At 35.8% G+C, this 72,089-nt stretch overlaps 2 protein-coding genes, 1 long non-coding RNA gene and 1 other non-coding gene across 4 annotated transcripts; 1 reads left to right on the top strand and 3 right to left on the bottom strand.

Moving 5' to 3' along the window:
- Window positions 1-1,937: 1,937 nt before the first annotated feature.
- LOC141493778 (olfactory receptor 6V1-like) lies at window positions 1,938-3,003 on the bottom strand. The gene has a single exon (XM_074195111.1). The coding sequence runs from the start codon at window positions 2,883-2,885 to the stop codon at window positions 1,938-1,940; it is 948 nt and encodes a 315-aa protein (XP_074051212.1). The 5' UTR covers window positions 2,886-3,003.
- A 26,779-nt stretch (window positions 3,004-29,782) lies between these two features.
- LOC141492829 (uncharacterized) lies at window positions 29,783-65,073 on the bottom strand. The gene is made up of 4 exons (XR_012470059.1): window positions 64,683-65,073; window positions 62,353-62,440; window positions 32,664-32,791; window positions 29,783-30,370 (listed from the first exon to the last, which is right to left on the bottom strand). It is a non-coding gene; the product is annotated as an uncharacterized LOC141492829 (long non-coding RNA).
- Window positions 35,831-35,912, bottom strand: TRNAS-AGA (transfer RNA serine (anticodon AGA)). The gene has a single exon. It is a non-coding gene; the product is annotated as a tRNA-Ser (tRNA).
- On the top strand, window positions 37,280-62,604 carry LOC141492828 (prolactin-inducible protein homolog). The gene is made up of 5 exons (XM_074193514.1): window positions 37,280-37,357; window positions 51,670-51,762; window positions 53,881-53,986; window positions 61,975-62,092; window positions 62,369-62,604. Exons 1-5 carry the CDS (start codon window positions 37,314-37,316, stop codon window positions 62,497-62,499), a joined length of 492 nt encoding a protein of 163 aa, XP_074049615.1. The 5' UTR covers window positions 37,280-37,313; the 3' UTR covers window positions 62,500-62,604.
- Window positions 65,074-72,089: the final 7,016 nt, after the last annotated feature.

Genomic DNA, 72,089 nt, shown 5'->3' with positions numbered 1-72,089 from the left:
CTGAAGTCCTGATTTCTCAGATCACAAAGAGAATATCTCTTATGTTGACTCTTGACTTTCTTCCTCCTCCTTCAGCATATTCCCTCTAATCTGTCTCATCAATTCCCACCATTTATATCTTGTCTACATTACCATTTTTAAGTCTAGAGGTCCCCTGTTCAAGCTGCATGTAAGTCCTCCAGCCTCAGTGTACATAAGGTAAAGGGTCTAATTTACATGAATTTAAGGAGCTGTATCTACTTCATGGGGCTATGTCTAAGGATTTCTTGGAAAGAAAGAGGACTGTAGAATGAATGGTTAGTATTAGGAAGATTTAAGCATTTAGGCTTCCATACTCTTTTGATGTCTTGGGGCCAGATCAGAGTTTAGGTCAAAGGTCCCACAGGCTAGTGATAGAAAAGATACAGGGCTGCATTCAAAGTTAAACTTTGAATCTTGACTTTACAAAACTTGACAAGTGAACCATTTCCTCTCTGCCTTATATAAAATGAGAAAGGGACTGGACTAAATATTCCCCCAAATCTCCTCCAGTTCTAAATCTTTCCTCCTATGTCCCCTTGGAATAACTGTCTTCTAAGTTGATTGTGTTTTCAATGGTAGCATTGTAGGTCTGGTACCTTTGTGAAATACTCTAATTGGAACTATGATTCAAGAGATTAACTGGACTAAAATGACCATGGGGAGGTCATGGCATCCTGAGATCTATAAGCAGAGGACCTTAGCCCTCAGACAAAATCTTTCCCATTTCACTTCTATTTTCTGCAGTGGGTTGAGACTGCAGTGGGATGAAATAAGATATCCATAAAGGACCAGTATCAACCAATCAATCAACAAACATTTTTTTAAGTGTCTACCATATGCCAGATAGTAAAGATTCACACACATATGCAAACACAAACACATACACACATTTACATACATATAAAGGAGAGTTAAATGATATCTTAGGAAAGAACCAAAAAGCTCAAAACACAATGAAGGAGGTGCAGATTAAAAGTTCCCCTAACTGAGGGACAGATGCTTGTGTCTGAGAAGTAGCTAGATCATAAGAACAAGCAAAAGCTCAGAGATGCAGAACAATTAAAGGCAACCTGGACCCACATCTTTCTGGAGTTAACATTTACCCTTTTTTTGATTGTTATTTTATTATATTTTTTAATTACATGAAAAAATAGTTTTCATATTTTTGTAAGTTTTTGAGTTCTCCATATTTCTTCCTTTCTCCCTCTCCTCTTCCTTCCCAAGACAGTAAACTGATTTGGTTATACATGCACAATCATTTAATAATTACCTTTTAATGGTCCCAGGAATTATAATTCCTTCTTATTTTAAATGAGGCCAACCTGACTGATGATACTGGTAAGAACTGATACTTAGTAAACTGTAACTTTGGCTTGCCTTTGCCTCATTTGAGGAGTAACTTTATAGAACTTGCCCAGTGACAAATCCATGCTTTCTCGACCCTCTCTACTATGTGACCCTCTCTGCGCTGCTCCCTTCTACTCCCTACTTTTCTGAACACTTGCCAGGTACCAGTCTCTACCTGGATACTAGAAGAAGGTGTAGAAGATGGAGCACTACCTGAAAAACAGGTAAGACAATCAAAGAAACATAAATGAATGCAAATAAAGAAATTAGATTATAAGAAAATAACTTTTTTTAAAGCAATGATTTTTCATTATTTATTTTACAATCCCAGAGAAGTTAGCATCTTCTGAGTTCTTTATGTTATTGGGGCTCATTGATGTTAAGTAATTTTAAATGATCAATGAATTCCATAGTTATAAAAAGAGCACAAAAGAAAAAAAGTTAAAGTAGTATGTAACCAGCAAGAGATGTAATGTGAGAGGGAGCAGAAGTAAGGAAATAGTAGTCCTGAACAGCATATATGTAGTTAAAATTGGAATTTAGAACATGGTCTGTGTTCTCCAGTCTTCTTATTTGAGAGCTCCTGAGTCTCTGGAGAGTATCTTTTTGACAATGTCCTCAATGACCTCTTTGACTTTCTCATTCCGAAAGGTAAAGATGAAGGGGTTAAGGAAAGGAGTTACTATAGATGTCATTAGGGCCACCACTTTATTGAGGTTTGTGGAGTGACCCTTGCTAGGCCTCACATAGATGAAGATAGCACTACCATAGCCAAGCACCACCACAGTGAGATGTGAGGCACAGGTAGAGAAGGCCTTATGACGGCCAGAGGAAGAGGGAATGCGCAGCACTGAAACCACGATGAAGATGTAGGAAATCAAAATTAACAGCATGGTTGTCAAGACAAAGAGAAGAGAAAGGAAGAAGTCCATGCGCTCAATATGATGGGTTTCTGAACAGGAAAGTTTTAGAAGTGGGGCAGAGTCGCAAAAGAAGTGATCAATGATGTTTGGACCACAGAACCAGAGCTGACTTTTTTGTATGGTAGGGGAAACAATGGAGAAGAAACCAACCACCCAACATGCCACCACCAGCCTAACACAAACCTGGTTACTCATGATGGTTGGGTAGTGCAGAGGGCGGCATATAGCAACATAACGGTCAAAGGCCATGGCAGTGAGAATAAGGAAATCAGTAGAGCCAAGGGAAAAATAGAAGAATGATTGGGTCAGGCATTCAGCCAGGGAGATGGTTTTGTGTGTAGACAACAGATCGGCCAGCATCCTAGGCACAACAGTGGAGGTGACAAGCATCTCCATGAGGGAAAAGTTACAGAGGAAGAAGTACATGGGTGAGTGGAGACGAGAGTCAAGGTAGGTGATTGTGAGGATGGACAAGTTCCCTAGAATGATCAGCACATACACCAGAAGGATAAATAGGAAGAGAAGGATCTGGAATTCCTGGAGATGAGAGAAACCCCAGAGCACAAAGGTCCTGATTATAGTGTGATTGTTCATCTTTCAGGACACCAGCTTGCTCTGTTAGTTGTGAGACAGTCAAGTCCATTAAGAGGTCATCTAAGATTAATCATTTCACGATCTCACCAGGGTCTTTGGAAAACTGGTCTTCTGGATATGAATCTCTGAAAAACCCAAGGTGATACAATCCCATTAGAATTTCAAATGGAAGACTACCTAATGGGATATTTGCTTAGGGGTTAGAAGGAGAAGATTGGTTTTCATCTAGAAATTGCAGGATCATCTTTTCTTAGAAGAAAAGTTACATTCAACTACTTTGGGTATCTAAATTTATTAATCCTGATTACAATAAACCATATTATAGCCAATAGAAATAAAATAAATATATAAAAATGTTAAACTTAACAGTATATTAGCAAAGCACTAGAACTTCCTTCTAGAGGAAAAAATGTAGATTCGGCAGGATTTATTTTCTGGATTCTTTATGTGTGGACTCTATATAGTTTTCCATCAAAAATTTTCTATAGATGCGATACTTGGTATTTTTCCCCACTTCTCCAAATTTATTTCTCATATCTTTGCTCATAGTAAACAATTAGTAAGTAGCCATTGAATCAATGAATTAGTAAAAGAATGAATTACTTCTTGAAATTCTCCCTATAACTGTTGGTCACAATTATTCTATCTCTATAAGGAACACTCTTTCCAGTTTGGGATAAGAGAACCCCAAATTGGCATTAATGATAGTTTCAGTTTGGAGGTCCACAAAGACATATTTTTTTTTCACTCTGACATATAACATACATAATTGCTATAATAAATTTCTTAAAAACCTATAATGTACTCACTGATCAAATAGTAAATTCAGATTCCTCATTGCTTCCCTAGAATAGTCTGGTCCCATATACTTGATCTGTCACATCTGATTCTACAACACCCTATTGATCTTATTGAGAGTTGTACAATTAAATGAATGTTGAAATTATCATCCCAGTTCTGCCACTAACTGATTCTTTGACCTTAAAGTCACTTATGCAGAATCATCATTTAATAAAGAGAGAATTGGATTTGGGGTCAAAAAGATTGAGATTCAAATCATTGCTAATCAATTTACTGATTGTAGGTTCTTACACAAGTTCTTCTTGTTCTTCTTTAGGTTTTGGGTTTTTTTCTTAGGTTTTTGCAAGGCAATGGGGTTAAGTGGCTTGCCCAAAGCCACATAGCTAGGTAATTATTAAGTGTCTGAGGTCAGATTTGAACTCAGGGACTCCTGACTCCAGGACCAGTGTTCTATCCACTGTGCCACCTGGCTGCCCCTCTTACACAAGTTCTTTCACCTCCCATGTGATCTGTAAAATGGAGGCATCTCTAAATCCTCTGAGAGTCCCCAAATTTCCATTTCCTCAGCTTTAAAATTGAGATAGTATTCTTTGACTACCTTGCTATGATAAAGTTCATATATGATTACTTTTGGAAAAGTGCATTGAAAACTAGAAAGTGAAATACAAAGATTATACATTAAAAACATCTCTCACTCCTCTTTAATGCAATTTTTTTCATTAATAAGGATTGTTCTTTTGATAGCCTATGAAAAAGATGTGCTCGTTATAACAACCTCTGTGTCTATGCTTATTGTGTATACTCCACCCAGAATATCCTTCCCTCTCCTTTCTATGTAATTTAGTACTTCCAGATCCATTTAGCTTAAATTCCATCTATCCTTTACTGATCTTTCCAATCCATGATGATCTCTGTTTACTTTAGTCTTAATAGGACCTTGTGACCCACTCTAATTAAATTAAAAACTTTCTTTTCTTTTGTACAGATCTTATTATTCCTAAGTCATATTTCAAACATTATGCTTGCACATACATAATACACATATGTACCTAGTTTCTGATTGATGTATCTTGGTGGAAATCCCTACTTCCTCCCTCATTCTTCTTCCCAAATGCATGACCTCTACATCAACAGAGACTTCCAAATTATCTACATAAAACCTGTTTTAATCTACCTATATGCACACAGGCAAAGGTAGATTACTCAACATTCTGCTTTTGGTTGTGATTTCCTATTCTCTGAACACTTCATTATTTAAACTTGAATTCCTTACAAACTTCTGGCCCAGGCTCAAGTGATGTTCCTTTTCTTCCCTTAAAGTTCCAGCCTCCAGTCTCCTCCCCTTCACTCCTATCCCATTCCTCATTAAGAAAACAAATATCGGGGCAGCCAGGTGGCGCAGTGGATAGAGCACTGGCCCTGGAGTCAGGAGTCCCTGAGTTCAAATCTGACCTCAGACACTTAGTAATTACCTAGCTGTGTGGCCTTGGGCAAGCCACTTAACCCCATTGCCTTGTAAAAACAAAACAAAACAAAATATCTTAAGCAGAGATGGGGGAAACTTCAAACCATGGCCTATATCCTGACTTCAGCTTGATTACATCTATAGAGCATAAGATATAACACAATAATTAAAACTGCTGAAGCCCAGAAAGTAATTTCTTACCTGGGAGACTTCTTTCTGTAGTTAGGCCATCCAGAATGTAGCTTCTGAGATTTAAGGATGTAGAGCAGTTGCATTCTGTGAATAGTGGTTGATTAGCTAAGAATCCAATGAGCAGAAACAACTGGTGCAACTTATTCTGGCATGGTCCAAGTCAAAAATGACAGGAGTATGTAATAATTCAAGTTGCCTCAATAAATCATCTCCCTTTCATATCCTTTGTTTCTCTTCCCTTTTGAGATTTTCTTTTTGTGTTTGTCTCTTTCTATGCCTCTCTCCCACCTCCCTTCTCTTTCAATTATCAACTTCTCTTTTCTTCTCTTTCCCCATATCCTCTACCTCCCCTTTTTCTTTTTTTAATCCTGATTACCCCCATGTTTTTCCTCTCTCTGGATTTCTTTCCTCTTACTTTTTCACAATTAACCATAACATAATTACTCATCATGGAGAGGAGAAGGGAAGAGAGGGAGGTAGAAAAATGTGGAAGTAAAAATTTCACAAAAAAGATGAAAGGTGAAAATGATCTTTGCATATAATTGGAAAAATAAAATAAAATAGCATTAAAAATAAAATTAGCTAATTTCATACCTCCATCATAGACTGCGTTCCAAGAGGTTTACTAGCTAATTTTTAAAAATTTCCTCAGTACTGACTAAAACTTGTTTTTTGAACATAGTAGGCACTTTTAAGTTTGATGAATTACAATGAATGCCATCATAGAGTCTAGGCCTAGATTAAAGTTAAAAATGATAGTCTCAGCTGCTTCAGTTTTTGAGAAAACTTAGATATAAGCAATTGATCCAAGGTCACATGTAGGAAAGTTCATTTGAAATGCCATGAATTGACATAAAGTTAGAAGATTTGGATAGTTGTGTTCATAGCACTATCACATAAGAAGATTACTAGTCTTGGACAAGTCACCTAATCTCTCTTATATTTAGTTTCTTTATCTATAAAATGAAAATAATTATATTGGTATTCCCTAGATCAAAGGATTGTTTGTATTTCAAGTTTGTTTAACACAGTGTCTTAGATTCAACAACTTTTGGAAATGCATTCAATAAGTGTATATTGTAAGAATGAATGATTTTCTACTCTTGTCCTAGGGCTTTCATGAGTCCAGGTATCTTCATCCCTGTGCTAATTTATGAGGTGATCTTCAGCCTTGTCCTCTATGCCCTCCCAGAATCAAGACTAATCTGAGACCATAAAACTCCAAGCCACTAAAATCTCTAAAAAATGGACTAGGCCATCACCTTGGCTATTTACCCTTTCAAAAACCTCAGGCAAATGATGTCACTGCTTTGAAACTTTTTTTTTTAATCTGGAAGAGGATGACTTAATTGAGTCTAAAATTCCTTCTAAACTTGCATAAGAAAACTTAAAAGATTTTAAGGAATCAGGGTATAAAGAATTTTAAATGTCAAAAAGAGAAGGATATATTTGAGTATGGAGGTAATAGGAAGCCACTGGAACTTAGAGCAGGCAGGTGATATGGCCACACCTGTAACTTAGGAAATTCATTTTAGCAGTTTGATGGAAGAAATGGGGAAGGATGGGTGTATGACTTGAAGCAGGGAAAACACTAAGTAGACTGTTGTAATAGTCCAGGCAAAAGGGAATAAGGGCCTAATTTATGGAATTGCTTGGGGAGTAGAAAGGAATTTGTGAAAGATATGGAGATAAGAATAAAATATGATGCCTGATAAGATATGTATAGTCAGTGAAAGTTGAGAATACCGATAAGTTTGCTATCCTGTGTGACTGGAAGGAAGTGGTGATCTCAACACGAAAGTTATGAGAAGGGTAGTTTGGGAAGAAAGAATTCTTTCTCTTTTGAACATGGTTGATTTGAGTGTAATCGATAGGAGAAAGAACTCATAGTACAAGCTTAATGATATTGCTTTCTTTGTAATCTGATAACATACAAAAATAGAATAGATTTATTATTTAGTCATTTTCAATCATCTCTGACTCTTTGTGATGCCAGTGGAATTCTCTTGGCAGAGATACTGGAGTGATTTACCATTCACTTTTCCAGCTCATTTTACAGATGAGGAAGCTGAGGCAAAATGAATTTAGTGACTTGCCCAGGGTCACATAGCAATCAATTATCTGAGTCTGGACTTGAACTAAGGAAGATAGGACTCTATCCAATATGCCACTATTTGAAAGCCCTAATGTAATAAATAGTACATACAATGTTTTGAGGCTTGACAAATGTTATTTATTATTGTATTCATTTTGCAGATGAACAAACTAAAGCAGAAATTAAGTGACTTATCCAAGTTCCTACAATTAATAAGTCTGAGACCAGATTCAATTTAAGGTATTCTTGACTCCAAGTTCAGCTCTCGATCCAGTACTAGCTTCCTACAATACATATAGATAGAACATAAACTTTAAGAACTTTAAGAACTGCCAGTGTTTTTAAATTGAGTTAATACTTTAGGGTATCGTCTATAAGTAAATTGTGCCACAGTGCATTTTACTGTGTTTAAAAGTCTTCCAGAATAGGAATCCATGGATTTTGGTTTTTAAAATAATATATTTTGATAATTTAATTTCAATATAATTGGCTTATTTGTAGTGTTATATATTTTAAACAATTTTTTTTCCTGAAAAAATTCCCATGGGTTTCACCAGACTGTCAAAAGTCACCATGACACAAAAGCATGAAATATGACTCTTGGGGTTCAAGTTTTCCATGAACAGATTTCAGAGTACATGAACTTAGAGGAAAAATAATTAAATTTTATTTTCTCTGATCCCAAGCTGAAATTTAGCATTTCTTTAAATTATTTAAATCATTATTCTCAGAAGGAGTGCATAGGTCTGATCAGACTGCCAAAGACACTGATAACATTAAAAAATTAAGAATGCCCAAGTTTCTCTAGGTCACTCATTCCCATGTTCCATTTCTGGCAGTAAGTTCTCTGGGGTGACTACATGGAAAGACTATTGGATTTGCTATCAGGAAATCAGATGCTGAATACCTGATTTCTCACTTATTGCCTAAGTGATGATAGATAGGCAAGAAGATATCTGGGGTTTCAGTTTCTCTCTAGCTCTGTGTGTGTGTGTGTGTGTGTGTGTGTGTGTGTGTTTTGTATGTGTGAATGTGAGTTAAGTGATTTGTCCAAAGTCACATAGCTATTAAATTTCAAGTGACTAAGGCTGGATCTGAACTCAGGTCCTTCTGACTTCAGGGCTGGGGCTCTATTTTTGAAAAATTAGGGGTTTAGAGTAAATGACCTCTGAAGCTATTTCCAAAATTCCAAAATGTTAAACTCTTATCTGTACATTTTCAAATAACTCCTACTCTAGCCTCCCCATTCATTAGTAAATCACAGTGAATTTTTGATTAGTGTAAAACTTTTCAATATTGGAGGATCTTCCAACAATCTTTGAGTGCAAAACATTCTTACAAAAAAGAAGCCCCCCCCCCAAATGTCAAGTTGTGCCTACCAATTTGAAAATAGTTCCACTAGCTTCTGCCTTGCTCAGAATACTTTGTTCATCTTGGGCACCATATTTCAGTTGGGGCATTAATAAGCTAGAATGTGCACAAGAGAAGGTTTTCAGGCTCCTGAATGGCCTTGAGATCATTTCAATACTGGTAAAATTTGCTATTCCTCACCCCATCTCAACACTCTTAGTTTCCTTGGTGGTCTTCCATACCTAGAATACTTTTCCTCCTCAACTCCATCCTTGCCTTAGACTGGCTTGCTTTGAATCCTCCTATTGATTATTTCCAATTTCTACTCTATGTAGCTTGTTTGCTCATAGTTGTTGTCATGTTAAACTGAGCTTCTAGATAGCAGGGCTTGTCTTTTACCTTTCTTTTTTCTTTTTCTTTTTGCAAGGCAAAAATGTTCCATCTTACATTTCTTTATATCTCCAGAGTTTAAAAAAATCCATGGCACATAATTAGCACTTAATACATGTTTCCTAGAGGAGAATAGATGTAGGAGGAAGATTAAGGATTGGAAGGGTTAAGGATTGGAAGGGTTGTCATATGGAAGAAGGATAGAACTTATTCTGCTAGACCCTAGAAGGTGAATTTAGGAGCAATATATATGGGATTTTCAGTGAGGCAGATTTTGATTAGGTATAGGAGGTGATAGATACCCTCATTAGGAACATATATTCTTTATTGGAGGGGCAACAGCTAGTTGGTACAATGGATAGAATGGCAGGTCTGGAGTCAGGAAGACATTTCTAGGTTCGTCTACCCTCAGATGCTTGTTTGCTATGTAACCCTGGGCAAGTCACTTAACCCAGTTTTCCTCTGTTTAATCATCTGCAAAATGAGCTGAAGAAGGAACTGACAAACTACTCCAGTATCACTGCCAAGAAATCCCCTTATGGGATCAAAAAGAGTTGGAAAACGACTGAACAACAGCAAGGTGCAGGAAGTCCTGATAATTAGAACAAAACTTGAATTAACTGCCATGAGTTCATCTCACACTGAAAGACTTGAGGTAGAAGTTAAAGGATTACTTGTCAGATTTCTTATTGAGGAGAATCCCTGTTAAATTCAGATTAAAGTACATAGTTTTTGAGAAATCTATGAATATAGACATTCTGGGATATTGAGGGTAGCTTGAGAAGAATGTAAAAATATAGATCTTACAAATAGATTTATTATTCTGTGCTCCTGTGCTCTATCTCTATAAGGTAAGCAGTGTAAGTAATTAATATTCCCATTCCACTACAACTTGGCAAGTCCAATCTCTACCTTTCATTTTTCAGGAAGACCTTGGAACCTTGGAGACAGAGACTTGGAAAGCTCTTTTGACCAGTGGAAGAATGGAGCACCTCAGAATTCCTACTATCCTGTATTTTAGCAGTGCATATAACTCTCTCTCTCTCTCTCTCTCTCTCTCTCTCTCTCTCTCTCTCTCTCTCTTTCTCTCTCTCTCTCTCAGACACACACACACACACACACACACACACACACACACACACACACACACACAGACAAACTTTGTTTCCCTTCTTTTCCTTTCCCTCCCTCTCTCCTTCCCTGCCTCCCTTTGTCTCTCTGTCTTTCCTTCTCCCTGTCATTTCTCTTATCTCATGGAATTCAATTCAAGCACAGATATCAATCTGCATGAGAGGAAGGCTGTTACAGGTCATCACTTTTTCCTTGTCTTTTCTAGTCTGCCTTGCTAATCAGGATTCTCACAGACAGGAGATACATGATCTACTCACCTGGGTCAACTAGAAGCCTTCATCTTTTCTCATCTCTGGCACCTGAATGAAATTTCTGCCAGCAATCAAAGCATACTATCAGTTCCCAGGAAGCAGCAACCACATGGGGTCATTCCTCAGGTACTGTCCCCAACTCTGAGGATGGGAGTTCCAAGGAAGAACTGTGTCAGACCCTGGACCTAGAAGAACAACAGTGAATCCTGAAAGGAAACCCAAGGAATGACCTATCTGCCTCCATGCCTATTCCCCTGACCTTTCTTAAGCTCCCTATAGCTAAGCCCTTTCTTACTTCTCTAACAGCCTATGTGCTCAGTATTCTAGGGGAATGGGATACAATAGCTCTGTATCCAAATATTTCAGAAGTGTAGTTAAGTAATAGAAAATGAATCCATGCTACCAACTCCCTGACAGGAAAGGGCTAGGATAACCAAGTCACTTGTTTTCTTTATATGCTATAGGGAAGAAGGACTTTGATCCCCACATCAGTAAGTCCCCAGAGGGAAAAGTGGGAGGGAGAAATATCTCCTTGCAAACTCACTAGAGACTGGAAGTTAGAAAATCTGAATTTCTTATCTCATACAATTGCTTGTTTTTGTGCCATTACTGTTTCTTCAATGGTATTCCCCTTTCACTCATATACTTTGTAATGTTTTCTGTTTCTTGTCTTTCTTTTCAAATATCCAATCAGTTAATGTCTTTCAAGATTATAAAGAAAAACTATTTCTAAAGTCTTTATGATTCTGATAAATGCCATGACATAGCACAATTCCAGAGAACAGACGATAAAATATCTGCCAGAGTAATGAGGGACTAAAAATGCAGAACAAGACATATGCTTATATCTGGTGTCAATTTAGGAATTTCTTTTGCTTTACCATAAATGTTTGAATTTTTGGTATGAAGATTTTATTTTTTTATTCAAATGGAGGGAATGAAATGAAGAAAAGAATAAGATGATTAATTGCAACACTACATATAATTAAAGTTTTAAAGTAAACCTTGTCATATGTATCTTCAATATATCACCTATCTCTTGTTTTTTCTTTTTCTGTCATTACCCTAGTCAAGTCTCATAACTACCTCCCTGCACTATAAGAACCATCTAATGAATCTTTTTTCATTTAATCCACCCTTTAAATCTTTGCCTAATTAATGTTTTTATGATTAAGACTGATGATATTCTTTCCTGCTCAAGAACCTTTAATTCCTCTCTCTCTTCCCTAAAGTTCAACTTCCTAAAGTGACTTTTACGATCCTCCTCATCACTCTTCCCTTTCTACCTTATCGCATACTTGTGGACCAAAAAGTTGTAGCATGCACAGCAGGCACATACTGCTAAAACCATCTTGGCAAATGACTACAACAGGCTGAAGTTAACCAGCAGGTTTCAAACCCATTGATGAGTCAGGGGATGGCAAACATGTGAAGACTTTGCCCAGAGGAATGGAGAGATGACAACAATTTGCTCCAATAGTCATAAAGTTGGCTGAAACAAGTTCTTCGGAGCACTTAGAACTTGGTCAGACATAGAAGATGGCAAGGTCATCTACTGCATCCTGACCAGTCATTCTGACTTTGATCTTGGTGCTGAACTTCAGTGACTCTGGAAGACATAGTGAGGCTTATGATTTTAGGTAATGCTGCCTCACTGGAATCCAATTCACAGGCAAATCAAAACATTATTCTATGATGTCGTTGGTTGTTTTGAAAATGAAAGGTGAACCATATCTCATGCTACTCCCTTCCACATACTTTGTACTTCAAGTACATTGTACAGATTACCATTTTAGTACTTTTTTTAGGTTTTTGCAAGGCAAATGGGGTTAAGTGGCTTACCCAAGGCCACACAGCTAGGTAATTACTATTATGTGTCTGAGGTCAAATTTGAACCCAGGTACTCCTGATTGCAAGGCCGGTGCTCTATCCGCTGCACCACCTAGCTGCCCCCCATTTTTTAGAGTACTTTTCTTAATACCCTTTTCTTTCATTTTTTATTTACTATCATAGCTATATTTTTGTATTGTAGATTATTATACTATAAACTCCATGAGGGAGAGATCTTATTTTTCATAAACTTTACATTCCCCAGTGCTTATCACAGTATTCTACATAAAGATGGAACTTAATCAACATATCTTGAATCTTGGGAAAGCACCTGAAAAATACTTCACTTTATTTATTTATAGCTAGTGAAAATAAGCCAAATTCACTTTTCTTAAATTTCCTGGTATGCATTTGAGGAAGAAGGTGGAGAAAGAATAAAACTGTTTTGAGAATCAAAGGTTATCATCTCTAGACCCAAGAAAATCAAAAGGGCATCAAAGAAAGTTGGAAGTCATGTGAAGACAAATGTATAATTTTGAAATATTGATTCAATGCATTAGATCATAAAGGCATATTGTAGTCATGGTCATTCTCTACTCCATCTTGGAAAAGTTCAGATATTTAAGATGATATAGAAACTGAGAACATTAATTGTTTATTTCAAAATTTTTTAATACCATACTCAATTCAGAAAGCCTGAGCAAAAAGTGATCAGCAGAGTTCAACTCAATTCAATTGAAAATTTAGTCATTGTTCGTCCTCTACAAGATATAGTTCTTGATCATTGCTCTTAATGCTTGTGTGTGTGTGGTGTGTGTGTGTGTGTGTGTGTGTGTGAGAGAGAGAGAGAGAGAGAGAGAGAGAGAGAGAGAGAGAGAGAGAGAGAGAGAGAGAGAAGAGAGAGAACCTTCCCTCATTAGGTTGAATTCTACTCAATGTATATATAGTATACAAAGATTATATTATTAGGATTTTAGAATTTCAGGAACAAGAGAATACTCATAAATTGTGGGGATGACAAAAGGCTTCAAGTAGGAGAGGACATCTGAATTTATCTCAAAGGATGCCAAGGATTTAAAGAAGTAGACATGAGGAAGGAATGTATTACAGGAATGGAGGACAGTCCATAAAAGACACAGAGTTTGAGGGATGGTAAATTGAGTCCACAGAACAGCTACCTCTTAGAAAAGTAGGTGGGAATCAAACTGTGGAGTGTATCAGATGCCAACCTGATGAGTTTGTATCTAAAGCTAGAGTGACAATGGATTCATAGATTTCTGATAAAGGTAAAACCCATGTCTTAGATTAATTTGGCAGCAATATTGGATGGATTTGAGAAGTAAGAGATTTAAAAAAAGGATGCCAATTAAGAAACTATTTTAATAGACCAGATGTGAATTTATCGCCTCCAAAAGAGGATGGAAATAGGTATCTTTTAGAATGAAAGCAAAAGGAGACTTCAAAAACAAAAAAAAAGAATAAAGATTATTACAATGAACAAAAGACATGTGATTATATAAAATTTAGACTTTTTTTGCACAAACAAAATGATTGCAAATAGAAAAATACAATCTGATAAAAGGGAAAAACAAATCTTTATATTATATATGTTGGATAAAACTTAGGAAGTCAAGCTATAGGAAAATAACACAGATTTATACAAAATAAAAACCATTCTTTAATGGATACCTGGCAAAAGATACTGAATAACTTTTATAAGAAGAATTGTAAGCTATCAACAATCATATGGAGCAATTTCTAAATCCTCAATAAAAAAAGGTAAATTTAAATTAAAACTCTCAAATTTTGTCATATTCACAACAAAAATAACAGAAATAATATTAGATGGTAAGTGAGAAAACAATACATTGATATATTTTGGGGGTAAATATGAATTATTCCAATTATTCTAATGAGTCAATTTGAAATTTTTTGAAAAAAGTAGTTAAACTTTTCATACCAAAATACTCAGATTATATTCAAAAAGGGAAAGGAACTGTTTATATTAAAATATTCATAGTAGTGTTTTTGTGGTAACAAAAAATATGGAAATAATGGTGGATGACTGCATAAACTATGGAATACAAATGTAATGAAGTATGTAATAGCACCATAAAAATATAAAACAACACTAAAAGTTATCATAATTTAATTTAAATTTAATGAGTATTATTGATTATGGATTATAGATGATGGAACATATTTCCTTCTTTTGCATAAGCATTTACTTTGTCAATTCATTTTTAGCTACTTTTCTTTGTTACCATAAATTGTGCTAAGAAGTATATTAGAACATTATTGTTAATATTTTTAAAAGATAAAAAGGAATCAGGAACTCTCAAGATTAATTACACATACATCTTTCATGTACTTCCTGCCTTATGGTAGTTGATAACTGCTCCTGAACCAGGAATCTTAACCGCTTGTCCCCATTCTTTACTTGTCCTCCTTAGCAAGGCAAAAGAGTAAGACAAAAATATACTTCAAAGACAGAAAGTGAGGCTAAACAGGTCTGCCGGCTCCCTTTTGTAAGCCTGCATAAAGAGTGGCCACTTTTAACAAAGTCCATCCACCCAGACGGCTGAGTGAAACCTTTCATTATGTAGGTAACCCCAGTCACTACCACATAGCTGGCACCAAGGGACTCTTTGAAAATATTTAATTCATCTTGGCACATTTTTAGTGACTGAGGATTAATGGAGAGTTCTTTTTTTCCTATTAATAAGTACATTTAGAGACTCTTTGATTATTTCAAACAAAAATCAATTTTTATTTTATTTGATTTCTTTTAAAATTATCAAGTTTATTTTATTTTTCTTCTTCCTGAACCCACTTTTAGAAAAAAAAAAACAAAAGCCTTTTAACAAATAATCATGGCCAAGCAAGATAAATCTTCATACTTCCCATTTCTAAAAATGTGTACCTCATCCTGCATTTTAGACCTTTGCTCCTTAATCACAAAATGGACAACATTCTTTGGCCCTCTAGGATCGTTTTTTAAATTATTATTTTATTATTATTTTTTTAGGTTTTTGCAAAGCAATGGGGTTAAGTGGCTTGCCCAAGGCCACACAGCTAGGTAATTATTAAATGTCTGAGGCCAGATTTGAACATAGGTACTACTGACTCCAGGGCCAGTGTTCCATCCACTGTGCCACCTAGCCACCCCAAGGATCATTTTTGATCATAATTAAGTTAAAAAAATTGCAATTAATTTATCAAATTGATCAGGAAATTTTCCTGATAAACCCATAGAATCCTTACAAAATATACATATCCATATCACTTCTAGAAAAATGCAAGACTATATATCACAATTTTGGAAATAACTTTTTGTTATTTTTACATTCTATAAGTTGAAAAGTGCATATATCCTGTTCCTTTAGTAAGGCAGGGTTGTTATTGTTTTTCATTTTTCAGTCATGGCTGACTCTTCATGACCCCATTTGGGGTTTTCTTGACAAAATACTAGAGAGATTTGCCGTTTCCTTTACTAGTTCATTTTGCAGATGAGAAACTGAGGCAAATGGTTACTCAGGATGACACAGTATGACTTTGAGCTCAGTTTTGAACTCAGGGAGATGAGTATTTCTGATTCTAGGCCCAGCCTTCTATCACCTACCTGCCCCATAAAGCAAGGTACCTTATTCTAAAAATATTCTAGAGATAGACTATCAATATCCTTTCCTGACATCCAGTTGATATTAATTGTAATCTTACTGAAATAGATTTAAATTATTCTTGCTAACACTGTAGAATGCAAGCCCCAAAAAGTGTAGAAAAGAACAATTTTACCTTATGCTTTATGGAGATACTTTATGTAGATCTCCCTAGCTAGCCAATAAAGACCTTTTTGTTTATTTCTGGTCTGCTGCTTACTTACTGATTTCATTCTCACAGATCCACTGAGATTGTGGTATAATGAACCTGGGTATCTACTTCAAATATAAAACTGCCACATGTTCTAACATGTTCTAGAACTTTTCTAGAAATCAAAGTCATTAATCTATTGTTTAATAGAGTTTAATGGTTTAAGACTACCCTCTTAATACCAGAAAAAAGAAAATGTAGTATATCTGACTATGATCGATATTTGCCTAACCTCAGTCTTGTGCCATTTCTTTTTCCATTAATTTATAAAAATCACTAACATTGGCCCAGTGATAACCTCTTCTGGCTCCTCAACCTGCCTTCCTGTCTTTCTTGCTTTCCCTCTTGATAGCCCTGTAAACTGGGCACTGTGAAGTTTAGTTTAGAAACATCTCATTTTATGGTGAAGTATATGGCAAAATCTGAATGTTATTTATGAAGGGATAACTCTTCTAAGATCACCTATGACTTTCCTTCTATGATGATCCCAATATCAATTCCCCCAAGACCCAGCTTCCCCCACTGAGTCACAGATTTATTCTATCAAATTGGAAACATGGTATTGTTCTTATCTCTTGGTTGATTTCATTTCCAATAGATCCTTCCTCTCTTCCTCATAACTACTCCTATCAATTGGTGTCTTAAGTAGATGGATAGTAGATAATAAAAACCTATTGCTTTTATTATTTCATTATTTTTACTTCTTCTATGAAAATTTTCAATCTTCAATAAAGTAGTTGCCATAAAGTCAGAAAGTTTTGCCAAGTATTTTCTCTCATTTAGTATTCTTATTAATCTTCATTTGATTTTTTATTTACATTTTTATTTATTTATATGTTGTTAAAATAGTCTTGTTGTAAGAGTAAACATATTCCCCCCCCCCACAAAAAGTATATATGTTGTTTCCTTTCTGAGACATTTCTGAAGAGAACGTAGCCTCCCTCAAACTCCCTCACTTCCCCCTTCCAAACTATTGCAAAAGCTATTTCTTGACTCTTTTATATGAAATAGCTTAGTCTATTCTCCTCTCCTTTCCTTTCTCCCAGTACATTTGCTTTTCACCGATTGACTCCATTTTTACAATGTATAATATCTTAAAATTTGACTCTCCTGTGTCTCGACTATAAAAGCCCCTTCTAACTGCTCTAATAAATGAGAAGGTTCATATGAGTTATCAGTATTATCTTCCTATGCAGGAATACCTACAGTTCATCATCATTAAATCCCTCATAATTTACCCCTCTTGTCCACCCTCTCTTTTTTTAAAAGACATTTTTGCAAGGTGAATGGAATTAAGTGGTTTGCCCAAGGCCACACAGCTAGGTAATTATTAAGTGTCTGAGGCCGAATTTGAACTCAGATACTCCTGACTCCAGGGCCAGTGCTCTATCTGTTGTGCCATCTAACTGTCCCTCGTTCACCCTCTTTATGCTACACCTGAGTCCTGTACTTGAAGATCAAACTTTCTATTTATCTCTGGTCGTTTCAACAGGAACATTTGAAATTCCCCTGTTTCTTTGAAAGTTCATCTTTTCCTCTGGAAGAGGATATTCAGTTTTGCTGGGTAATTGATTCTCAGTAGCATTCCAAGTTCTTTTGCCTCTGGAATATTATATTCCAAGTCTTATGAGCCCTTCATGTGCATGCTGCTAAGTCTTGGGTAATCCTGACTGCAGAAGAACAATATTTGAATTGTTTTGTTCTGGCTCCTTGTAGTATTTTCCTCTTTGATTTAGGAGTTCTGGAAGTTGGCTATAATATTCCTGGGGGTTATTTTTTTTTTGGATCTCTTTCAGTAGGAGATTTGTGGATTCTCTAAATTTCTATTTTCCCTCTGCTTCTAGGATATCAGGGCAATTTTCCTGTAGAAATTCTTTAAAAATGAAATCAAGGCTCTTTTCATGATCATGACTTTCGGGTAGCCCAATAACTTTTGAATTGTCTTTTCTGGATCTGTTTTTCTAGATCTGTTGTTTTTTCAATGAGCTATTTCACATTTTCTTCTAGTTTTCCATTTTTGATATTGTTTTATTGTGTCTCGATTCCTCACAAAGTCATCAGCTTCCTTTAGCTCCATTCTACATTTGAAGGATTTGTTTTCTTCAGAGCTTTCTTATTTCCTTTTCCATCTGGCCAATTCTGCTTTATAAGGTATTTTTCTCCTCATTAACTTTTTGAACTGTTTTTTTTTATTTGACCTAAACTAGTTTTACTATGTTATTTTCTTCAGCATCTTTTTGGATCTCCTTGACTAAGTTGTTCACATGGTTTTCATGTTTTTCCTGCATCTTCCTCATTTCTCTTCCCAATTTTTCCTCTAGTTCCCTTACTTGATTTTCCAAATCTTTTTTCAGCTTTGAAATAGCCTGAGACCAACTTATATATTTCTTGAAGGATTTAGATGCAGAAACTAGAATTTTCTCATCTTCTGATTGTGTGTTTTGGTCCTCCATGGGACCAAATAGTTGTCTATGGTCAGGTTCCTTTTTTTTCCCTCTGTTTACTCATTTCCTCAGCCTGTGCCTAGTTTGGGGGGTGCTTCCTGAGCTTTTGAGTATTATTGGGACATGCACCACCCCAAGGACCTCAGTTCATTCAAAGTCTTATGTGAGGCTCTGACTGCTCTCCTGGTCTGTGCTGTGGTCTATGGATGATCACAGGGGGCCCCAGACTGTGACCAGGGTCTGAATATGGACAAAGCACAAGAGTACGTCCCAGGGTCAAAGGAAAGACCTTAACAGTCTCCCCCACCACCACCCCCTTACCTTCTGTGGGCTGAGCATTCTGGGAGCAGTTGCTGGGTGGTTCTGTGATCCTGCTTCCATTTCCTGGGATCTGAGCTGAGCTGAGGGTCACAGTTGTGCTTATGTCCATGGCTGCACTGAGGGCTGCGCTGGCTCTCACTCACTCTAGCAGAAGTTTCCCTGTTGATCTTCCAATTTGTGCTTGGTGTTCCCTGGGCCTCCAGGTCAGGAAACTACTTCTGCTGCCTGGAGCTGTAGCTCCCGGTGTTCCAGGCATCTAAGTACAACAACCTGGAAGACTGGAACATCTTCATTCTGGTACAATAATTGCACTGCCACCCCCTCCACCCCCAATGGAACAGAATTTGGCCCCAATTTTCCAGGTTAACTTGAGCTGGAGAATTGCCTCACTGGATCTTTCTGTAGGTTCCATCTCTTGAAGATTTTGTTAGAGCCATAATTTTAAGGTTTGTAATATTTTTGAGAGAGCTCCTAGGAAAGGCTGTTCTCATACCACCATCTTGGTTCTGCCCCCCTGAGAAATGCAAATACTCATATTAATCTTGAATAAATAAGGTGTTAAGTTTTCTTATAGTCCCAACTATAAGGTTTGAAGAAGTAATGTAAATGAAGTGATAAGGAGTCTTCCAGCAATTGCTTTATTGACAGAACAAACAAATAATTTAACTCTGGAGACCTTAAATAGCTAAGACCTTCAGAGTTGGAGGGTGGGTAGTGTCACCTGTAAGTTACAGACTAAGTCACATCATCTGTAAAAAGTCTTTTCCCACATTAATTCAAATACCTTCCCTCTGAGACAGTCCTTATTTTATCTTGTATACACCTTGTTTGTTCATAATTGTTTGCAGGTTATCCTCCATTTAAACTTTACACTCCTTGACAACAGAGAATGCTTTATTTTATTTTTCTGCCTATCTTTTATTATTTATTAAATGTCTAGCACTTAGCACTGAAACAATAGGCATTTAATAAATACTAGTTTGACTGATTGACACTACCAGAAAACATTGAGAGCCCTGAAGTTTAAGAGTTTGGATTACTTTTCTGCATCTATAAACTGACTACATTCATTCCTATGTTTTCTATTCTCTGTATTTGCTCTATGGTATGTCCAGTTTTTTCCATTGGTGGTTTGTACAATCATGAAAGAGTGTGGCCTGGATTTATGAAATAAGTGTTCTCTTGCCCCTTTTACACATGATGCTTAGGTGTTGCTTTACATGAGCTTACCAATAAATGGTGTCATTTAATCAGTTGGGTGAATTAATGTATAATTTCTCTCCAGTTGATGCTGTATTCAAGCTACCTACTCAGTCATGTTGTTAAGATCTCTTTTTCCCATTCATAAGAAATACTTTCTCCCTCAATCTTACCAAGCTACTCACATTTGCTATTGTTATTGCTGTTCAGTTATTTTCAGGTGTGTCTGATTCTTCTTGATTCCATCCACATTTTGAATGGTTTTCCATTTCCTTCTTTGGTGCATTTTACAGATAAGTAACAGAGGCAAATAGGGTTAAATGATTTGCCCAGAGTCAAAAAGCTAGTAATTTTTTTTGGATCAGACTTGACATCAGAAGAATGAGTTTTCCTGACTCCAGGTCCAGCACTTCATTCACTCTACTACTGAATTGCCCCTTACACAGTTGAGTAGGTTGTAAAAAAATCTATGCTAGCTGACTTAAAAATTCATCTATGGCATATTACATGTCATAAGACCAAATTTACCAAAATTAGAAGAAAAATCATTGAGTTCCTACCATCTATAATTTTCCTTTTAAGTCAATATTTCCTTCAAAATTCACTGTCATTTTTATTAGGATTAATAGAAGTTAAAGGAAACTGGCAAAGTCCTCTTCCAGGAAGCACTCCTTTCAGCTTCTGAAACTTCTCTTGGCTACTCTTCCACCTTCCTAATCTCAGACACCTAGATCTGGAAGTCCATGTGTTTTCCTTCATGCAGAGGTTATAAGAAGACTGGTATTGGTGTTTCTGGGTTTCTATTTCTGAACCCAGGAATTGAAACAGGAAGGCAAAAAGCAACCTTGGGGAATGGTCATAATTACAGAGGTACAAGCCATGCCTCCTGTTGCTCTTTGATAGGCAGGTAGAAAGCTTCAGGAAATAGCTCCAAGTCTCTCTTCCTCTTCTCTCCCCCCAGAGGACCTGAAGAACACCCAAAAATGAAGTCTTTAATGAATCTAGCACCTTAATTTTCAAAGTTAATGACTACAAATACATAAACACATTTTAAATCATTTTACAGATGATGAAACCGAAGCAAACAAGACTGAGTGACTTGCCTAGGATGACAAAGCTAGTAAGTGTCTGAGGCCAGATCTGAACTCCAGGAGAAGTCTTCCTGACTTCAGGCCTGACATTCTATCCACTGTACCACCTAGCTGCCCCTAGCAATATTATATACTATATTCATATATCACAATTTGTTCAATCATTCCCCGATCAATAGGGTACCCATGATTACCATAACATTGGAATTTTCCTACATTTTTAAAACATCTGATCATGCCCCCTCCTGCCAAGTCTACTGTTATACTCAAGAATCTATGTAGATTTGGGTATACTACATACAGTTGCTGGGGCTATAAATTTTTCCATCCATTCTATAATTTGGAACAATGTAAGAAAAGTAACTAGGCCCCAGAGATGGCACAATTAGACTATGTAACAAAATATTCACAATGGTTCTATTTGTGGAAGTTTAAAAAAATGGAAACTTGCCCAGATTTTTTTAAGCCAACCTTATGGTGGCCAAGGACTTTAAATGGCTAGAGGCCAAAATTAGCAGAGTTAGAATAAAGTAGATCTTGCTAAAAGTTAATTTGGGTCCAAGAATAGGAAAAGGGAGGATCATAGAATAATAAATTTAAAAGAGCAAAGGATCTCAGAAGTTATCTAGTTTATCTCTTATCCAATTTTATGGATTAAACACAAAAACTGAGTGAATTTAACCAAAAGTATAACACTTGTAAGCAGGAGAGTTTGGATTTGACCCCCCCCCCACCCCCACCCCAGTCCTCTAACTGGAAATACAGTATCTTCATTCTTTTAACTGGTCCACTGCTTTCAACTTTATCTTTAAGAAGGTCTAGTATGTCTTCTTCTTTTAAAAGCATTTTGTCTCAAGGAAAACAAATGGAAGGAGATATTTCCAAGAGTCAGATGCCTGAGTCCCACAGAAGTAGGCAGCTAGATAATTGAACAAGAGTTCAAGATATAAGGAAGCAGCAGGAGCTGAAAAGATAGAGATTCAGGCAATCATTTTCTTAGCCTCTGTACAGTTTCTCTGTTCTGTCTCCCAGGGGCCCAATTATTCCTTCACCTACTGAAGTTGATAAGAAACTAAAGAAATAAGTGGAAAGCAATTATATCGTTCTGAGATTTAATACAACTTTACTCAGCCCTTCTTCCTAAAATAATTACTCCTCCCCTTAATCTCATTTAAACTTTTACCTTCTCCCTCCCTGACCTATCCCTCTGGAGTGCAGAACTACTATCTTGACTCATAGACCTATCATGGTTCAAAACACAGACTTCAAAACAGGGTTTGTGCACAACCCTTTGATACCTTCTAATACAAAAATCTGAAAAATTACCATGTTGTCTCACCTTAAATCCAAATTTTTTGTCCTGACAAGCCCCTCATCACAGCCATCATTGTAAATCCCCTTCCCCAACCCCTCCATTCCATATTTACTCCTCTATACCCAATTTTCTTTTCTTCCAGTCCCATAAATCCTTGCCAATCTTCTTATCATTCCTACAACATGATTTGTTTATTCTAATTGCACATCTTTGTTTATTCATTCCTCCTACCTAGAATATACCTCTTCATTCCTTTATTTCTCCACTTCTAATCTTTTCACTTCAGAACATGGCTCAAAATGCATCCTAAAATTTCCAGGTTCTGGTGTTCCTTTTATTATCTAGAGACTCAGTTTGTACTACATTCAAATCTTTCTTTATGTTAGGGAGAAATTTTGCAAAGAGCAAGAAAGAACTGAGAAAATCAGCTCACTAGTGGAATCTGATTGGTGCTACTTTCACAAAACTTCTTGCATCCATCATCTTTTCTACATTCTCACAGTTGCCACCACTCCAACCTCATCATCTTTCTCTTAGACTTACTGCAGTACCATCTATAGAAAAGATCATTCCTAATTGGCCTTCCGGATTCCAGATTCCAGTCTCATTCCCTTTCCAAGCCATTCTCCAGATATTTGCCAGAGTGTTATTCCTAAAGTACTGCTCTAACCACTTAGAAATCATCAGTGCCTCCTCAATGAAGGTGAGTGATGCAGTGCTTCCTTAATATGAAAAATTGCTGTAAAAAAAGTTTTTGACCCTCCCTTTGTAACAGAAAAGAAGTTGGATCTTGATCTTTTTCTTTCATAGTTTTTCATGCAGTATCTTATTACAAAATTTGAGCTTGTGATCAACCTCCAAGTTCCCCTTAGCATTTCAAATCCCAAGCAATAGAACTACTCCAAAATCTTCATTATTGCAAGGGATTTCCATACTGGGAGCTCTTTACATCAGTAATATTTCATGTCCAAACTCAAAACATGTAAGGAAAAAATAAATATAAAAGCCCAGCAAACTAGCACAGTATCTTGAACTAAGTATCTGAACTTAATATCTGTTGAGTGACTGTATACACACCTACATATATATATATATATATATATATACAGCAATATTAAATTGTAATTAAGAACTAAGGTCATTAGTATAAATTTTCATTAAGGAAACTAGGTGGTAAACTGTATAGAGCAGATAGAGTATTGGGTCTAGAATCTGCAAGATTCATTTCTAGCTGTGTGACTGTGGGAAAGTCATATAACCCTGTTTGCCTCAATTTCCTTAGAGAAGGAAATGATAAACCACTCCAATATCTTTACCAATAAAACCCCAAATGGAGTCATGACTCAAAAATTACAAATTCTCCCAGACCATTTCTCTATGTCAGGATTGAAAACAGCTTAGTCCTAATTTTTGGAAGTGTTAAACATACATTATCACAATTTGTAAAGTATTTGTCAGTGGAATTGCTATAGGGATTCCCCTAAGAAGGTTCTAAACACTGAACAGAAACTTGAATAGGAATTTCTGTCTTTATATCTTTATATACACACAGTATATTAACCTAATGACGCTGAAACATGTCTTAGCCACTGGACTTTTCATATTGCTGATAGATATAAGCTATGTATAATAATAAGCCAACCTGTGCTCACTCATTGAAACATATGCACTAACAACAATAACAAAAAATACCAAAGGGAAGGTTTACTCTTTAATGATTGTCTCTTAACATCTACCTTCTATGCATTGCTCACTTCTACCCATTTCATACCCCTCAGAACTAACTAACTGGCATTTTGAACCTTGAACTGCCTTCAGCAGTAGCTACATAATCCTTTCTCAAGTTAATTATCTTTCTTTCTAAGATTTGTTGGATGCTCCATTTTGCATCATCTCCATTAAAAAATCTACTTACCTCACTTGTGGCTTGGAACTTTGACCTTGAATGATACTGGCCTTTCTTTGTGCCAGATGGGAATTTAATTTTCTTGTTAACCCTACATAAGCAGCCTCAGGGTAGGGAAGTCAGACTACTCAACTCTACCAATAGAAGGGCACAAATATAAGATGAAAGCATTTGACCTAAGTCTTTTGTCTGAAATGTTAGTCCTCCTGAGATCTTTCTATTTCATATAGAAATACTGGGGAAATCAAGGAAACAAGTTTATGAGCTGTTGTGCAAGGCTAGCTTTATAGACAACAACTTAAAATGAATTTTTCTTTATAATTATAATTTATATGACAATAATTGTAATTCTTCCTTTATTTAAAAATATGGTGATTTAAAGTTTAAAAGGTACTATGCTCCAAATTAAAAATGGACTGATATCCTGTTTAGAGAGTTAGGTTGATATCTCTCACCTACTGTTTTTATGACCTGGATCAAATTGCTTAACATCGAGAGGTCTTTTCTCAGCAATTTTCTAAGACTAGGAGCTTCTGTCTTAAATTAGAAGAGAGTTTTTTCTTATAGAATTTAGGGAGCCACCATGAAATGTACTCCCTCCTTGTTTGCATATTATCCTTCTGAGGTTATTGTTGATATTATTATCTACATCTTTTAGCTGAGAAAAATTAAATTTGGAGAATTTTCCATAATCATACAGGTGTCAGGGTTAAAGTTAGAACATGGATCTTCTGACTTGGCATGTTTTCTACAATACCAAATGCTTTTCTAAGAAAATATCTCCCCAAAATTAATGGGATTGAGTCATTTGGTACTTTAGCTACATTGATAATGCAGATTATAGATAAATGAACAAACACATAGCAACTCAGTGTGAATATAGCTGGTCATAAAGCATTTACTCAGAAGTATCTTAGCCACTAGACTATGGTACTGATTTCATTATAGGTATTTGTACTTTTTTAATTCCTCTTAGGGCCCCCCCTTTGCCTCAGAAATATAAGCACATAATATAACTTATGGAGATAACAAGAAGACATTATGTTACAGTAGAAAGAATATAAAATAAAAAAAAAGATGACCAATAACCAAAGAGAGGAAGGAACAGAAAAGGATAAGTCTACCCATCTATAGTCAGAAGCAGGATATATTTATTGTGACTCTAGCACCTATTAGGTATAATGACCTTGGACAAGTGCCATAACCTATTTGTCCTTATCTGCACAATGGAGTTGACAATATATTCACTGCATACATCACAGAGTGGTTAGAAAAGTACATTTAATTCAAATTCTGTTCCATTGTCAGAAAACATGATACTCTGGTCTGGCTAATACTGCCACTTGGTGGCCATCCTGAAGAATTATCTAATCTTATACCACCAGCACGTCATTTCTTCTTCAAGGATGGTGTCAAGACTAGGTCTGTCATTTTTTTCCTCTAAAACTCGCCATTCAGTTTCTTACTTTCTCATTTCTATAAACACATTAGTTCAGTTCCCCTCTTTTTCAAGTTTTGTTCAGGTGTCCCAGGAAAGTAAAAGGCTTTTTTTCTCTTTAATTCTATTCTCTGTGTGAACCAAATTCTAATCAAGGCTAAAAAGCACAAACTAGTTTTATTAATTATAATAATGATTACTATATATAATAATTATGTTATATATATATATATAAATATATAATAATTCCTCATTCTTGAGGAAGATATGACATTAGGAGAGGCATGACAAGCACAAGAGTTTAATTTGAGTGAGGGGGAGTTCTGTTAAGTCACCTGTCTCATTTTTCCTCCAGAACCATCTGGGTCCATTGTCTAGATGATACTAGATGTAAAGTAACCAAGGTAAAGAAACTTGCCCAGAATCACACCACTAGTAAGAGACAAGTTTCCCAAGTTTCCGAGGCCAGATTTGGATTCCCGTCCTCTTGACTCCAAGGTCAAGACTTTATCTACTGTGCCACCTAACTGCCCTATTAATTATAAAAGAGAAGCATAGACCTAAAGGATGAAGTAAAATTACATGTGATAAAATAGCCCTAAAATCCTGCCCAGAAGTTTATGTTCAACATTTTTATCCACCTTTCATACTTAGTTACTGTATTACTTCCCTACCCTTGGAAGCTACACATGTAGCCCAAGATTGTATTCACTTTTTTTCTGAAGGAGAGTGGCCACATTACATTGCTTACATATTAAATATGAAATATGACTTATATAATTGAAAATTCCACTCCATTAAAACTTCCATGTTGTTTTCAGAGGGAGTGTGGAAGAGATTGTCTATGATCTAACCATGGCTTCTCATCCGGTATTTGTAAAGTTCATTCAATATAGCCTATTAAGTGTTTCCATGTGCGCAGTCCTGTATTAGGAGGTAGACCAAGGACAGTCAGGTTTCTGAGCACAGAAATACCACTGAGAACCATAAGGTGGCAGCAAAACCAGTTTATATAGAATGGAAAATAAGTTCACATTTGAACATCCAATAAATACCCCGCCTTTGAAAATAAGTTTCACAAACTTGATGTAGAGAGAAATGTAAGAGAGAAATTAAGAGAGACACGTGCTCCAAGGTGAATAATGTAAGTAATAATGCAGGAAGCTGCAGTTAAGGGATTTTATTACCTAGGTAAGCAGTGAGGTATATAATGTGGATTTTCCTGCATCTGACAGGAGTCAATACTGCAGTTGAAAAAAACAATGATTCTTTGTATCTTGCCATTCACATATAAAATATTTGGTAAATTCTGTCTCCTATACCATGTTCTGAAAATGCAAAGATAAGACCATCCTTGCACTAAAATAAGTTACATTCTACAGGAGGGACAAAACACGTGCAGGTGCATAAATATCTCATTGTTTCTTTGGACTGGTCAAAGAAACTTATGTTCCATCTATCTTTTTTTTTTATTGTGGAATTACTGGTATTTAATTTCAGGATAGCAAGCTTCATAGCCTTGATGCGGGGGAGTGGAAGTATAGCAGAGCTGAGAAGCTTCAGCAATCTTGGAAGAGAAAAAGGAAGCAGAAATTTTCCAGCAATGACACTAGTCAAACAGCTAAACCTTTCTGGAAATTTTCTGTAAAATTATCTACTGTTCCATTTGTGTATAAATCTCTGAGAGATGGGAAAAGGGACTATGAATGAGTTCATTCTTTGAAGTCTTCCCTCTAATTTCCTTTGCTATCAGTTTATTATATTTCACCCCTTTTCATAGCTTTTTGTTGTTGTTTATGAGTAGTACATGGTGAAAAAGATTGTTAATAATTGAAATAACTTATTTTGATTGAAAGATTCTTTCTTTAGTAATGGAACTCTGGTAAAGATATTTCTAGCTAAGCTAAATTAAAGTACCTCTCTGACAAATAACATACTATTTTTGGATTTGGCAGAATCAAAATAAATTATATTCAAGCTACAGACTTTTACTCTGAATTTTTATGTATTAAGTATATATATATTTTTTGTGATTGGCAATTTAGTGGTTCAGTGGATAGAGTGCCTGGTCTAGAGTCAGGAAGCCTCTGTATCCTGAGTTAAAACTGACCTCAGTCACTTCTTTGAACAGAAATCTTTGAGTAACTCCAAACTTTGCTTCCTCTGTCATTTACAAACAAGCACTTCAGTTCTTGAGGAAATGTCTATGATCACAGTGACAGCAAAAAGGAGCCAGAAGAAGGGAGAGTAGCAAAGCTAATCTTCCAAGTCATGCTCAGAAATAATTCAAAGATCTGTTTGCATAGGTTCTCATTACAACCAACCAGGAGAACAAGAAAACATAATTCAGGGTTGAGCAAAGGATAATATCCCTTCCTCCTTCTATGAAGGTCTTCTTTCCATATTCTTGAATAGAAAGAAACTAATATAACATTACAGAAGAATAACAGCCTGTTCCATCACTATCTTCCTGCTGTTTCTCAAGGAAACATGTTCTCAGGTTCTATACATTATCCTTTAACTCAGTCCTAATTCTGAATTTTCCCCTAAAATGACCAGGAAGTTTTGCTAATTAATTATAAGAAATCACAGCATAGAGAAAATAAGCAAAATCCATTGGGAAAAGTATCAAGAAAATGTATCATTGGCAAGTCACTCCCCAAGGTTCCAAGCAAGCCACATCTGCTTTCCTACATCTTCCTACCTTGCTCAGGAATGAAATGTTGTGTTTTAATTATGAGATCATATTCTGGTCTTTGCCCCAGGATAGATCTAGGAAACTCAGTAAGATTACATCTTGCCTATTTCATTTCTCTTCAGGATTGGGAAATCAACACGGTTTGACACAGGAATGTGTCTCCTTGCAAAAAGTGAAGTGTTTCTTAAGTCTGTAAGTATGAAGATTGTATTTGATCTTTAAGCAAGTCACAAAAGGATCAATGACAGCATTTGATTCTATATCAATACAGCTACCTCATTTTTAAATGTAATATTTTGAAAAGGTTGGAGACACAGAGCTCCCTGGCAAGACCATTTTGATTTCTTCCTTTTCTATCTCTCTCTTTTCCACAACATATTTTATTAGTCTTCAGTGTGTCCATCCCATGTTTGTATTATCACAAAGGTTCTGTTCACATTCTTTGTCAACTTAAGTACTATAACTTTTATAAAAGACAGTCCTTCTCCTTGAACTCTAATTCTTTCAATTCTTTTTTTAGGGTTTTTTTTCGAGGCAAATGGGGTTAAGTGGCTTGCCCAAGGTCACACAGCTAGGTAATTATTAAGTGTCTGAGACCGGATTTGAACCCAGGTACTCCTGACTCCAGGGCCAGTGCTTTATCCACTACACCACCTAGCTGCCCCGTCCTTTCAATTCTTTGGAAAACCTTTGGTCCTGTTGGTTATGTGTCTGTCTCCCTCCTTTCTAAGATGTTTCTGGCCAAGTAGACACATGGTTAATTTCTATTTACAACTTTTATGTCCTGACTTTTTTTCCCCCCAAATCTTCAAAGGAATGGGTCACAGTCAATAATTTGCTACAAATTTTCCCTGGGACCCTCTCTTAACTAAGTGTTATCCCTTTGCCTGAGGAATCCAGAATCAACATTCTCTAAACTGATAAAACAGTGGACTAAACTCAGAAATATATCATGAGTATAGAGTTCTGAATATAGGGACATACATGTAAATGAATATTTATATGAGGAATAAACTGGGTAATCTGTTAGGGAGATACAGGACTGCAATAGGTCAAAATGAAGAAATTTAATGAATAAATATGGACAAAGAAACAAAATTATTGCTCTTTTAGATGATAAAATTTTTCACTTGGAAAGCCTCAGAGATTTAAGTAAGGATTGAAACAATAGTTTTGTCAAAGTAGTGAGAAATAAAATAAAGCAAAAAAAATTATCAACCTTATCAAAACAGCAGGAATATATATATATGTATGTGTGTGTGTGTGTGTGTGTATGTAAATTCTATTCAAAGAGACAATAACAAGATAGAATAGTGTAAGCACATAGGTGTAAAGCATGACCAGACTGTCAACATATCATATTAGGACAATTCAGACAAGCACATTTGCCTAAGTCTACTCCCTTCCCTCTCCAAGTCACTCAGAATCTTTTATTTATACCACCATTCATAAAAGGATACATGCATGTATACATACAGTCTAAAGACCAGAGCTAGGTGAGGAAGAAATCAGGAATACAAGTGCATATCCATCCTCAAGTCTCACTCTTTAAACATTAAATCAAATGAGGAAATTTATTTCCATTGTCCCTTGTCACTTTCATTTCTATTGTCTATCGCCATATGAAAAAGGTGCTGAAACCTGTCATTCAAATGAATTTAATCATTTCATTTTTCCTTCAGTCACTGGCCCATAACCTGGAACAAAGAGATAATTATTTTCCTCATTTAAAATTTGATATATATATATATATATATATATATATACACACATGTGCATGTATATACATTTATGCATATATATAATACATATGTATATATACACAAACAACACCATACTATACCTATTTCTGTCTGTCCTTTCTCAGTGGATGGCATCTTCCTTCAAAGATCCACGTCTTTCCATGTTTTTTAAAAATCTTAACTTTCTTATATTAAAGTAGCATTCATCACAATCATTAAACCATAATTTGTTCAATCATTCATCAATTGAGGGGAATTTTTCATTTAAGCTAAGTTATAAAATGGTATTTTAAAATTGTTTTGATTTTCATTTCTCTTAATAATGATTTATAATATTTTTCATATGACTATAGGTTGCTTTGATTTCTTCATATGAAAAAAATACCTATTCATATGCTTTAATTAGTTTTCAGTTGGGGAATGATTCGTATTATTATAAATTTAACTCAGTTGTTTGTATATCTGAGAAATGAGACATTTATCTGACAGATTGTCAATGAAAATTTTTTCTCCTGCACAATTTTCTTTTCTTCTAATCTTGGTTTCATTGTTTTTATTTGTACAATAACATTTAAAATTTATTATAATCAAAATTATCCATTTTACCTCACATTAAAATCTGTCTCCTGTTTCTTCATGCATCACTTTCCTATTCATGGCTCTGATACATAATATATTCTATGTCATTATAGTATCTCCCTTTTTGTGTAGGTCAGGTATTCATTTTTGATCTTATCTTGGTACATGGTTTAAGATATTGGATTATGCTCATATTTTTTTTTTGTTTTGTTTTTTGCAAGAAAATGACATTAAGTGACTTGCCCAAAGTCACCCAGCTAGGTAACTATTATTAAGTGTCTGAGGTCGGATTTGAACTCAGCTCTTCCTGACTTCAGGTTCAGTGCTCTATCCACTTCACCACCTAGCTGCCCCTATGCTCAGATATTACTAGACTACTTTCCAAGTTTCCCAACAGTTTTATCAAATTATGAATTTTTATCCTCATAACTTAGACTTTTACTATTATATATTGTATGTCTACTCTGTTCCACTTTGTTTCTTAGACAGTGCTGATAGTTTTGATATTTCCTAATAATATATTTAAGATTTGGTGCTGCTGAATTTCCTTCCTTTACATTTTTTAATTAGTTTCTTTGAAATTGTCGATTATTTTCTTCTTCCAAATAAATTTTATTAGTTTTTCCCTCTATAAGTTTTTAAGCTATTTAATTGGGATGGCATTAACAAATAGATGAGTTAGGTAAAACTGTCATTTCTTTTATATTGATTTTAACTTTCCATAAACAATTCATATTTCTTCAATTATTGAAATCTGAATTTATTTGTAAAAAAGTATGTTTTATAAATACGTTAATGGAATTCCTAGGTCTGTTTTGGCAGGTATACTCTCAAGTATTTTATACTATCATGTATATTTATACTGTTTTAGACAATTATTTTAAATGGTCTAAAACACTATCTAATAACATTGGTGACATATAGCTTAGTTTCTGTTTATCTTTTAATAAAATCTATTTCACTTTTACTTTTTCTGAGATCATGATTGTCACTCATGCTTTGTCTTTGCATTTTGCTTTGTCTCTGTGTGTATCTCTCTTTTTTAAAAATTTTGTTTCTTATAAGCAGCATATTTTTAATCCATTATGCTAAACATTTTTGTTTTAAAGGTAAATTCTTTCCATTCCCATTTGAAATTATAATTACTCATTGTATATTTTATTCCCTCCTATTTTTCTTTACTATGCTTTTATAACCCTATTTACCCCTAGTCCTCCTTAGTAAAGCTAATTTACTTTTGCTTACTACCTCCTCATTCCTTAATCTACTTTCCCCTCTAGAAATTCCTCTCTTATCCTTTCTCTCCCTACTCTCCACTTATTCTACTTAATCCTCTAAAAGTCCTTCCCATATCCTATCCGCTCATCCTCTTTTTTGCTGTCTAAATTTAGAATACATTTACATCCTTCTAGATGTATATGTAGCTCCCTCTTTAACCCATTTCTGATGAGAGTAAGATTCCAGTACTATCAATCCTCTAACCTGACTTGTGTCTTTTGTATGTTTTTTGCTTTCCTCACCTTGTCTGTATAATTGATATTTTTATTAATCCCTGTCCAATTTTAAACTTCAGAATCATCCCATCATACTCAGCTAAAACAAGACTTTCTTTCAAACAACCCAAGAAATTATGACATTTTCACACATATAAAAAAGTAAACAGTTCAACCTTATTACTTCAAACTTCTTCCTGAGGTTGATTTGCATAACCTTTGGTTCTGTATCTCCATAAAAAATGCCTTTTCTTCTGACATTTTTTCTCCCTTCCTCTTCTTCCTCTCTGAAATTCTCTAGGATCTAAGAAAGTAAAAGAAAGAAGTAATGAGAAAACCTCATTTCATTGGTTTGAGATTGATCATCAATATGACCATGCCAAGAATTAGAATTAGACCTGATTTGAGATGACTCAAAATAAGATCTATGATGCCAAGGTCCTAAGAAGATAGGAAACTTCAACAGAAAAGTCAACTTCTATTCAAAAATTGGCATTGATAGATTAATCTAGGACTAGACATTTATTGCATGGTTTCTATTCAGTCACCTTTTTACTCTCTCTTACATTTTCCCCCTGGTTACCTGACTTCCAGAGAGATGGGGGAATAGATGTCTGAGGATGACCCCAAAAGACTAGTGTTCACTAAGTAAAATATCAGGTGCTCTTTTCTCCAAATAACTATGGATCAATCGTTCAGGGAAACTGGAGGCTTGAGGGAATCATAGAACTTTTATGTAGGTATTATTATTGAAGTGGCTATGACTTGATCATCCCAAATCCCTTTTTTCCCTGAAGGTTGAGATTTCCAGAATAATAAAAACAATTAGAGATCTATATTTCCTATATGCAACCAAATATTCTTTGAGGTATACTCTGAGAAATTCTCACATAACCCTTTTCAAAGAAATACTAAGAAAGGGACAGAACTGAAGTCAGAAACTAACTAAAACTGTGAACAGTACAGTAGCATGTGGACTTTTTAATGCTAGCGTGTTCCCATTTTGTGGTCCACTGTGCTATGTGGATACCAACCCATCTTTTTCCAATTTTTTTTCTGACTGGTGAACTACCTTCTCTCTATAAAATTATTTGAGTACTAGTAAATATATAGTTTTTAGTTGAATTAAAAATCCAACATTTCTAGTAATATAGAATCAAACAAGAAATCTATGTCAGAGCAAGTGAAAAGTTCAAGGAAAACAAAGGTGCCAAAAAGGACCAAACAGTGATAAAGATCATGGTGACAACTATTATTTAAATAACATTTTTAATGATTGCCAAGTGCTTTAAAGCATTTTTCTCAGTTAATCCTAATAACAATTCTGTAAAGTTAATAATATAGTTCAAAATCCCAGTTTCATTTTACAGCTATGAAACTAAGGCTGAGACACACATAGTATATATGTATGTATGAGTTTGTGTGTGTATGTGTGTGTGTGTGTGTGTGTGTGTGTGTGTGTATCAGAGGAAGAATATGACACTAGGTTTAGTAAAATTCATATAAATTGCGCTCAGCATTCAGAAGACCTAGGAGTCTTGTTCCAGATAACAACAATAGATTAGAGGAGTGCAATCCATGACTAGGGGGTTTTGCTTTTTCCCTAATTTATGCCCATTTCTTGGTTGAGTAGTACTGAGTTCACAACATGTGCAATTGCAGTCAAACATCTGAAAATATGTCCATATACAGGACAAAGCTCCTAGGTTTATCAAATGGTTCTTATGCTATGTTATTTTATTTTTTCCAATTACATGCATTGAACAAATATCTTTTTGTTAGTTTTTGAGTTCCACAATTTTCTAATACTCTCCTTTCCATCCTCCCTCCCAATGGCAGTGAGAAAACTCATACGGGTTGTCCACGTTCAAATCATATTTAACATATTTTTAGTGTTGTGAAAGAAGAAAAAGAACTAAAGGGGAAAACATGAAAAAGAAGGAAATAAGTTTAAAGAAGTTTAAAAAAGTGAAAATAGTATACTTTACTTTGCATTCAGACTCCATAGTTTTTTTTCCCCCCTCTGGATGGGAATGTCATTTTCCATCATAATTCTTTTAAAATTGTTTTTGCTCGCTAAAATGCTTGGAGGAGATGAGTCCATCATAGTTGATCAGCTCACAAAATTGCTGTTAGTGTACACAAAGTTATCCTGGTTCTTCTCATTTCATTCAGCATCAGTTCATGTTCTATCTTTCCAGGCTTTTCTGAAATCCACCTGCTCATGATTTCTTATAGAACAATAGTACTCCATCACATTCATATATTCATATACCATAACTTGTATAACCATTCCCCAATTGATGAAAATTTCCTGAATCTCTAATTATTTGACACTACAAAGAGAGCTGCTCTAAATATTTTTGCACATGTGTGTCTTTTTCCCTTTTTGTGATCTCTTTGGCATACATAGAGATCTAGTAGCGGTATTGCTGGAACAAGGGGGATGCACAGTTTTGCCCTTGGGACTTAGTTCCAAATTTCTCTCCAGAATAGTTGTATCCATTCAAAACTCCACCAACAGTGCATGAATATGGCAGTTTTCCCCACATCCCCTCCAACATTAATCATTTTCCTCTTTTTTTTTTTTGTTATTTAACCAATCTGATGGGTGTTAGGAGTTACCTCAGAGTTGTAATTTGCATTTCTCTAAGCAGTAATGACTTAGAACATTTTTTCATAGGATAATTTTAATTTCTTCTTCTGAAAACTGTTTATATCCTTTGAACATTTATCACTGGAAAATGACTTGTATCCTTATAAATTACACTTAATTCTCTATATATTTTAGAAATTAATCCTTTATCAAAGAAAACTGAAAATTGCTTCCCCGTTTCTTCTACTCATGGTTGCTTTGGTTTTATTTGTGCAAAACTTTTTTAAATTTAATGTAATCCAAATTATCCACTTTATAATTTATAATGCTATCTATATTTATTTTGGTCATAACATCCTCTTCCTTCTCCATAGATGAGACATGTAAACTACTCCTTGTTCTTCAATGTGTCTTATGTCTAATTCTTTGTACCCATTTTGAACTTATTTTGGTATAGACTGTAAAATGTCTAGGCTACACTAGTTTCTGTCACACTATTTTCTGGTTTTCCTAGCAATTTTTCTCAAATTTGTCAATTTTTGTCCCAGAAGTTGCAGTCTTTGGATTTATCATAAAATTGATTACTATAGCTATTTAACTACTGTACCAGATCATTTTTTTTAGTTTTTGCAAGGCAATGGGGTTAAGTGGCTTGCTCAAGGCCACATGCTAGGTAATTATTAAGTGTCTGAGGCCAGATTTGAACTCAAGTACTCCTGACTCCGAGGCCGGTGAAGGAACTCTTCCTGTAGTTGGCAGGATTCGAACCTGCGTGGGGAGACCCCAATGGATTTCTAGTCCATCGCCTTAACCACTCGGCCACGGCTACTGCTCCAGATCATTCTTAAAGGGAATTTTTATAATGAAGGAAGACTAATAAAAATACACCATATAAGTTCTGTTATTATCTATTTAAGTACTCCAATAAAAGCCTGGTGCAGGTAATCTGTTTATCTGTTTTTAATAATAGGCATGGAAGTTAAGAAAGACCTGATGTGGTCATTCATGCACAAAAAACTAGCTTAGGAAGCTCCATAGTAACTTAGATTGGAAGGAAAAAGTAGGGGCTGTTAGTCCTTCAAATAGGTGTGCAGACATAAAAAACAGTCTTTATTGTATTGTTGTGTTGGACCAAAACTCCAGGAAAGAATTCAGAAAGTAGTGGTATAATTCACTTTCAATGGTCTTTCCTTCTTCATTTATGTGTGGCTGATCTTCTGGGAAAAGTGGCCTCATCTGACATGCCTGTGTTTACTGGGCATCTGCTCACAGTTTAACTGACTTCTTTGAAGCCTGGACAGAGAAGAGATAGAAGAAATGATCACAAAAAGTATGTAGTTCCCATTCAACCTAGAGTGGTCTATCTAATCTTTCACGATCAAGCTTGAGAAGCTGCCTAGTACTGACTGGGAAAGCATGATGCCCATTTAATTTCAGGGCTGCAGTTCAAATTTATTCTAAATGCTTAAAGAAGACTGAAATGTGGCTGCCCCATAGCACACTTTTGAAGAGGGACAGAGTGAAAGGAGAGAGAAAATATAATAAATGGTAGTGGGGAGGAATGGATGAAGGGAATTACAATCAGCAACAGCAACTGTGGAAAAATATAGAAGTAACTTTTCTGATGGACTTATGACAAAGATTGGTATCCACCCCAGAGTCAGAGCTGATGGCTTCTGGGAAAAAAAAGAAACTGAGATGGAAAGTACTATTGAGAGATTTATCAGCCTATGTTCTTTGAGAGCCCGAGGAGAATCTCATCCACCAGCAAATGCACAATATTAGAAGTCAAGCTAAGTAGCCATACTGAAAGGAAAAAACAATTAGTATACTAAGGAAGACTGCATTTTGGTACCAGTTTCATCTTCTTAGGATACTTATTTGGCTTAAGTAGTTTTCTCAGGTTTTAGCAGTGTATGCAACCAATCAACAGCCTTCTGTTGCACTTGAAAAGTCTAATGAACCCCTTCCTATAGGAAAATTGGTCTGGAAACTTCCTAGTGTCTTAATGAGTGAAACTTCTGGGGGAGTTAAATGCAGCTAAAGAGAGATATGTGCAGCAGGGAGTGTGTATGCAGTCAAAGTAGGATTCCATTTTTGTTATTCAGTATGTAGAGAATTGTTGGGGAGTGGAGGTGGGAGAATGTCATTCAGTCAGCTAGAACATTTTGATAAAAGACTGTTTTTTCCCTACAGTACCCTCACTTCACTCCCACAGAAGAGGTAACTCATGGAAAAGGGCTTCATAAAGACTTCAAAATCACCTGTTAGCAGGTGGGTTAAATCCCAGCATGCCTATGCTGTCAATTCAATTGCAAGCAATACATTTTTTTTATCATGAAGCTTTAAGCTTTCATTTTTACCATTGCTTTTCCCAAGTATTTTCAAACATATTTCAAAGGAGTTTCACTCCAGGGCATCACCTCTTGTCAGGGTGGCAGGGCATTGGAGCAGCCATAATGAGATAGTGGGTCACCCTTGACACCAAAGGATAAATGCTTGTCAAATTGGTGAATAGAATTGAGTAGTGTCAGCTTCCAATTCATACTCTTTACTTAACCTTCTGTCTCCAAAACAAGATTTAGAGGAGATAATCCGAAGAGAGGAGGAAGGCCTTTGGCCACAATCAACATTGGATAGTAAGGAACACAGTGTGTAACTCTTTATTCTCCAAGTTAATGTGTAGGAAATTTTTGGTAGCCATCTGCCTGGGTTGGGTGAGAAGGATGGGAACATACTTGGGGCCACACAACTGTCTGTATCAGAAATGAGCTCTGACTGCTCTGTCTTTTCTACCTCCCCACCCCTACCCCCAGGCTTAGAAACGATTGTGTTTTTATTTGCACTTAACACAGAAAACAATACTAGCAAAAAGATGTCAGACTGGAGTCTGTGTTCATACACAGTGAATTACATAGAAAAATATCAGAACAAATTCAATAATTAGCATAAGAATTCAGCTGCAAAAGTCTGAGGCTTCTACATTATCCTTTCTCTGTTTGCTTTGTATGACTGAATTTCTGGGGAAGACTATCAATAAGTTATATAGCATGTTTGTGATTCCTAGATGTCTGTAAAATAAGTCCATAGTTGGTTCCAAGTCCAGGTATAGAAACAGCAAAAAAGAAACCTGAGCAGTGACAACCCCAAAAAGTGTGGTGTAGACACATAAGATTAGTTCTTGTATGGACAAAGCACAGATAAAAAGGAAGTTGCAGCATTTTTAAAGAAGTATAAAGAGTTTTATAAACATATCTGTAATAAGAATATAAATAAGGAAAGAGAATAAAGTTAGCTGCTATGACCATAGACCATAATGTACTGGTCATTAGAATTGAGGGTCAAAAAACTCATGTTAAAGTTACACCTGATACAATGACTAGTCTCTTGGACAAATCACTTAAGCTCCCTGTGCCTCAGTTTCCTCCTCTGAAAAATAAAGGAGTTGCATATGAGGGTCTCTAGGGTCACTTCTAATTCTGAATCTATGATTCTATCACATAATATTTTGTGTTGGGACTCCAGGCAGAAAGACTCATCCTTTTTCTCATCTGTAAAAATGAATTGAGGAAAGAAATGACAAACAGTCCAATATTTTTTGCCCAGAAAACCCTAAATGGGGTCAAGAAGAGTCAGATTAACTGAAAAGACTCAACAACAACAAACAACGATAACTATTGAATTCCAGTATTTACTCTCTCATCTCTATCAAGGACAATCTCCAAATTGGAAAATGTAGAACTAGCAGTGTAGTATAGTCAATAAGTATTTACTATGTCAGCCTCATTGAAATAAGGAAAAGGAAAAACAAATAAACAAAAAACCCCAATAAAAACAACTCCTGTCCTCCAGGAGCTAACATTCTTTTCTTTTCTTTTTTTACAAATATTTTATTTATTTTGAGTTTTATAATTTTTCCCCTAATCTTGCTTCCCCCCAGGGGGGCAGTCTGCTAGTCTTTACATTGTTTCTGTGGTATACATTGATCTAAGTTGAATGTGACAGAGAAATCATATCCTTAAGGAAAAAAAATAAAGTAAAAGAGATAGCAAAACTACATAAAAGATAATTTTTTAAAATTAAAGATAATAGTCTTTGGTCTTTGTTCATACTCAACAATTCTTTCTCTGGATGATGTGATGGTATTCTCCATCACAGACAGCACTGATGGAATGAGTAAGTCCATTAAGGTTGATCATTACCCCCCATGTTGCTGTTAGGGTGTATAACATTTTTCTGGTACTGCTCAGCATCAGTTTATGTAAATTCTTTCAGGCTTCCCTGAATTTCCATCCCTCCTGGTTTCTAATAGAACAATAGTGTTCCATGACATACATTTACCATAATTTGCTAAGTCATTCCTCAATTGAAGGACATTCACTTAATTTCCAATTCTTTGCCACCACGAACAGGGCTGCTATGAATATTTTTGTACAAGTGATGTTTTTACCCTTTTTCATCATCTCTCCAGGGTATAGACCCAGTAGTGGCATTGCTGGATCAAAGGGTATGCACATTTTTGTTGCCCTTTAGGCATGGTTTCAAATTGCTCTCCAAAATGGTTGGATGAGTTTACAGCTCCACCAACAGATTTCCCACATCTCTTCCAACATTGATCACTGAAGGAGCTAACATTCTAATGTAGTGGAATAAGTGATAAATTTGAAGACAGTGAAACCTGGATTTGGATCTTGGTCTTCACATATTCTGAGTTCTATACTCTAATATCTTTCTTTCCTTTTTAATTGAAGCAATATATGTGCTTCAACACTGCATCATACCTCTTCTGTTATCCACAGTCTTTTAAACATCATTGGGAAATATCATGCCTTCTTTAATCAAAGAATGGAATTCATGTGGGTCAAGTGACTTGAGTTCACTAAAGTCATATCTTGAATTCATAACAGGCATATACAGCTACTTATTAGCGACTCTTCAAAATTTTTGTATTATTCTTAACATTTCAAAGATTTTTTTTTGGTAGAGAGAAGAGAATGAAAAAGAGTAGAACAATTCAGTCTTCTCTCCACAGTGACTTATCATAATTCCATATTTTTACTCCAATAGAGTTTCAAAAATCTTTCCCTACTCCCAATAGTCTTTGCCAACTATAACTCATTCTGACCATGGTAAGATTGTGTTAAACACCCACTGGGCATCTTTCACTGAAGATACCTGATTGAGCCATCTACCTACACACCACTGAAGGGGAGAGCTATATTTATGTCCTTGATGGCAGAGGGCTAGAGCTCCTTCTCTCCTTTCCCCTTCATTCTTCTTTTTTAATGTAGATCACCCTCCCTAAAACTTCACCAGCAGCAGGTGAACTACTTTGACATTGATACTTGAAGCGAAAGAAAACCAACCTGGGAAGAAATTGTATCAGAGAACACAAGCACCTAAAGCCTAGGGAATGCTTTTCTGTCTGCCCAACCTGGGTAATTATTAAGGAGAAGTTTTTAGATTATTTTTTTTAAATTAACTCTTTTAATTTCTTGTTAAAAGCAATTGTTTTCTTTGTATTTTATGATTCCCAAGTGCCTTATTGTATTTTTACCCTCAAAACCTATTAGACCTAGATTAGCTCTACCCCAGAATACTGAACTTTAAGAATCCTGGAACTGTTCTTATAACTAAAGTATTTCCAAGTTAATCTTCCATTCCTGTTAGAGAAGGTTAGTAGAAAATTCTTCACACTTTTCTTTTAGTTTTTTTTTTTACGGGGTTAAGTGGCTTGCCCAAGGCCACACAGCTAGGTAATTATTAAGTGTCTGAGACAGGATTTGAACCCAGGTACTCCTGACTCCAGGGCTGGTGCTTTATCCACTGTGCCACCTAGCCACCCCCACACTTATTTTTAAAGTCTAAGTTGATTAGCAGCTTCTCAGTTCATCGATATCAAATGCTTACAGATTTAGAGATGCAAGGGACCAGGAGACCATATAGTAAAAACCCTCATTTTACAGTTAAAGAAACTAACAAATTTAGTGAGATTAAGTGCCATGCCCAGGGGCACATAATTAATAAGGATCAGAGGTGGGATTTAAACCCCATGTCCCCCTTATTTCAAGTATAGCATTTTGTCTATTTTGCTATATTTCTTTTCTTTTTCTTTGTTTCTGTTTCCTTCCTTTCTTTACTTCCCTCTTTCTTTTTTCTTCCTCCCTTCCTCCCTCTTTCTCTTTCTTTCTCCCCCCCCTTCCTTTTTGAGTTTCTTTTTGAACCTCTAGTACTGAGTACTATCCTGGCATATGGTGGGTACTTGATCAATACTCGTTGATTGACTGACTTACTACCAAATTATTATTATATCTATTTTCTCTCCTCATCAAAATCTGCAGGAATCATATCCAGCAGTAGTTGACCTGAAAAAAAAAACATCCCTACTTTGACTTCAATTCCTTTCCTCACAATCTTGATCCTTTAACAAGTTTCTATTTGACAGTGACATCTGCCCCTTGAATCCCTTGTCCCACTGTCCTATCAATTCTTATCTCTTTTCAAATTTCACCTTCAATTTACTGCTACATTTGCCTTCCAGAAGTCCTGTGGCTTAGTATGGGTGGTTTGAATCCCACCTCAGCCATTTGAATGTCTGTGTGACCCTAGATAAACCCACTTAATCTTTTTCAGTCTCAATTCTCTCAGCTGAAAGTTAAGAATAGTGAAATAATAATAGCATTTTTCTTACAGAGTTGATATGAAAATCAAATGAGATAATAAATGAGCATCAAATTGAAAAAGTTAAAACTATATACATTTTTATCCTTTTTGATTATGATGAAATCAGTTCAGCTGTTCCTCAATTCCCTTCAGCTATTTCCCAATACCTATCCCTCAATTTCCAAATTTTTGCCCATGAAAAAATGCAACTATGAATATTTAGGTAAATGTGAGTTCTTTTCCTTTTTCTTTGGGGTTTAGTTAGTCATGCAGAGTAGTGATGTTTGGGTTATGATTCCAAATTACTTTCCAGAATGGCTAGAACAAGTCATAGCTCCAACAGTGCATCAGCATGCCGGTTTTCCTACAGCCCCTCCAATATATATCACTTTCTTTTTTTATTAGTTTTGCCAATCTGATAAGTGTGAGGGGGAAGAGTAAAGTTGCTTTAATTCAAATTTCTTTAATTATTAGTGATTTGGAACATTTTCCCACTTGACTAAAAATAACTTGGATTTCTTTTCTTGAGGACTGTTACCTGTTCATATTCGTTAACAATTAACAGTTGGGGGGTGGCTCACATTCTTATAAAGTTTAACCGTTTTCTTACATATGAAATCAAAATAAAAATTCAGAAATGAGATTTTTATCAGGAAAAATTTAATACAAAGAATTTTTTAATTATAATTTCCCTTTTAATTTTATCTGTATTATTTGTGTAAAATCTTTTTAATTTTATGTTACCAAAAATCATCCTTTTTATTTTTTGCAACCTTATTTATCCCTTGTTTGTCCTGAACTCCTTCCCTGTCCATAAATCTGAAAGATAACATGGTCCTTGTTTCTCTAATTTGTTTATGAGGTGCCCTTTCATATCCAGGTCTCACATACCTTTGAAGCTTAAATGCAACTTTTGCTTTCTTTCTTTTTTTTTCCCCAATGGGCAAGGGGAGATGGAAGGAAAAAAAATAATTACTTGATATCTGAAAAAAATATTTTAAAAATTGTCTTCTTAGAAAAAAATGAGTCTACTTTTATAAATATTTAAAATAAAGGATCCTTGCCTTTGTTAGTGGAGTATGATATAGAAAGCAGTTTGGCTAAGGTAGTAAGATTTTGTAATTGGATTGGAAATTGAAGTATCAAAGCAATGTATAGGGAGAATCTACTTTTGCCCACCCTACCATCTCTCCTACACTAGGAAGGTGGGGAGGGAAGGGATAGTGGAGAGCACAGTGGATAATTAGGAAAATATTTGATTAGGAGTATGACTAGCTATGATTTTAAGAAATGAGAAGTAACAAAAGAAACTTTTCCATGATGTTGAGTTAACATATAGTCATGGCTAGAACTAAGAGGAAAAAAAAAACTAAAACATTTGTCTTGGTTTTGGCTCCTTATCTGGTGCAAGGGATCACTTAGAGCCCAAGGATTCAAAGGGGCAAATCTTTTATTAAAAAACAAAACAAAACAAACCATACTCTAATTTAAAGTATTTCCCAAAGCAGTTCAGGAAGATAGAAACAGAAAAAAAGGTAAAATGAAGATTTTAGGATTTAAGAAGCTTCCTGCCAAAGACCTAAAAACTTTTGTATTCTTCTTTCCCAGATGAATGCAGCAGGGGAGAGACAAAGTTAACCCAAACTGCCCCAGGTTTGCACTACAATTTCCTAGCTCACAAGAATCCTACCTCATATTGTGAGGAAAATGAAGGGTTAAGTCATATCCATCAAGTTCCACTTATCCTGGCAGTAATTCTATGTAAAGACAAGGAGATAGGTAAATTAAATTAGCTTTGCTTTCATGGTCCTATTTAGCTCAAGAACTCCTTTATTCTCAGAAACAAGGAAGAACAATGTTTCCTCCCTCTGTGATTTTATCATACACACTACTTTTGCTGCCTTGTTGACTTTTCCTGTATAACCGCAAAGCAGATATTCAAAGAGCAAGGTATGTGGAAGGTATCATTGCCATATGACCCTCAGGGCAAATTGATTAGTGTTATCTTTGCCTGTTGTCCTAAATCCTTACTTATAGCATATAGTGGTATTGGTTTTCTCATTCTCCCCAAAATCAGATGAATGGGTAGACAAGTACTGAGGATACTAGTTAGCTACTATCTCCAGAGATATAAATTAACTTCAAAATTTGATTTAGTTTGGGAAATCTCTTTCCATTTGTGTCTCTTTGTGTGTGCGTGTGTGTGTATGTGTGTTTGTGAATAAACAAACAGAGACAGAAGAAAAATTCATTTTCTACTTCAACAAGCACTTATGGACTTGACTCATTTCTGATCTAGAGAAAAAAAAATCTTTCCTAAGGAGGGAGGGAATTCAATATAGGCTATTCTGAGCTCCTCTGTACAAAGTGCCTGAGTCCATGGCCTAAGACATGATAGTCAGTTGGATCACATTCCCTCCTCACACAACTCTCTTTCCTTTGGATTCTTTTGACCTAAAGACTCCTCAACAAGATTAATTTCTAGATGCTCTGGAGAAAATTAGTTCAGAGTTTAAAATGCCCCACACCTGCCTCTCTTCCATCTCCTCACTCTCTTCTTTTTGCAATTTCCTCATTTTATTAATTTGCCACCTATATAAGTAAGGAAGAGCCAGCCCAATATCTAGTGATTGACCAAGTTTATAAGTCATAATAGAAAGGGTCTTTTACAGAGTATGATGAGGGCATTCCTGGGATTGGGGCTGCACATGAGCCCCTTTGAAAAAAATGCATTTGGAATTATGTTATACAATTATCCTAGGCTGAACATTCTTCACCAGGCACAAGAGAAGAAACCAAGAGACAAATTGCAAATTACCAGAACAAAACAAAAACAAAAAACAATTAGCATTGGAATTGGAACTTCCAAGTTCTCCTTCCCATCCTGAAGTTCTGATTTCCTATTAGGAAGGGTCATGAAGTACAATTTATGATTAAAGTTGTTTTATGAGGCAGTAGTTCAAAGACAAGGATTTGCTTCTCAGATTTTTTTTAGAAGAAAGGAATCTTTACAAAGAGCAGGAGAGTAGGAAGTCCATAGCCATCTGTCAAGAACAGAAAATTGGGATTGAAATAATATGCTGCTATATTGGATTGATAGAGAGGAGGGAGTTAAATATTCTATCTAATTCTATACAATACCTTGGTCTGAAAGCCAAAATACCCATTCTCAATAAACCACAATTAATATTGGCACCAGCAATATGCAAAGTACATTTCAAAATGACCCCAGAAAATTCCATGTAAATGAGCAACCCTTTTTATTCAAAACTTGTACTCATAAATCAGTGGTCTTAGAAATCATAAGAATAAAGGAGGAGAACATGTTAAAAAACCAAGTAAAAAATTGTCTTGTTTGGGTAGCAGATAGTTAATGTATAGTTATGTTAATCTGTCAGGGCCCTTGAACAATGAGTGTGGCACTTCGGCAATATGGGACAAGAATGACAATGTACCAATGCAAATCTGCCACTAGAATGAAGGGGTCAAGCAAAAGCTATAGAGTATCATACCTGTAGAGATGGAAGGAAACAAAGAAGTCATTTATTCTTCATTTTATAGATGAGAAAAGTTCTATCACTGAGTCCTCCTTATATCAAAGTCCACGTAAAGTCATCATGGCACTCTGAACTTAAAATTTCCCCAAATCCAGCAGGACGGGGTTTAAAAAACACACAAAACAAAATAGAATGAAAAATTAAACAGATAATACAGTGATTCTGTTCTCTGTCATCTGTTTCTCTCCAAGTCATTGTTTCTCTCTTTCTGTCTCTATTTCTCCCCTTGTCTTTCTCCATACCTCTGTTTCTATCTCTCTGTGTGCCACTGTTTATCTATATCTTACTCTTTCTCCGTCTTTGTTCCTCTCTGTGAGACCAAACTCTGTTTCTTTGTCTTCTGTCTCTCTCTGTGTGTCTGTTTTTGTCTTGGTCTCTGTCTACCTGTCTCTTTTTCTTAATCTTTTTTCTATTCCCCCCCTCCATTCCTATGGCATCCATCCTTTATCTCCAAAAATTGTAAAAAAAGGTAAGAAAGTAAATGACCAGAAGATAACATGGAGAAAATGACCTCTACTCATGCTCCTCTTCAGTGCTTAATTCTGCTTAATTCTCCCCAATTGTTAATGTTCTCTCACACTTCACTGTAAAATTATGTGAAAATGAACATTAAATGCAGTCTTCTAAGTAGATATGCCATCAAATGGCACCATGGAGCTTTAAGGAACTTTGCAGAAGAATATGTTTAAGTAAAGGTAGCTATAAATATTATCTAATTTTAAACAGTGGTCATGGAAAATAAAATCTAAGAAAAAGTTAGAGGATTATCAAGTATAAAAGCAATTTGTGACCTTTGAGAAGGCAACCATAGTAGAATTATAAAGGAAATTACAAAAGATTTGGGATTGGAGAAGTAAATATACTTTATGCCTTCCAGAATTCATTATTCAGAAAATGACTAAACTAAAAGAGTGGGGAATTGATGTAATAAAGTATTAGCCATGAGAAATTGTGACTATGAAGAATTCAGAATACTATGCCAAGTTATATTAACTAATATAGAGTGAAGCAGGCAGAACCTGAAAGAGAAAAATATATATGGAAACAAAAGAGATATAAAAAAAAGAAAAATAATGATTAAATACAAGAATAATTGAAACAAAGAATAACATTTGTGTCTTTAAGGAGATAAGGGATGGATGAGTAGATTCATTGAATCCCTTGGCTATTAGACTAACTTGCATAGATTTCCCTTTATATGAGACTACAAATGAAAGGTATGAAGAACAAAATTTTTCTTACCTTGAGAATATGACAAATTTGAGTCCCAGATTACAGGTGAAATATTACCACCCAGTCTAAAACCTGTCTTTTTTAACTAGCCCTCAAGTTCTGAATCATTGCTTCATGCCATCCTTACAGCTGGTCCACTATCCAATCATTTGTAAGTCTATTAAATGAGATGGAGAAATTCAGAACAGATAATCAAGCCTAAAATTGCTCAATTTATCCAGTTGATGAATGAAAAACAGCTTCTTCAATGAATCTGTGAGCTCATCAATGCAGATTATAACCCATTCAAGTCTTCTCCTCTATGATTTTTGTCCAAGTTCTTTAGAATTTCCATAGAAACTTCAACTTCCTGTTCTTTTTACATTCCCTGGGTACCAGTGCAGATGTTATCTGTTTTTAATCATTCTTTCTATATGACTCTCCCATTTCCTTTTCCAGTCACTTAGTTCTCTATGATATAACTTACATTACCCCTTGCTTGTTGTTTTTCCTTCATTTTTGTAGAGCACCATTTTGAAAAGTGATGTTGTGACTTGCAAGGGGATTGAATTTAGGTGATGCAGAGTCATTAGTCTCATTCTCTATTTTAAAATCATTAATGCTTAGTCACAAGAAAAAAGTCAAGGTGACTGATTATGGCTCAGGATACAATGGATGACAAAGACCTAAGAATTCATAGTGCATTCCTTAGACACTTTTATGGCCATTATGAAAAAATTGTTTTCATCTTCTCATTCTGCTAGGGAAGTATTCACATGCTTGACCTTGCTTGTATGTCATCATTGGATATATTTTGCAGTCTTTTGGGGGCTGACTTGGTGGGTCTCCTGAAATGTTGATTTCTCAATAGTTGAATTATTCCAGTATATATGCAGTCATACAATAGTGCTTAGGGAAATTTTGTTTTCTAAAGCTATTAGAGATTAAACCCAGCAATTTAGGAAGAAACTCTACCTAAATCTTTTATACCATTACAAATTCTATGCCTCTATTACTTAGGAATAATGAAGGAGAGTGTATCAAGAAAAATTTGAGGGAAGTGCAATGACTTTTTTTTAGTTTCCTGGTCAAGAGTAAGTAAATATTTAATCTAAAGATTTATGACTCTGTCAAAGAGTTGCATTCATGATTGATTGCAGTAGTTCCATTCGACTTTATTTATTATAGAACTTCTTTAATGGAGACAGTGTTGAATAGTACAGAGGCACAGAATTTAGAGCCAGGATAATTTGGGTTCAAATCCTACCACATACACGTACTACCTATATAACCTTAGGAAAGTCACTTAACTTCACTGTGACTCAGTTTCTTTATTTATAAACTGAGAATATTGGACTCAGTGGCTTCTGAGATTTTTGCTGCTCCAATCACTGACATATTAATCATTTACTGATCTTTCATTAGTAAAATCTTTTGTATTGTTTTTTGTTTTTATACCAATCTTATTTCAATATTACCCTTCCTATTCTCTACCATATATATATATATATATATGCATATATATTAATTAAATACTCCCTTGTAAAAAAGAAACACACTTGAGCAAAATCAAGTACATTTTAATCCTATGGCCCCCTATCTCTCTACCAAGAGAAGAGAAATCTGATTCATCTGTATCTTGTTATTCCCAAAGACTGGGTATTCACCCATGTTTTTTAGCATAATATGTGCATCTCTCCTTATAGTTTATATGATCATGGGAGTGGCATTGGAAGGGATCTTATAAATTATGTTGTTCAACCCTATCATTGTATAACAGAGGAAACAGAAGCCTAGATAGGATCACATTGCTAGAAAGTGCCAGAGATAGAATTTCAGTTCAGGTTCTCTGATTCCAAAACCAGTGCATGTTCCACCATGCAATATTTCCTTTCTAGGATCATGGTTGATCATTACAATTAACCAAAGTTGAGTTATTTCTGTTTTCTGTTGAGCAGTCTTCTCCAGGTCATATTGACCCATCTGATCTCATCTCTCCCCACTTTATTGAATACTCTGTCTCTCCATATAGTTTCTTTATCTCTCAGCTTTGTGGTTTCTCTGTAGAAAGAAGTTCTTTTTCCATGTGAAAAATCTTGGAGAACACCAGGTAAAATATATTGGGACAGATACACCCTCTGAACTATCTAGATGGCAATATTCATTGCCATCCACGGAAGAGTTACAGTAAGAATGATATATGTATTTTCTTTTCTTTTATGTATTTGTTTATTTGTTTGTTTATTTAAATTAAATCACCCTGATTTAATTTGAGGTTTAGGTTATAATTTCACCAGTGTTATCTTGGATCCAGAACTCAAAGTAAGACCATCCAACTTTGGGAGATTGTTAGTTTACCTACCTTCCCCCTTTTTATTTTATTTTTGTTTATTTATTTTATATTATTACAACAATGTTGTTGTGAGAGTAATCAAAGACCCCGCTACTCCCAAAAAAGATGAGAAACCTCAAAGATATATTCATTTTCATGTTTTTCCTGCATCTCTCTCATTTCTTTTCCCAGTTTTTCTTCTAACTCCTTCATTTGATTTTCAAAGTCTTTTTTGAGCTCTGTCATAGCCTGAGCCCAATTTCTATTTTTCTTGGAGTCTTTAGATGCAGGAGCTCGTGCTTCCTCATCTTCAGACTGAGTATATTGATACTTCTTGGGTTCATAGATAATGTATTTCTCTGCTTGCTAATTTTCCCAGTCTAAGCCTGTTTTGGGGGTGCTTCCTGAGCTTTTGGGACACTCTTACAAGAGTCTCAGTGTGTGTGGCTCTGTCCTCCCTCTTGGTCTGTAAATGACCACAAGCTCCCCACCTCTGCCATGGGGCTGAGGTGGGGGGGGGGCTTGCTGTTCTATGGGGAAGCCCGGACTGTGATCAGGATCTGAATGTGGTCAGAGCCCCAGAGTCCTGATCCAGGGGTAGAGGACAGAGTTTGGCAGTCTCTCTCTCTTCAATCCGCTCCCTAGGTTCAATGGGCTCATGCCCTGGGGGCTCATGCCCTGGGGGCTCCTGCTTACCAGCTCCACCTGCTTCTGTTTCCTGGATCTGGAATGCAGTGGCCAAGCAGCTTGCTGTGTGCCCTGAGGGCCGGGCTTCATGTGCTCACTCTGGCAGAGGTCCCCCGCTGTTCCCCCAATTTGTGCCTGGTGCTCCCTGGGGTGCAGGTCAGGAAACTCCCCGCTGCTGTGAGCTGCATCTCCCAGTGCCCTGGGGCTGCCTCCGGGAGGCTGAAGTTCTTTTGTTCTGGCGGGCCGCCCCTCCAACCCCGGGGAGCAGAGCCTTTCTGCTCTTTTCCAGGTTACCTTGAGTAGGAGAACTGCCTCATTGGGTCCCTCTGTGGGTTCTCTCTCGAAAATTTAGTTAGAGTCCTTAATTTCAAAGATTTATGAGAGAGCTCCTAGGACACAATCCACTCTTGTCACCATCCTGGCTCCGCCCTAAGATGTACTTCTTACCCATTCTAAATTACCTTCCTTTTATTAGAGACTTTTACTTTTAAGGTTAGAATTATTAGGTTTTTGTTTTTCTCCATTCAGTTTTTTTGTATTATCTTTCCTCATCTCTCCTATTTAAAAAAAAATAGTACTTGATTCCCTTGATTAACTATGTTTATATTAATTTAATACCATTCTAGTCCCACAGGCATTTTCCATGCTTAAAAGGTCAGAGTAGGAAATCCCTAATATTTATTTATTTGTTTTCTTTTTTTGGTAAGCCTAAGTGTAGCCTAGTTGCCTTAAGTGAAGTGCATGTATGGAGGATGGAGGGAGAATCTCCTCTCTAAAGCCCTAAATCAAGGAGGAGGATCCTGAGAAACTTTCTACTGTTATGATAGAGTACCAATTGGCAATAACAAGAATTCTCCTAGACTTTGTTCAGGCTCTCAGGTGGGTGTTGACCAAGTACTCCTTGGGGGGCTGGCTTGATGTGGGGATGGGAAGATGACTCACTTCCTCTCAGATGGAGAATTTCAGAGGCATTCTTTAGGATATAATCAGTATGAAATTGGTTGAATGACTCTGTGGGATTTGCAACATAAGTGGGATATAGCACTAAATCTATTTTAAGTGACTCTATGCCTGATAAGCCTAAGCCAACATATGAAACAGTAGAACAATACAGTGAAAAGAATCTTGACTCTGGAGCTGAAGAACATAGTTTCAGAGCTCACCTCTTAAGCCTGCTATGTGTGTGACCGTAGGCTGTAGTTATCTACAAATGAGGTGGAAGGGGAGAAGGGTTGGTCTAAATGACCACTGTAATCCTTTGCAGCTCTGTATCAATGATTTGTCAGTGATCAGGGGAGACAAGATAAAGGAAAACCTTGGGCATCTCCTGGACACCAGTGATAGGCAAGAATAAAGATAGGTGAGAGAAGGTATTAGTTGGATTACTAAAGTGGAGTAACACATTAAGGCAAGAAGTAGTAAGGTCAAAGAAACTCAAGGACTTTAATGAAGCAGGAATGAGTCTATGTAAATAGAGATCTATTTACATCAACTACAGGCAATATGTCTTTCCTTTTTCACTTGAACTTTCCATTTATTTTCACTTTTTTGGTAAAAGAAAGAAGACAAGGTAGAAGTGTGGAGAAAGGAAGTGATAACATTTCTATTTTGTTGGGGGTAGTAGGGTAGAGTTAGCTCTTCTATTTTCTATTCTACCATCTTAAAAGTAATTCTCATTTTAGTGAAGAACCAAATACCAAAAGAATTAAAGTAACAAACAGCTATAAGTGACAAGACCAATACCAGATTTCCTAACTTGCAATCTAATACCCTTACTTATTCTTGACTTTGAAGTCAACAAGGAGAAAGCCCTGCTTATGTGGGCTAAGTGAGGAAATAATATATTCATCAAAATCTCTTGAACACTCTCCAATTCTTCAAAATAAGGAAGACATGCTTAACTCCTCCCCTCCAGAGCATGCCAATACTTTATCTATGCTGAATGCTGATATTTTTGTGTAGAAAAACAAACCTAGTGGAGACAAACATAGATGAGAATGAGGCAGACTCAAGGCTGAGTCTGATTGGCTAGTTGTCTGCCCAACACTTGCCCTACTTTTCTTTTCCAGTTATAAATAGAATATCTAGGGTTAGTTCTCTAATTCTTGTAGATATAATTTTCTGTCTTCTTTCAGCATGTACTGTCTCCAGACCCTGAGTACAAGCATTACTGAAATCTCCCTGGGACTCTGTCTGCAACTACTCATCATCGGTGAAGCTGGGGTCATGTAAGCTACCCCTTCCCCAGTAAGCTACCCCTTTAGTCAGCCAGAATGGGTTCATCTTGCAAACTAGGGTCTTCACTTCCCTCAAGATATTATCCTACCCTATGTTCCTTTCCTTTAATAGTAACAATTGCACCTTCTACCTAGAAATCCCCTAGAAGGGGAAGACTTACCCTTTCCTAACAACTCTCTCCCAAAGCTGGTAACCAGAACTATATTTTTAGAGACAGAGAATAGAATCTAAAGTTGGCCCCAGATCCTACTTAAATCCTTTTCTTTTTCTGTGCTTTGGTTTTCCTCTTTGTAAATCTCTACTGGAAGGAGAAAATTGCAAAACTATGAAATGAAGAGATAGCTCCAGAGATTCTGTGATAAGAAAAATACTCAAGATCCTAGTTACTACATGAGGATAGCTGATATAATTTTTCCAATACCTGAAATTGGGAACATATACTTTTGATTAATCTGTACTTTTTCATGGGCACTAAGCTGAGAGACTCAAGTTAGATCTTGGATCTGGGGCAAATCTGTGAAGCAAGTAGAAAAAAGAAAAAAAAAGAACCTTGTGTCCTAGCTCCCTACCTTTGATTGAGCCTTCCTCCTGGAGAAGATAGATAGATAGATAGATAGATAGATAGATAGATAGATAGATAGATAGATAGATAGATGAATGGATAGATGGACAAATGGATACATAGACAGACAGATAAACAGATATGTAATATTTTTTTAGGAGGCACTCTCTGGTACTCTAGATTCCATGAGATGGAATTGGAGAAGAGATTCAGATAAAGGAGTCTTGGTACTCAATCTAATGATTAGCCCGTGTTAGACCTCATAATAGGGAAAAGGCAATGGGAAACATGAGGGTTCATGTATTGTGGGAAGAACAGAGGTTTTGTTCTTGAAATATCTCAGAAATGAAACAAGTTCTGGTTTCAAACAGGCAAACAAGTCATATGAGGAGCAGAATGGAAATGTAGAATGTTGGAGATTAGAGGGGATACCTATGTACAAGTAAGGATTATTCAAAAGAGGAGGAAGAAGAGAGAAGGATTTATGAAGAAATGTACCAGTGTCCCAAGTTATATATAAAGTAGAAACTTCACATATATATATATGTAGAAAGTAGAAATTATATATATATAATATATACAGTAGAAATATATATTATATATAAATAGAAACTATATACGTATATATATACAGAAGTAGAAAGTAGAAACTTTATATATAATATATAAAGTAGAAATTAATAATACAGGACTTCTAAGTTGTGTTTTTGGCTTAAGAAAAGGAAACAAATATCTTATTTTGATTGGAATACTCTTGGTCTTTAGGACACCACAGTCAATGCCTTAGAAAATCCTAGAGAGAGCAGACTCTGCCCAGGTTCCCTTGTTTTGCAAAAACCATACCTATATTCAGTATGAAATACATTGTCCAAAAATATTCAATTATTTTTGAAGTTTGAGTCTGTGAACCCTTTCCTTTAATACACACACACACACATACACACACACACACAAACACATACCCATGCACACCCTCCTACACGCATACCCCCCATCCAGGACACTTTTTAATTTGTTTTTTATCAGTAAAATTAAGGGTATTTCAGTTCCAATGAGTTCTCAGGCCCATAGGTCATTGCATCTTAATAGACCCTCATTTCTCACTGCATAAAACAAAGAAGTTTCTACTGATAATAGTCCCTTCCAAGTCTAAAATATTGGTTATTTTACTTGGTTGTTACTTTACAACCAGTCTAGATGCTCTAAATTGGGTCTATGAAGAATGAAAAGAAGGTAATCCCTAACTTGGTTCCTTAGTAGATAGAAATATGAACACATTCAATTGATAGCACTTCATCTTTTGCCCTCTGAGTTTCAGTTACCCTATCTTTTCTAGACAGAAATGGGGTTTGAAAATAGAAGATCCTTGGGAATGATACATAAAGACAAAATGGGTATCTAGACCATATGATCACATTTCTCCTAAGAGCCTTATCTTTATTTCTCTTCAATTCACTCCTACTCACAACCCACAACTTACTTGTTTCTTGATCTATATCTAATGAAGGAAAGGAGGAATTCTTTCTTTCTCTGTTTTCCTTACTAGACAAAAGCTGCTTGAAGTGAATGTGATCCCAATGGGACCTGCAAAACCAGGGGAGAAAATCGAATTGGCATGCTATGTTCAATCATATTGGACAGATTGTGCTCCGGTGAGTGAGAGATAGATTTTGATGAGAGGGAAGAGAGTAGAGGAAATCTGGAAGTGACAATCAAAGTGAGAAGGGAGTATAAAGGCTCATCAAGGCAATCAGCTCATTAATTTGATTGAGAACCTAGTTAATCAATCCCTTATAGAAGAAAGAAGAGAGGAGAATAATGAGGGAAAGGAAACAAGGCAGTGACAAGAGACAAGAGGGTATTTGAGAATTTAATGAGAGGTTTAAGGATTAAAATTTTCTCTACCCATTCCCATCCCTTATAGTCATTATTAAGAGTAGTAGATGATAGGAAATGAAAGAAGCAATCATATCCTTCTTTACAGAATCAGTCGGTAGAGGTAGATGAGTGGAGAAGTATATAAATTGAGAGGAAGAAAGGGTTAAAACAATCTTTGTTCCTAATGGATAAATAATGTGTCTCCTTGGAAGAATGTGTTTCCCATTTTATATTATTAAGTCTCCTCCCCAGTATTATGTAATCTACCTAAGCAGTAAACACAGTGACATCTAAGATAAAGCCTAAGAGGGGAAAAAAAGCTAAATTTGATCAGGTTTGAACCTTCAAATCATCTTTTTTTAGTGAATTTTCCCTGTCAACTACAATGCATTTCATCTGTAAGAAAAAGAATTTTTTCTTCATAGCCTGTCCTCACTGGGTTGGGGTCATTATTTGCCATTTTTCTTGTTCTTCAGGGGTCTCAGTAGAATAATCAACCTAGAATTGCCATACCTGAATGTTGCCATACCTCACTGCCACTCTCTCCTCTTTCAAAGTTTATTACTACCATGCACTCACTACCCCACACTCATCAATTACCTATTATCCCATTCCCTCATGGATCTTTTATTCTGCATTTTAAAATTTAGAATATGGAATAGTACCTTTTCTATGTGGGCACCATGAAAAACCACCCAAGATAGACTCTATCAAAACCAAAATTCATGAACTCCAAAAGAAGTGATTATTTTTATCAACTGTTCAAGAAGAAACTTTAGTTTAAATGAAAAAAGCATTTATTAGGGTAAAATCACAGGTAAAGTTACAAGGAAGGATGTATGTGTTCCCTGTAGCAGAAGATTTCTTAACAAATATGAGCTAGATGTAGGTACTTTTTTATTAATTTGCTGAGTCCAAGTCTTGCTTATCATAAATATAAATTATTTCCTACTGACTTGTGTTCTCTTTTGTTCCAAGTATCCAAAGTTAACATCTTCTATTTTATATTCCAGAGGGGAAAAGTCTTGAGTAGTACCAGATATTTCTCAATTCTATATGGGGAAAATCAGCTACTGTCTCTCATAGAACTCTAGTGCATAACTCTCAATTTACTCTTCCTTCACAATATGATATTTTGAGGAACAAAACATCTGTCCCGAAGGGCCATTTTCACTTCTTGATGTCAGTCACTTTTACATGGTTCTTCATTCCAGCATTCTTCTCTACTCCATAATACAAGGAAAAACAAAGTAAAAAAGAATTGGTTCAAAGCCACACTGACAATGTTAATGTTAATTCCTCACATATTTTTGAGAATAGCCTGAAAATCATAGAAAAATGTTTCTCAAATTTTCTTTGGATGTTATTGACTTAGGGGCACTTTTGTCTTCTTTCCTTACTTACTCCCTATTCACAAACTACACGATCTATTAATTAAACTATTAGTTTGGTTGGAAGAGATTAACCTGAAGTTGCCCATTGAAGGAGGCTTTGAAAAATTAGCAAATGCAAATGTACAATTTCAGGCCAACACATTCTAGACAAACTAATCAGTCTTTTCTGGTATTTTCGTAATGCATTTTTTTTTTTAGGATTTTGCAAAGCAAATGGGGTTAAGTGGCTTGCCCATGGCCACACAGCTAGGTAATTATTGTCTGAGGTCAGATTTGAACTCAAGTACTCCTGCCTCCAGGGCGGGTGCTCTATCCACTGTGCCACCTAGCTGTCCCCATAATGCATTTTTAAAGACAATGAGATCATCAAAATACTTCGGACCTCAATGAAAGTTACACCTCTTATAAGTCATTGAAAAGTGTTCATATTCTTGTAATATTTCTGGGGATTCAAAAGCCATCTTCTTTTGTCTACCTACAGCAATACATGAAAATATTTACTGGGAAGTTCTAATACTGAAATAACTGACTCCTTAGCAGGATATCTTAAAGTTATGACATTGTGTACTGCTCTGATTTAGACCTCTCATTTAAACTCTAGTTTGTATCTTCTTAGTCTTGACCTTGAATTAGGAGTATGCCTACCCCAAGCATATGAAGACTTCCTTTATCAAAATGGACAGTAGACAATTTGTTCCATTGGGCATGAAGGTGACCAAAGCAGAAACTGTGGGATTCTTAGAACTTGGTCAACTATTGAAGACACTGTATTTCATCCTGGGTCATCATCAGTCATCTAGACTTTTGACATCAGTTGTACGTGGATGAATCTGGGAGAGTGAGTAAGGCTGATGGCTTGGTGTAACTTCATTCAAATCAAATTCACACACAAGTCAATAATATATCACTGCATGACGTCATTTGATTTTCTTTGAAAATGAAGAATCATAACAAAAACTACAACCCATAGAATATGGTCATTATGTATTGACTGCTAGACAATTTGATGATGTCATTTACATATAATTCTTTCAGAGAGTTTCATAAGATCTACATCAGTTTCGTAACATCTACATCAGAGTTCTCTACATTAGAAAGGGCAACCTTCTCTTCAAAGGATCAGAAATCACTGAGGCAGATTGTGTACACTTCCCCACAAGCATACCTCAATTTCATTTAGTGGGGAAAAAAGCATTATTTGTACTGAATTTTTTCCTCATTTGATCCTCCCATGCTGTATAGATTGTGAAATCACAAAGAGTGGAACTTTTTTTTGGCTTCATTCTCAAAGTGGAGAATTCAGTGATTATTAGATGCTTTCTGTCACCATTGGCTTCTTTTTCTTCCTAATATGTTTAGATTTTCCAGAGTGTTTAGCTAGAGAATCTTTACTCAGTGTTTGATGTTCTACCTATGCTTTGTACAGATTGGAGTTGGTGCGAAAAATATTGACCCAACTGTTTCCAAGTTTCCCAAAAGACATTTTCACTTTCTCACACACAACTTAGACACAGTATTCAAAACCTGTCCATTTGCTGTAACCATTGGTTTCACATATGGATGGTGTGGTGCTAGTTGATAGAGGACCTGTGTTTTCTGGATGCTAATTATTAGGCCACAATTAGCACAAACAGCAGAGAATTAATACATACTTTGTTGCATCTCAGCTTCAAAGGCAGCAGTTATGCACTAGCATCTGTAATATAATGTACCAACACTCCCACCACTTTTGGTGTTGGCTTTTAGCCTTATCGAGTTGAAGAATTTCTAATTAGTGAGGTAACTGATCTTGATACTGTATTTTTAGTGAAGGCACTTGATAAAATAAATGAAAACATCATGCTCAAAATCATGGGAGCAAGGATACAACCTTGTTTATCTCCATTGGTGAAGGGGAAATCACAAGAGCACTGTCTTCTATCCACAACCAGGGTATTCACTCCATCATGAAACTGACTTATAATACTGATGAACTTCTCTAGACAGCCAAATTTTGACATAATTTTCCATAAACCCTCCCTGCTGATAGTATCAAAGTTCTTGGGAAGATCTGCAGACATTGTATATGTCTAGACTTCTTTTTACTCCTGGCATTTTTCTTGGGGTTTTCAGGAAACTAACATCATGTTGACTATCCCTTGATTCTTTCTGAAGCCACACTTGCTCTCAGGGAGGTGACCATCTTCCAGGTGAAGGAGAATTCTGGCAAGAATCTTATCAACAATGATTAAATATCCCTGTGATTGTCAGAGGGCAATCTATTCCCTTTACCTTTATATAGATGGACAATGGAAGAATCCTTGAATTCCAGAAGGATAACTAACTTGGAAAATATCAGTCAGGTTTCATATGAGCAATGGACCCCTCTCCCTACCTTGTAGATCTTGTCTGAAGTAGAATTAACACCAAATGTTTTGTCACAAGGAAGAAGCCTAATGCATTCAAAAACCTCTTCTTCAGTTGGAATTTAAGCATAAAGGTGGATTGACTTCAACTGGGGGCAAACTGTCAATGGTTTCTGAATTGATTGATAATAGTCTGTTAAGAACACTATAGAAGTGTTTAGTCCATCTCTCTAGGATACTGTACCTCTCACTAATCAATGTGATTCCAATAGCACTGGAGTAGTTAAGATGTAGAATATGATTTTGGCCCAGGAATAGCTTTTAGAACATCATAAGAACACTTTGAATTGTTACTGTGTACATAAAACTGAATTTCATCATCCTTATTGAGTCAAGAATCCTGCATCTCTTGTACAAAATTCACTTGTACTTTCCTGATGGTAAGGTCTAAGGAATTCTTTTTTTTTTTTGCATTTAGCAACTTCTGTATTTCTCCATCATTTTCATCAAATAAATCTTGATATTTGTGAGCATTCTGACCCCAATAAGCAAATGCAGTGCTGTACACCAAATCTCTGAAAGCTGCCCACTCCTTTTCTGTTCCACTGTTGCCAACTGTGTCTTGGCTCAATTTTCTCTCCAAGCTGGCAACAAACTCTTCCTAATCAGAGAATCACTCTAATCTTTTGACATTAATTCATTTTGTCAAAGGTGTTTTGTGTTGAGGCTGTTACTTCAGTTGAATATGAATATTTAGCTTGAGCATTGATTCTGTGATTAGTCAACATTCTGTACTATACATTGTCTTTGTCACTCTCACATCTTGTGTGTGTCTTCTCCTTACAATCACATGGTCTATGAGATTTCAATATTTGTTGCCTGCGTACATCCAGGAAGTTTTATTGTATTTAGGCAAATGGAAGACAGTATTGGTGATAAGAAGGTCATGAGATGCATAATACACATACACATAAATATGTTTATATACATAAAGATACACATACACACACAAACACACACACACACACACACACACACACACACACACACACTCTGTGCCTACCATAGCTTCTTGGAGCCACAGGTGGGACTTGGGTGAAGTTGAAACTAAAGATGGAGGAGGAGTCCTGAAAAGGGTTTGGCAAGCCCTCACTCCAGAGTTGCTGGTATGCTACCACATACACCCTAGTAAACTATGTTGCCAGATGGGCTAACCAAGGTTAAGGCTTTAACCCTTTTGGTGAGATGGGATAAGGTTTATTGAGAAGGCTTTCTCTAAAGAAATAGACAGATGTGAACAATTTGTTCTTATCAAAGCAGATAAAGCAGCCACTGTGGAGTTTTTAGAGCTTGGCCAGCTATAGAAGATACATCAGTCATTCATTGTATCCTTACCCATCACTAGTCATACTGAATTTTGTCTTGTCACTAAAATTTGTTGACTGGAAGAGATGGAGGCTAACAACATTGGATAAAAGTTACTTACATCCTTACTTAAATCCAATTCAAGCACAAGTCAAGACATCATTCTATGATGTCACTGATCCTCTTTGAAAATGAAAGACAAACAAGGTCTGTACTCCACATATATATATATTTTTTTTTGTGGAGGTATATTTTGTAGATACCATTCATAAAATAATGAAAACAGCTGTCAACTTAGATCTATTATCTAGTACAGGAATCCAGGTTCTAGCAATTTTGCAAGTTGACACCCACCCCAAATCATAGTTCAAGATATCTAACTATCATATTTACCTTTATCAGTCATCCAGAGGACACAATAGTTTAAAGAAATGCTCTTAATAAATAATATAGTAAATAAAATAAGGAAAAGCTTCCTACCTCCCACTTCCCCACCACTTACACACTTGGAGGATAGACAATCCTGTAAGTCACCACACCTCTAGTGGGAGGAATTCAGTTAAAAAACACATGTGACCAGAGCATATAAATGGAAGGCATATATTTAAGGGCAGGCATGAGCAGGCATATATACATGCTCAGTGAAATTTGTACCTACAATACATAGAGCTTCTTATGTCCTCTGATGATGATATTCAGCTGGATACTCATAGTCCCTGAGTATCTCTCTAATATGATCTTCTGGGTTTCAGCTCTTCAGAACCATTTTCTAGACTCTCATTGCTAAAGTGCAATGAGAGAAAACCTTCATGACAATTGACTATTAACTCAGTTTCACTGCCAAGGATATGAGCTACCTCATCTAGCTAAGAAAAAACTGACAGAAATTAGCCAGGTTACTTGTTAATGTTCAAATCTTTTCTTTTAACTTTCTGTGTTTCTGTATTTTAAATCTGTGCTCACAGATAAGAGAAGTTAGAAATATTTTTGTAATGTACATTTAATCTGTGAATGAGATACTATGTTCTTAAAACTTATTTCAAGAATTCTGAGGCAAAATAAACAAGCAAACAATAAATAGGAGTTCATTGGCCTACAAATATATTTGAAGAACAAAAAAAAATAATCCTAGAAGAAAAGTAATTACACCCTATTCTTTTTACTCATATTACTAACTTGATTACACTAAGAAAATCAGTTGCAGCAACAAAACCAGCTTTTTTGTGCTATATGTCACTGTCTCTCATTAAAATATTAACCCCAAAAGCAAAGACATAAAAATACAAAGCCACTAAGTGGCCTCAAGCAGCTGTCAACTTAGATCTATTATCTAGTACAGGAATCCAGGTTCTAGCAAGGTTCTAGGAGGTACCCTCTTTTCAATTTCAGGAACCCTCCTTACAATAACTTGCCTTTGTTGTATAATCCAGACTATTAATATCACCAACATTGACTAAATACCTCTGTATGTACTACAGGCAACATAAAATAGTGGATAGGGAGCAGACCTTGATGTCAGGAAGACCTAGATTCAAGTCCTGCCTCTAATACCTACTAACTGTGTGACCATAGACAAGTCACTTCAATACAAATGGCAATTCTCTAAAACCATAAGTTGTAAAGAAGATGCTAAAATGTACTGAATAAAGAGAGTTTCTTCCTCTCAGAGTTTCCTATACCAATGAAATCACAGGACCAGTTCCCCCTACAACAATCCTGGGAACTAGGTGCTATTATTATTCCCTTTTGACAGAAGACAAAGCTGATGCAGATGGAAGTTCAGTGATTTGCTCCGGATCTCATTGTCTGAGGTCAGATTTGAACTTAGGTCTTTCTGATTCTAGATTCAGGAATTGTGCTAGATTTTGGGAATTCAAGAATAAAAATTCACCAATCCCCAAACTCAAAAATTTACATTTTATTTTGAAGGGTATATATGCAGAAAATGAATGTACAAAGAAAATAAAAGAGCATTAAGAATTGAAAGGATGGGGGAAAGCTTCATGGAAGATGTGTAATTTAAGTCTCAAAAGAAGACATTTCTGAGAATTGCAGTGGGGAGGACGGGAAGTACTTTTCTAAGTATGGAAATGGCAGGAGCTGTAGAAGAGTTCAAGATTAGAGATAGAAAATATGGGTTCAAATCCTAAATCTACTATTTACTATTTGAGTAACCCTTCCCTCTTTAAGCTTCAGTTTCCTCATCTAAAAACAAGGGGATTAAATAAGATTTTTATTTCAAATCACCCTCCCCAGTCCTAAATCCAATGAATTTTTCAAATAAGGGAAATCTTTTCATACTCTGGGAAACAAGAATGAGTTGTGCTTGTTTTTTAATATCTTTTCAATTGATGCCATATGTGTGTATTCACTGTTTAGTGATTTATTGGGTACATAGTAAGTACTTAATAAATTCTTTTTGTTTGTACATTCATTTCCTCACTTATATATATGTGCCAGTATAATTACTCTATTATATAGGTCACTTTATTGACGTCTTCCCTATTCTCTAACCTCACACCATTTCTTCAGTTAATTACCAGTTTGTGATATTGCTGTTTCTCTGCCACCTGTTTTCTTCATCCTTATCTCTCACATTCCTCATACAAAGTGCTAAATACTCACTTTGATGCATTATTTCTGTCTCATTCTTCCTAGGTAAAAGTCAACACTCAGAGCAACTCATCCATTGACTTCCCTTTTGGAAATTTCAGTTATTCTTATTGTGCATGTCCTGGGGAAACTAAAACCTTCTACTGGACCATCCAAAGCAGGAGTAAGTGTTGGGCCACCAGGATTGGAACAGGGCACAGAGAAGGTTTTAATGGCAACAAGTTTGAATGGAAAAGGAAAGGTCAAAGTAAACAAATGATCAAAGAAGCGAGATGTTGGGCATGGAGTGCAGTGGACTGAGATGAAAGAAAGGAAAAGCAATGGGCTGGAAGTGAGTCTGAAGCATAGAGATAGTATTGCCTACTGAGTTTCAGGAGTCTGCCCATGAGGGCTGAGACATTTTTTTTAAGGACATTGACTTACCCCTTCTCTCCCCCAGAAACTGTGAATGTAGGATGTAGAGTTGCTTTCCAGCTGGATGATGTTTGTCCTGAGGGCGAGAATTCAATTCCTCCCCAGAAAAAAAGAATATCTGGCATTAATATGAAGACCTTGAAAATAATCAAATGAACTATAAGCCCCAAGTACTCTTCTTTCCCCCCAATATTTGTTCATCCTGTTATTACATAACCAATTCTGAGCATCCATGCCCAGTTTCAAATATAAAATAAAGGTATCATACTTCTGTGCCTACCTATGTTCCATTTTAAATTTTTCCCCAAACACCAACAGCTTGCAAGACCCCATGACACTGTGACTTCCTAGACTATTCTTTGTTCAAAACACTTTTACACAGCAAATGAGAGTAGAGATCAATCCTACATTTGAAAAATGGAGAAATAAAGATACAAGAAAGATTAAATCATTTATCCAAATTCACTCAGGAAATTAGTTGAAACAAGATGAAAATCTTTGTCTTAACTCTTCATGAGATTCCTCTAAACTGAACCCCTAACCTCAAAAACAGACATAGGATATAGAGACTCAACAATGAAACACAGGTTCCTCCAGGATATTGATGATGAAACCACATCATTTCTCTTTAGAGGAGTGGGGAACTATTGGAATAGAAAAGGAGATACATTATTGGAGATGCTCAACATATCAGATTATTTTCCTTGACTGTTCTTTTTGTTACTAAGAAGAATTTTATTGCCAAGAAGGAAAGGTTCTGGGAAAGTAACAATATTTGTTTGGGTTTTTTTATTCCCTCAAAGTAGTAACAATTAAACTGTTCTAGGTCCAGCAAGTGCTCTATAAACTTCATTAATAAAATGAATTTATTAATGATGAGAGAAAAAGTAAATGGAAGAATCTATTCTAGAACATTATTTCCCAGTGTCACCTAGTTTCAATGGGAGGAATCTTCTCTGAATTGCTGCCCAAAAATGTTCTCCCAAGATCTGTTTTCCCAAAGTTCACTCCACTGTTCTCCTAGGTCCACTGTAAAACTACGGCTTTTTGCTAACCTCTAGGTGACAGTGGATAGAGTACTGGATTCAAGACAGCTCGAGTTTAAATCTGGTCTCATATTAGTTGTGTGATCCAGGGGAAATTAGTGAACTTCTGTCTGTCTCAGGTTCTGTAGGTGTAAAGTTGGGATAATAATAACACTTAGCTCCCAGAATTGTGATGTACAAAGGAAATATTTCTAAAATATGTTTAAGTATCCAAGTGCGATGTAAATGTCAGCTGTTGTTTTTAATATTGCTTTCTCCTTTTTTTCTTTTGCACGATCCTCAGCTGGCTTCTCTATTCAAATGCCACGGTGCTGAAAAAGTAAAAGACTAAATGTTCAGCTCATAATTCAGCCAGAAGTTACAACTTTCTTCCTAGACATTTTGCAGAGCAGGAGTTTTGTTTTATAGAAGCTTCTTGGAGTTTAACTTCCCCTGCCTAGGTACAAGACACTTACCAACACTTCTGACTGAATTTGGAACTGAATATTTAGTCTTTTATTTTCTTTAACACATTTGGCATTTGGATACAGAAGAAGCTAGCTGAGGATCATGGAAAAGAAAAAGGAGAAAGCAATATTAAAACCAAAATTGACATTTATGTAGCACTTGAAGACTTGTCATCTGTTTTAATTTTTCAGCTGCCAGAACAGATGAAATAATGGGACAAAATTTACTAAAGAGGAGCCTGGGCTTTCTCTGTAGCATTTTTAGTTGCCACTAGAGGGTAATAAACACACGGGAAATCACTAGCTCTTTTTTTCCTCCACTAATGGAATAGCCTGGGACAGCCAGGTAGTGCAATGAATAGAATGATGTGCCTCAAGTCAGGAAGACTCCTTTTCCTGAATTCAAATCTGTTCTCAGAAGCATACTAGCTATGTGACCCTGGGCAAGTTACCTCATGTTCTTTACCTCAGTTTCTTCATTTGTAAAATGAACTGGAGAAGGAAATTGGAAACCACTTCAGAATCTTTGCCAAGAAAATCTCAAATGGATTCATGAAGAGCTGGACACAACTAAGCAATATTGCAAAAACCTTCTGTTTAAATTCACTCACTTCTCAGTGCTCTCCTGACTTCAATCTTCCTAAAGCTCAGATGTGACTACTTCACATACAATCCTTCCATAAACTTGGATGACTCTATTATCTCTATTATATAATAAAAGTATAATATAAATTCCTTTGTATAGCTTGAAAGTTCTTCTCATTGAAGTATCTTCCTGTCATTCTAGTCTTTTAATTCACATCTCCTTCCCCACATAAGAGTTAGCATGTCTTATTCATCTACTTACTGTTTCTTTTAGTCATTTCAGTTCAACTCCATGGTTTTGCACTGATTTTCCCTCATACTCACTCCTTCTTCATCTCCAACTCTTGGTTTTCTTTATGACTCGGTTCAAATGTCATCTTCTGGCAGGATTATCTTCCTAATTTCAGCAACTGTTAGTGGCTGTATTTGTGTATCTGTACTGCCCATTAGAACCTAAGTTTCTTGAGGGCAAGAACTGTTCTTGCTATATTTTTTTTGGTAAAGTGATATGGGGTTGTGACTTGCCTAAAGTCACACAGCTAGGTAAGTATGATGTGTCCAAAGGCAGTCCTCTGAACTCCAGGGCCAGTGCTCTCTCCACTGTACCACCTAGTTGTCCCTATATTTTTATATCTTTAGTGGTTAGTGAAGTATTCAGTACACAAACAGAGACTTTTGATGCTTGCTGACTGATATCTCAGTGGTCTTTTCCTTTTCCCCCTTTTCTGTTAAAAATGAAAATAAATAATCCCCTTTTAAATTTTCTTCAGTATCTGGAATTAATTTACTAAATATTAATGAGCAATATTTAACAGAAAACATTTAATATACAGATGTAAACTATAGACGCCATCACTAAGAGTTTTTCCTCCAAAATAATATATAACACACATTAGACATTGGAGAAAATATATAAGTATGTATATGTGCATATATGTCCGCATATTTGTGGAAGTCTTGGTTTTAACACAACAGTGATTCTCCTGCCCAGGGATTGATCTGTGATAAACGAGAAAGAGCTATCCCATGGGATTTTCATTTTCTTCCTTGTATTTTGCTATTGGTCTTTCAGCTTTTCATAATATTTATCAAACAAACAATCAAACAAAAACCAATTAGAACTCTTGTACTCTGAGAGTCCATTCTATGAAGATCCTCAGGGTGAATTCAATAGTTACTGTATACATGTGGGGAGGGAGAGGTGTGTGTGTATGTGTGTGTGTGTGTGTGTGTGTGTGTGTGTGTATTTTCTCCTGGTTCTTCTATGTTTCAATCAAATGCTTTCCCACAAGAGATAAGGGTTGGGAGAAAGGTGACAGGGACAAGGAGAAAGGGGAGGTGGGTGTAAATGATACAAGAGGGAAGACGGTAGGAGAGAGTGGTTAGAAACAATGCAATTTAGAGGAGGGACAAGAGTAAAAGGAGAGCCATAATAGAATAAATGGGGGTATGGAGGAATAGGATGGAGGGAAATACAGCTAGCAATAGCTTCTGTGAGAAAAAAATATTGAAAGAACTTCTCTGATGGATTTATGATAAAGAATGCTATCGATCCCAGATTCAGAGCTGATGGTATCTGAACACAGACTGAAATACATTTTTTTTACTTAATTTTTCTTGTTTTTGTTTTTTGTTTGTTTTGTTTTGTTTTTTAGGTTTTTGCAAGGCAAATGGGGTAAAGTGGTTTGCCCAAGGTCACACAGCTAGGTAATTATTAAGTGTCTGAGACTGGATTTGAACCCAGGTACTCCTGACTCCAAGGCCAGTGCTTTATCCACTACACCACCTAGCTGCCCCACTTTATTTTTCTTGAGTTTTCTTTGTGGGGGGGGAGAGGAGATTGAGTTTACTTTTACAAGACTATTGTAGTAATATGAAAATAAATTGAATGTTAAAAATAAGATAAAATAAAATAAAAATTTTAAATGTTTTCCCATAATTCTTTTAGAAACTTTAATTTTTATTACTTTCATTGACATAATATCCTATTACCTTCATATGCCACAAATTGTCCTCTCATTCCTCAATCTATAGATACTTGATCATTTTTTGATACCCTCCAAAAGTGCTATTAGACATATTTTGATAGAGGATCTTTTAGTTTTTTTCCTTCTTGGAATATTGTCTCGGTAGGACATCACTCCATACTTCCCATTTCCCCCTCTTTTACTGCTGAGTAAAACTTCACAGAGATCTTGCAATGTATGAGGCATCAATTTCCTTCATGAGTGAATGATGAAGAAGCTGTGTCTATATATTTATTCTTGTGATAAAAGATCTAGGGTGTTGATGGGAGTTGGTTCATTTTTTTAGTCATGTCTGACTCTTTAGGACCCCAATAGGGGTTTTACTGGCAAGGATACTGGTATGGTTTGTCATTTCTTTCTCCAACTCATTTTACATATGAGGAACTGAGGCAAATAAAATTAGGTAACTTGATCAAGGTCAGACAGCTAGTCAGGTCTGAGATCTAAGGTCAGATTTGATCCCAAGATGATGACTCTTCCTGACTCCAGACCCAGCACTCTGTGCCACCTAAGTGCCCTTTAGTGAGAGTTAGTTGGCAGTAAATGTGGTCTTAGGCTATATAGAGTAATAAAATCAGTAAATGTCATATATAGAGGAAATCTAGTCCTACATAAGATGGGCATTTTCTCTACAATGCATCTAACATATAGTCATCTGATTCTACTTGATGATAGGGAAATCTCTGCTGAGGATAATGAACTCAACATAATTGAAGGCAATTAATTTTGCTTTTAGAGTCTAATAATTTGGAAATTTTGCTCTTTATTTTGTCATAATCTTCCTCTTTATGACTTATACGTACTACTTCTAGTTTTCTTCTTTGGAATCAAACAAAAGCAAATGTAATCTCTTTTCCATGTGATAGACATCTTTCAAGTTCAACAAGTTCCTCCATCCCCCTTCTTCTCCAATATTTTTACACAATAATTTCAGTTGTTCATTATCACCATCAGTTGATAAGCCACCATCATGGACACCACTCTCTTTACCACTCTCTCATTGAATTTCTAAATTATCACATTAAAAAAGTGAACACAGTACCTTGAATAAAACCTATTTTGACCAGAATATAACAAATTTATCAATCCTTCATTCTGGATTCTCAATATCAATTAGCATTAAATTGAATTAGTCTTTCTAGTTTTTCACACTATTGATTCTACTGGCTATGCTGTTCCCTAAACTTCCTAATTGTTTTTAACTATCTAGCCATGTGTCCCTTCTCTTTTTTTTTGCATTCTTTTGTTTTATTTTGCAAGGCAATAGGGTTAAGTGACTTACCCAAGTTCACACAGCTAGGTAATTATTAAGTGTCTGAGTCTGTATTTGACTCAGGTCCTCCTGACTCCAGGGCCAGTGCTCTAGCCTTTGAGATACCTAGCTCCCCCTTAGCATTTTTTTAAGTCTAGATAATGTCATCCATTGTGACAACCATGCCCTCCAGTTTCTGTCACCAACAAATTTGATAAACTGGTTCTCTTCACATTTATTCAGTGGACTGACAAATAATATGAAATATTATGGGTCAAATATTGACAAATCAGGTCTTCCATTGGAGGTTTATCTCTTGGTGGTATAGATTTGTTAATTTGGTCACTCAGTCAATTCAGTTAAAGCAACATTTATTAAATGCCAATTTTGCATAAGATCTATTTTCCTGTAGGAACTTAGTGTGGCCTATACCAGAATTGTCCTAAAACTGTGTGCATTATTAAGAATGACATAGGAAGATGATCAACCATGATGGACTTGCTCATTTAAGCTGCACAATAATGAAAGACAATTTAAAAAGACTTGTCATGGAAAATACCATCTATATTCAAAGAGAGAGTTGTGGAGTTTAAATAAAGACCAAAACTTATTATCTTCAATTTTTAAAAATTGTTTTAGATATTTTTTAGGTATTTTTAGATATTTTAGATATTTTAGATAATGTTTTCTTTCTTCCATTTGTATCTGATTACTTCTCTCACAAAATGATCAATATGGATCCATATTTATCATGTTTATAAATGTAACACCTATATCAGATTACTTTCTATTGGGGGGGATGGTAAAACTCAAAATCTTGCAAAAATGATTGGTAAAAACTACAATTTTTATGTATTTGGAAAAACAAGTAAAGAAACTATTTAAAAATAAAAATAAAACCAAAAAACTGTCTGCACTAAAAATGCTGATCTGGATACAGAAAATTTTGGCACTATTTGTCATTCAGTAAGCATAAACTAAGCATCTATTATATACCATTCATTTTAATGGACTGTGCAGCTATAAAGCAAAGATGAAACAATCTTCTTCTAAAGGGATAGAAATAGGCTTCCTGTAGAGTGACATATGAAATGAGCTTTGAAGAAAGACTCTACTCAAAATCTTTCATTAGCTCCTTATTCCTTTTAGGATGAAATTCAAAAGTTTTATATTCAGTCATCAAACTATGACTGTCAAGTTCCTTTTCTCTCCCACTTCAATCCATTTCTAGTCAGTCACCAAAATCATTTTCCTAACACATAGACTCAACCACATAGTTCCATTAGTCAATAAAGTCTATCTCACCCTAGGATTACATACAAAATCATGTTTGTCATTCAAAGTCCTTCTTAATGTGCACCCCTTCTACCTTTCTAGGCTTCTTACACCTTAATTCTCACCAAGTACTCTTTGATCCACTGATACTGGTTTCCTTCCTACTTCTCAAACAAGACTTTACATTTTTCAGTTCTGGCCATTTTCTTTGGTGGTCCCCCAGGTCAAGAGTGCTCTTTCTCTTCAACTTCATTTTCTGACTTTCTGAACTTTTTTCAAGTCCCAAATAAAATCCCATTTTCTACAAAACGTCTTTTCCCAAACCCTTTTAATTCTAATGCCTCCCCTCTCTTATTTCCATTATATGCTGTCTTTAACTTGTCTGTATGAATTCATTTGTTTGTTTTCCCCTCCCCCCCAATTTATTGTCAACTTTTCCAGGGCAGAAATTCTTTTCTGTCTCTTTTTGTAGTACTTAGTTAGCACAGTGCCTGGTGTACAGTAGGTGCTTAATAGATGCTTACTGACTAAGACCAATCTTTCATCCCTCTCTTTACTTTACTCCTTCTTCTCCAGACCTTCTTCTTTGTCATGGTCAAACTTGAAATTTCTACTCCAGTCCCCAAATATCTGTCACATACTACTTGAAATTCCACCATTTAGACATTCTTTTCAGTACAAGACCAATTATCCTGAAGAGTTGTCAGGAATGGGAAAAACAGAAAGGGAATAAACATTTAAATGGCTGTGCCACTTGATCTCACAACAACCCTTCAAGGAAGGTACTACTAGTTATTTTTGTTGGTTTTTTTTCATTTTACTCTAAGGTAACTGCGTTCAACAGAGTTTAAGTAACTAACTATCTGTGTTTGGATTTGAAGTAGGGTCTTCCTGACTCTAGACCCAAAGCTCTAATCACTGTACTACCTAGTTGCATAATAATAGATATTTAAGGAAATAAACTAATTAAATCAATCTTCCACATAAATGAAGAAAAGAAAATACTGTTATCAGGGAAGAAACAAATTATGGACATAGCATCACCATTCAATAAATCTAGATAATAAAGCATAACACAGGCCTAGATGAGCCTGGATGTGAAACTTTGGATGGCCAAGAGCAGAATGAGAGATGGAGATGGAGATGGAGAAAGAGGGAAACATGATCTAAACTTAGTTATTTATGTTTTGTTCTATCTCTTTCATTAATGGTTTAACAGAGGAAAGTAAGCTAATTTCTCTGCTTTAGAAATAAAGTTTTCCTGTCCCATTCCCACATTTCACCTCCTCAAATGTGTTTCAAGAAAAATAATCTCTTTACTTTTTACTATTTTCTTACTCCTCTCCAAACAACTTCTGTACTAACTTGAGAATTATAGTACATCTCTTTTTTCTAAACTTCTGGGAGTAGTCTTCATACAGAAACCCAAAGATACATTATAGGGATACATCAAAAAGAAGACTTATGTTGCTGAGCTTTTTTCATGTCCAAGTGTCAGTGATCCCATTTGAGGTATTAGCAAAGATACTGGAGTGTTTTGCCATTTTATTCTCTAATTCAATTTATAGATAAAGCAACCAAGATAAACATGGATCACCAAGCTAGTAAGTATCTGAGGTCACATTTGAATTCAGGGCCTCCTGACACCAGAAACAGCATTCTATCTCCAGGAACAGGATTCTGTCTAATGTATGTGCTACCTAGCTGCTCCAAAAGAAAGGATAATGGTCTCCCAATAAATGGTATGCTCTGTGTTCTTATCTTTGTATCTATAATATACTGACCCAATAGGAACTACTACTAGAAAGGAATGATAGGAAAAAGAATTAAGCTATAAGCATGTGGTCAATGGGAGAAAAGCAATAAAATTAGCTGTTTGAGACCCATAGTTTGTTGTTGCTGTTGTTGCTTTATTTATGTCCTTGGACAGCAGGGTAGTATAACAAATAGAGTGTTGGGTCTGGAGTCAGGAAGACTCTTTTTCCAAAGTTCAAGTGTGGTCTCAGATACTTAACTACGTGATATTGGACAAATCATTTCACCTTATTTTCTTTAGTTTCAGCATCTGTAAAATGAGCTAGAGAAGGAAAAGAAAAATTGTTCCAGTATTTTTTCCAAGAAAATTCCAAATGGTCTCACAAAAAGATCAGACATGAATGAAAACAACTAAACAACAATTCATGAGCTTTGTTTATCCTAGTATTCCCCAAAAGACATATACACACAAATACACACACACACACACACACACACACACACACACACACACACCCTCCTTTGTTTAAAAGGAAAACACATTTAAAAATAAAACTAAGAACTTATAGCATTATTGAATAATGCTATTTAGAGTTCACTTATGTTTTAGTGTTGTTTTTCCTTGACATCATTATAATCATTGAATATGTTTTCCTGATTTTTCCATCACTTTACATCTATTCATGCAAGTTGTCATGTACTTATCAAGAACATTACCAAGCTCAACAGAGGATTTAAGATGAGGAAGGAAAAAAATGGTTCACTGCCTCTGGGTTCTGATTGCCAAAACCTAGCTCAGGAAATCTGTTTAGAAGAAATAAATATATCAAATGAGCAAGCTCCAATTCCTAACAGGAACTCATTGCACCCTCTTTTCCAGTTCAAAATTCACTTCACAATTCTTCTACAAACACTGAATTCCTCTGAATCTATCTGGCATTTCAACAAACAGAATTGATGGAACTGGAAGCAGAGAAAAAGAGAACCCTAAAGAAAAGGGCACCTAGCTATTTAATTTACCTTCAAAAGTTTTTTTATCTTTTCTTTTCTTTTTTTTTATTAAAGATATTATTTGAGTTTTACAGTTTTCCCCCAATCTTACTTCCCTCCCCCACCCCCTCATGGAAAGCAATTTGTTAGTCTTTACTTTGTTTCCATGTTGTACATTGATCCAAATTGAGTGTGATGAGAGAGAAATCACATCCTTAAGGAAGAAAAAAAAGTATAAGAGATAACAAGATCAGACAATAAGATATCTGTTCTTTTCTAAATCAAAGGGAATAGTCTTTGAACTTTATTCAAACTCCATGGTTCTTTATCTGGATACAGATGGCACTCTCCATTGCAGACAGCCCAAAAT

Source organism: Macrotis lagotis, chromosome 7 (genome assembly GCF_037893015.1).
Source record: "Macrotis lagotis isolate mMagLag1 chromosome 7, bilby.v1.9.chrom.fasta, whole genome shotgun sequence".
Classification (NCBI taxonomy): domain Eukaryota; kingdom Metazoa; phylum Chordata; class Mammalia; order Peramelemorphia; family Peramelidae; genus Macrotis; species Macrotis lagotis.
The sequence above is the reverse complement of the archived record's forward strand: the minus strand, read 5'-3'. Positions and strand labels throughout refer to the sequence as shown.

Excerpts from the sequence above, each read along its gene's own strand:
- LOC141493778 (XM_074195111.1), bottom strand. The coding sequence starts at position 2,885 with ATGAACAATCACACTATAATCAGGACCTTTGTGCTCTGGGGTTTCTCT.
- LOC141492828 (XM_074193514.1), top strand. The coding sequence starts at position 37,314 with ATGGAAAAGGGCTTCATAAAGACTTCAAAATCACCTGTTAGCAG. Across the intron at positions 37,358-51,669 it reads TCAAAATCACCTGTTAGCAG|CATGTACTGTCTCCAGACCC; the intron begins GTGGGTTAAATC and ends GTCTTCTTTCAG. Across the intron at positions 53,987-61,974 it reads ATTGGACAGATTGTGCTCCG|GTAAAAGTCAACACTCAGAG; the intron begins GTGAGTGAGAGA and ends CATTCTTCCTAG.